The sequence below is a fragment of the Zingiber officinale genome, chromosome 6A, assembly GCF_018446385.1.
Source record: "Zingiber officinale cultivar Zhangliang chromosome 6A, Zo_v1.1, whole genome shotgun sequence".
Taxonomy (NCBI): domain Eukaryota; kingdom Viridiplantae; phylum Streptophyta; class Magnoliopsida; order Zingiberales; family Zingiberaceae; genus Zingiber; species Zingiber officinale.
In genome coordinates, this window is record NC_055997.1 from 121,290,454 (window position 1) to 121,362,542 (window position 72,089).

The 72,089-nt window shown below is 36.7% G+C and overlaps 4 protein-coding genes across 7 annotated transcripts; all 4 read right to left on the bottom strand.

Moving 5' to 3' along the window:
* Window positions 1–15,771: 15,771 nt before the first annotated feature.
* Window positions 15,772–25,457, bottom strand: LOC121997805 (aminopeptidase M1-like). The gene is made up of 19 exons (XM_042552430.1): window positions 25,119–25,457; window positions 24,899–25,044; window positions 24,678–24,780; window positions 24,044–24,230; window positions 23,873–23,966; window positions 23,582–23,735; window positions 22,992–23,096; window positions 22,774–22,890; window positions 21,234–21,347; window positions 19,621–19,803; window positions 19,176–19,461; window positions 18,983–19,104; window positions 18,798–18,895; window positions 17,708–17,885; window positions 17,518–17,632; window positions 17,371–17,438; window positions 17,155–17,232; window positions 16,278–16,355; window positions 15,772–16,192 (listed from the first exon to the last, which is right to left on the bottom strand). The coding sequence occupies exons 1-19, from the start codon at window positions 25,350–25,352 to the stop codon at window positions 16,010–16,012; spliced, it is 2,643 nt and encodes an 880-aa protein (XP_042408364.1). The 5' UTR covers window positions 25,353–25,457; the 3' UTR covers window positions 15,772–16,009.
* A 6,556-nt stretch (window positions 25,458–32,013) lies between these two features.
* On the bottom strand, window positions 32,014–34,335 carry LOC121997806 (protein NRT1/ PTR FAMILY 4.6-like). Its single transcript, XM_042552431.1, has 4 exons — window positions 34,149–34,335; window positions 33,948–34,056; window positions 33,583–33,800; window positions 32,014–33,427 (listed from the first exon to the last, which is right to left on the bottom strand). The coding sequence occupies exons 1-4, from the start codon at window positions 34,149–34,151 to the stop codon at window positions 32,063–32,065; spliced, it is 1,695 nt and encodes a 564-aa protein (XP_042408365.1). The 5' UTR covers window positions 34,152–34,335; the 3' UTR covers window positions 32,014–32,062.
* Window positions 34,336–64,768: 30,433 nt separating this feature from the next.
* On the bottom strand, window positions 64,769–66,463 carry LOC121995245 (pectate lyase-like). Its single transcript, XM_042549031.1, has 5 exons — window positions 66,273–66,463; window positions 65,494–66,175; window positions 65,300–65,403; window positions 65,093–65,231; window positions 64,769–64,993 (listed from the first exon to the last, which is right to left on the bottom strand). Exons 1-5 carry the CDS (start codon window positions 66,461–66,463, stop codon window positions 64,769–64,771), a joined length of 1,341 nt encoding a protein of 446 aa, XP_042404965.1.
* Window positions 66,464–67,558: 1,095 nt separating this feature from the next.
* LOC121997808 (homeobox-leucine zipper protein HOX16-like) lies at window positions 67,559–70,404 on the bottom strand. Of its 4 annotated transcripts, none has more exons than XM_042552433.1 (3): window positions 70,264–70,404; window positions 68,856–69,989; window positions 67,559–68,219 (listed from the first exon to the last, which is right to left on the bottom strand). In XM_042552433.1, the coding sequence occupies exons 2-3, from the start codon at window positions 68,962–68,964 to the stop codon at window positions 67,627–67,629; spliced, it is 702 nt and encodes a 233-aa protein (XP_042408367.1). In that variant the 5' UTR covers window positions 68,965–69,989; window positions 70,264–70,404; the 3' UTR covers window positions 67,559–67,626. The 4 variants fall into 4 exon arrangements, with proteins under 4 accessions (XP_042408367.1, XP_042408366.1, XP_042408368.1 ...); XM_042552432.1 differs by having other exon boundaries at window positions 68,856–68,966; window positions 70,264–70,395; XM_042552434.1 differs by having other exon boundaries at window positions 68,856–69,992; window positions 70,264–70,377.
* Between the last annotated feature and the right edge of the window lie 1,685 nt (window positions 70,405–72,089).

Consider the following 72,089-nt stretch of genomic DNA (forward strand, 5'->3'; position numbering starts at 1 on the left):
TGTGTCTAAGTGTGCAGGAGCTTAGGAGCGCAAGAAGTCGAGCGGAAGACGCAGCTAGTGAGAAGGACGGCACGGGAAGGGAACCGACGGGCTCGGTGCGTCCAAAGGACGAGAGAGCTACGGAAGAGTACACCGGTGGGCGAAAAGAATGTGCGCAATGTTCGAGGGACGTAAAGCCGGGATGGAAGACTGCTCGAGGAGAAGGCCGGGAATTGGGTTCGGGTGAGCCCTATTCCGGTTGACCGTAATCACCTAAGCGAGTGGAACCAGAGCAAGTCAACCTGGAAGTTGACTTGACAAGTGTTCGGTCGACCGGACGCCATGATCCGTCGATCGAACCCCTATCATCAGAAGTCAGCCGTTGGTGACACGTCAGCAGCCATGGCAACAACCAACCGTTGGTTGATCGATCCACCGAACTAGAGATAAACCAAAGACTTAGTCAAGCATGCAAATCGGGCCAGCTCAGGGAGAGATCGTTGGCTGATCGGTCGACAAAAACAATGGGATCGATCGACCGAACGCAAGCTCGATCCACACAGACTGCATCTGGACGGAAGGTTGGTCAAGTACACAAGTTCGGTCGACCGAACCTGGGGATCGGTCGATCGATCCCTCTCGAGTCAAATCCTGATCTCGAAGATCAGGTGAACTAGATAAGTCTTAGAACCCCTATATAAAGGGGTCTCGAACAGCTATTCAAGATCAACGAAAATCAACTCTGTATTTCATTTCCAAGCAACGTGTAAGAGCTTTCAAAGTGTAAAAGGCTTCTCCGCCTTCAGAGAAGGAGACTCTGTTAGTACACCTGTTCAACCGCCTTGGATTAACAACCGTCTCGGTTGTAACCAAGTCAATTCGCTGAGCCCCTTTTTCTTCTCTGTTATTTTTACTTAACTTTTCTATTGCTTTTATTTTGAGTTGAAAGTTTTGAGGAGGGTATTTTTGTTTGCAGACAATTCACCCCCCCCCCCTCCTCTTGCCGGTCCCGTTGAACCAACAATAATATTTATCTAACAATATAATTTTCCATAGTTCAAATTTCATATAAAGTACTTTAATATTTACTTAAGCGGTGCTCGATGATATTTTAAGTATAAAACTCATTTATTACTGATTTCAAGTCTATTTTCTTAGACAATTATCATTATATATTGAGAATCATGCAATCGAAAAGTAAATCATCATCCATCTTGTTGTGACATGTCGTTTTAAGAAATTTCATGGATGAAAAAGCTCTCTCTATCGTTGTAGTTGATACAGGAAGAGTCAATACAAAACGAATCAATATCAGAATCATAACATAACTCTTAGTCTTTTTGGTCACAATCATTTCTCTATATAATACAGAAAGAGTAGAAATTTGTTAAAACTCACAATCACAAACTATGTCAAGTTGATAGTGTTCTAATTCAGCTCTCAAAGCATGAATTTATTGTTGAGTAAAATCAACCAGATAAAATTTTGATGCAAGCTTACAAATGTTGGCCACATTAAATTTTTTTAATGAATCAGCAGGATCCAAAGCTGAACAAAGAGCAAAAAGTTCTATTGTTACCTCTCTGAATCTACAATTTAGTTCCATCACTTGAAAACCTATTGTAGCATTAAAAATATAATAGTGATAATGATGCTCAACTGTGACATGATCCCGTTGTTGACAATAACGATTAACTTTATAACCACAACTCATATCCGACATCTTAATATTATGTTGCTCACAAAAAGTCTTTAATTTCTAAAAAAAATATCCTAACCATTTTTTCTAAATTTTAGAAGGATGACTTTTGTGGTCGAGATAAATTTTAAAGCATTCACAATATCTTTGTGATTTATTTTGTAAGAATGTCAGTGTTTTCTAAGATATTTTCCATCAAAAACAACACAAATACAAATTCAAAACTCATAATTATGTTGCATAAACCACAAGTTTCCCCACGTATTGTACCATTTGTCCCATTTTTACTGAGATTTCCAAGGATTTTACAAGTTCTTGCATACATGCCTATCAAGTTCCTAACAGTTGAATCATAATGAGAGCTCCAACGAGTAGCACTGGGTCTATGCAATATACCAATTTGATTAGCTCCTGTGCTAGACTCATACTCACCAATAGCCAATATATATGCAATCTCTTCTTATTAAGTAGATTGTAAATCACTAAGACGTTTAGGAGATGAGATGACAAAGTTTATAATGGAAGTCAAATAACAAAAGAATTGCCTAATAGAATGCACATCCTTAGCAGCTGCAACCAATATTAATGGTAAACGATGAGTAAAATAATGTAGATAATAGGCATATGGATAATCTCTAAGAAATAATGCTTCAAGCCCATTTCATTCACTACACATATTACTTGCACCATCATACCCTTATCCCCTCATGTTGTAGATTTGAATATTGTGTTGAACAAAGATGTCAGAAATTGATTTCTTAAGGTTTGCTGATGTTGTGTCATCTGTTGGGACATGACCAATGCGGTGTGTTCTAAAACACGTTCATAAACATGCGCAGAGAAAAATAAAATAATAATAATTCCTAAATTATTACATCACATGCATCACACGCATACAAGGATACAACATGTCAAACATGATCGCATAATTAAATTTTTACGGAAAGTAAATTTACGCTAGGTGTACCTTACGGATGACCTGTAACGAGAAGGGTATCAACCGTAGTGATGTTGTCGAACCTCACCTCTATTCATATCCACGTCGAGCTCCTCTAGACAACTTATTGAGTACAAGACTCTTCTTCGGAAGTTACTAGCCACGAGCGAAGAAGAGGAATCAAGAGGAAGAGGAAGAGAAGCACACAAGAAAGGGATTTCTTCCTTGTGGTGGTCACGACAACAAGGGGAAGTTGGTGGCGGCAAAGAGAGAGGGGAGAGGGAGAAGAGAAGAGAAATTGGGTTAAGATTTTTCAAAAACCTTACAAGCCAATTAAAGATCTCATGTGTATAATTTTTTCTTCAACCATATCAATATATAACCCTCATTAATGAATTGGATTAAAAAATACAAATCCAACCCATTATCCTTTAACCAAAAATTAGCCCATTATCCCCTTGGTTTGGTTCACAACTAAACCAAGTTGGTTCATGACTAATTCATGATTAAACCAAATATGGTTCAACTCTTCCATAAGAGATATGGCCCATCAGCGCTTCCATTGCGATAAATATTTTCATATTTGTCTTATGTATGGTCCAACCAAATATTTATATCTTGATCTAAGAATCATATTCATTAACTTGTTTTACGTCTTTTAGAGGCTCGTTAGTGTGTATGACCCTATCGGTTCCCGATTTATCTTGGTCGTCCATAATTAACTACTTAATTATAGAACGATCATGAGTGGCATTTAGTACTACATCATGATCCCCAACTAGCCAAAAAATCATAGTTGATCTTAGAATTAAGTCTGAACCCTTCAGCAGCTACAGTGAGTCGTGTCTCGTTCCTTTCACTCGTCTTATACCCACTTGGTTCAAGACATGGTCTATGTGTCTTGTCCCCACTAGGCTGACTACGTCACACCTAGCCCAAGTAATACTTATTCATTCTGTGAATTCAAATTACTCGTACATATGTATAAGAGTCTCGCACTCTTAACATGTGATGCTTTTGCCAAAGACTTTGAGTAATAATCCTAACGAGTGGTCATAGGGTATACGCCTCCTCGCAAGGAGCGGTGAATCCTCTGTGGGCTATCCAAACACCTTCGGACACTTCAACTTATACCCAATCATCTCGGGTTCACACCTCAATGAGATGCTTACTTAAGATGTCAAAGTATAAGTCTTCATGACTAAGATGACTTGTATACCTCAAGTCAAAGAAACTTGTACTCGTGTTGTAGTAAGAACTTCACAGACATATCTATATATATATGTAGAAAACCATATGAAGTATTACAGCAAGTCACTCCAATGAACTAGTTGTCATAACCAGTATCCACGTTTAACTCTCGACATCCCAATGTCTCCAGCCAGTGAGAAAATAGCTACTTGGTCGAATCAAGGAGTATAACCCGTGCTAGTCTTACAGAATTAATGGTGTCCGAATACTTCAATTTGATGACTAGGAAATTTTAATATATTCATAATTATACATGTAGAGATAACCACTAGTTGCGATCCAATCACAAATTCTCTCATGCTATGAATTATATTACGGGCATTTAATAAATGAGTTTAAGACAATCAAACATATAATATGTACTCAAATAGTGAATCTATACTTATCAAATAAATAGAAAAAATTGTAAGGAAATTGCCTTAAGACATCCCTCAAATGCTAACATCCTTAACACTCAAAATCTCAAAAAAAAACCGCTAAGCCAAAAAACCAGAATTATTAACAAATCTGAAAATAAGAGTCATTTGCTCTTTTTTAGATTCATCTTGAGGTTCATCAACAAGAATACAAAATTTGGCATCTACCAATTCATCTCAAATCATTGTTCTCACTTTATTAGTAAGGATATGCAATATTTCCTTTTGAAATTGCGGAGAAGTGTATTTAGCATTTTGCGGGGAATTATGTAACACAACTTTTATAATTTCATCATTTAAATATGCTTAAAATTTTAACAATTTAATAAAATCTCCATGATTTAAGGAACTCTTTAATTCATCATGACCTCTAAAAGAACATCCTTGAGTCGCAAGCCATAATAAACCTTCAATTGTTGCCTTTAGACGCAACCTATCCTTTATAATTATTTCTTTTGTAGATCTACAGCATTCATCACTTTGTCAATATTTTTCTTTGGTTTCATCAAATTCTGAACACATTTCACACTATTATGTTATGAAGACAATGAACTAACATGAATAAGAAATGCACATTGTTCTCCATCATTAACTCTCTTCCAACTATTAAACCCTTCAAAAATAAGTGCAGAACGAGCCATTGGATTACTTGTATTCTCAAAAAGAAAGTATGGAAAACAATATGCTTTGTCCTTTGAAGGTGAATATTCTAGCCAAGGAAATTGATTGAACCAAACATATTGAAATCAATGGTTTTGCTTTCCAATTTTTGTTCTTGGATACTCAACAAGTTTAGGTTGATAAGGCCCTGCTTTGATATATACTCTTCTAATATCATCTCGCTCATTAAAAGAGTATTCACAAATCAATTTTCGTAATCCTAGATCTCGTTCAATAGAAGAAATATCTGTTGGTGCGGTTAGCACTAACGATTTAACCTAGGTTTTGATGAATGACAAATAGGTTAAGTTAGATTTGTCGTTATCTAATGCTTTGATCGAGTATGTAGGCTAAGTCCAGACAGGTCGACGGGCTGACCGGATGTCTGGCACGAAGTCCAAGCGGGTCGACGAGCTGACCGGACGCTTGGCGAGAAGTCCAGCTAGGTCGACGAGCTGACCAGATAGCTGGCACGAAGTCCAAGCGGGTCGACGGGCTAACCGGACGCTTGGCACGAAGTCCAGCTAGGTCGACGGCTGACCGGATAGCTGACACAAAGTCCAGACGGGTCAAAGGGCTGACCGAACGTCTGGCAGGTAAGTAAAAGTAAGTCACTAGAGGAGAGTGACTGTGAGGACGCATCCCAGTTAAGGGACAGTAGGTGTCGGTGCAGTTTAGGTCCATTTTCGATCGCTAAATTGAGACCCTGACTAGGTTCTGGTCTCGGGAAGACAGGACCTAACTCATAAAAATTCTTTTGAAAACTTTAAAAAATCATTTTAAAAATTCTTTTAAAAATTATTTTAAAAACTTTAAAAAAATCATTTTAAAAATTATTTTAAAAACTTTTAAAAAATTATTTTAAAAATTATTTTAAAACTTTTTTTAAAAAAAATCATTTTAAAAATTCTTTTAAAAATTATTTTGAAATCTTTTTTTTAAAAAAATCATTATAAATTATTTTAAAAACATTTTTAAAATCATTTTAAAAACATTTTTAAAAACATTTTTAAAATCATTTTAAAAAATCTTTTAAAAATTATTTTAAAAATGTTAAAAAATCATTTTAGAAATTATTTTATAAACTTAAAAAAATCATTTTAAAAATTCTTTTAAATATTATTTTAAAAAACTTTTAAAAAAAAATCATATGAAAAATTCTTTTAAAAATTTTTTACAAACTTTTAAAAATTCTTTCAAAAACTTTTAAAATTCATTTTAAAAAATTCTTTTAAATAATATTTTTACTTTAATAAAATTTTGTTAACTTTAAAAAAATAATAATAATATTAAAAAAATTATTTTTATAGATTATTTTCACTTTAAAAATTATTATTTAGACTTTAAACTTATTTTTAATCTTAAAATTATTTTTAAACTTAATTTAACTTAACTGAAAATGAAAACTTAAATTAAAACTTAATATTGAAATTACAATTAAAATTTTAACGTAAACTTAAAATTAATCTTAAACTTAAATTAACTACTAATATTAATTTAAATCTAAAATCAAAACTGAATCAAACGTATGTTAATTGTCATGAAACATATTATAAAAATCATTTTAAATCCCTTTTAAACACCGTTTTAGAAATCCCATTAGAAATCCCTTTAAAAAAATTAATAATAGTAATAATAATAATAATAAATAAATAAATAAAAATAATAATAATAACAATAATAATAATAATAATAATAATAATCTTCTAAATTCATTTAAAACTTAGACACCTATCTTAAAAACTTAAATTTCATTAACTTAAACTTTAAACCTAATTATGTATAACTTAATTGTTTAAGTCTAACCTTAGTTGAGAACTAAAATTGACTTGAATTAAACCTTACTTAACTGTGTTTAATAACTTTAACTTCATGCTAACCTCAAACTAAATTAATCCTACTTAAAAGGAAGTAAATTAAAAATAATAATAATTATAACTAACACTTTCAGTGACCAACTCAATCAGTTAATACGAAATTTAAATTATTTCACTAAGTATTAAATTATTTAATCAAGTAACAAACTAATCAATAAATTATTGATAATGGTTATTGAATTAATAAAATCTTATCTTATTTAACCTTAAACTAAAGCTTAAACGCTTGAATCTAAAATTAATTATTAATCAAACTCAAATAAACAATTATACCAAGGATACAAAGATAATCATGTGTTAATAAATTCCCTAGAACACTTAGGTAGAAAAATGTGTTAGGGCTTTAAAATTTAACACACCCAAATCTTAGCATTATGTTAAGGGGATAATAAAATAAGGAAGATTAATAAATTAAGGGAGAGTAATAAATTAAAGGAGTATCAAATTCATGGGGAGGTTTATTTTTTTAATCTCCTTAAGTATTATTTTTTTTTAAAGTCTCTTTAGAAAATTCTACCTCAATTTAATTTTAAAAAAAATTACTTTGAAAATCTTATATTAAAAATTCTTAGCAAATATTTTCAAAAGCTTTATTTTAAATATCATGTTTTTGGGGAGAATTAAATCATTTTTTTTACACTTAACACCAAAATTATTCTCTCAGTTTTAAAAATAATGTCTTCTCTTAAAATTCCTTTTAAAAAATCTGATCTTTGGAAATCTAATTTGATAAAAAAAAATTTTAAAACTAGCTTTTATAAAACTAAGCTTGTAAATTGGATTTTATAAACTAAGGTTTTGAAAATAGAATCTTTTGCAAACTTAGATTTGAAAAGTATTTCAAAATTGAAACTCATTCTAAAAATTTAAACCTTGATTTTAAAATTTTGGTTTTAAAAACTTAGGTTTGAAAAGCGTTCCAAGTTGAAACTTATTTTGAGAATTTAATATCTTAAACACTTATGTTTGAAAATTAGACTATCTAAACTTAACTTCCCGAAACTTATACTTGAAAATTAACTTTTAAAAACTCTCTCTTTGAGTTTGCAAATTCATTTAATTTTGCAAAAATTATCTTTAAAAAATTACTCTAAATATACTAAGTTATGTTGCTAATTTTCAAAACTTAGTTCGGTTACAAAAGTTAAATTACTATGTGTTAAAATTTAAAACTCCCCCAAGTTAGCTTATGTCCTTATTTGATGAATGTCAAAGGGGGAGTGATAGGTGGTTAAGTTAGAGAAACAAAATGTCAAATTTAAAAACTAACTTAAACCTTAAAAATCATGCTAGTTTTGTTTCTTGCATATGTTTTCACTAACTTAACCAGGTTATCATACCATCAAAAAGGGGGAGATTGTTGGTGCGGTTAGCACTAACGATTTAACCCAGATTTTGATGAATGACAAATAGGTTAAATTAGGTTTGTCGTTATCTAATGCTTTGATCGAGTATGCAGGCTAAGTCCAGACAGGTCGACGGGCTGACCGGATGTCTGGCACGAAGTCCAAGCGGGTCGACGGGCTGACCGGACGCTTGGCGAGAAGTCCAGCTAGGTCGACGGGCTGACCAGATAGCTGGCACGAATTCCAAGCGGGTCGACGGGCTGACCGGACGCTTGGCACGAAGTCCAGCTAGGTCGACGGGCTGACCAGATAGCTGGCACAAAGTCCAGACGGGTCAAAGGGCTGACCGAACGTGTGGCAGGTAAGTAAAGGTAAGTCACTATAGGAGAGTGACTGTGAGGACGCATCCCAGTTAAGGGACAGTAGGCGTCGGTCCAGTTTAGGTCCATTTTGGATCCCTAAATTGAGACCCTGACTAGGTTCTGGTCTCGGGAAGACAGGACCTAACTCATAAATCTATATAAAATGTCTATACATATATTTTTCTAACTCTATTTTGTAGATACAAATGTAGAGCTTCAAATTCTGCACACGTAGCAACTGACAAAGCTTGATTCCGAGTTCGGAGTCAAAAGTTATGACCTTCGGAAGATGACTGTGTCAAACAAGTAGTTGGAGATGACTCGGATCAGCCAGCTTCGAACTCTCCTCATCTGATCCAAATTTTTGGGATCTGATAAGCTCTGGAGACCCCTCCAAAGGGCTATAAAAGGAGGGGGTGAGCAAGCTTCAAGGACACAACTCTTAGAACGAAGAATCTGCTTCCTTGTGCTCCTGCTGCGTTGCGATCTCCGACAAGCTTTTCCTTTCTGTTCTAAATCTTTTTATTGTCGGTAATTTTTCCTTATTAGCAATATTGTACTTAACTTGCAATCTATATTTCGAATTGCTAGTGAATTACCCAACGAAAGTACTCACGGAGTACGGGCCTTCGAGTAGGAGTCGTCACAGGCTCCGAACGAAGTAAATCCACTGTGTTCAATTTTCTTATTCCACTGCGTTTATACTCGTTGTTTTTCGAATCGATATTCACCCCCCCCCCCCTCCTCTATCGATGTTTCATGATCCAACAATATCAAATTCTTCTTCTCTTTGTTCTATTGGCCTAGATACAGAAGGAGGTTGTAAATCGGAAGTAGAGAATCCAATTGTTGGTCTAAGAGTTATATCACATTGCAATTGATTATCAGATTCAGATTGATATCTCTTTTCCTAAAAAATGACAGTAATATTTTTGACTTTTTATTTGAAGATTGGTGGTGTTTCATTTATAACCTAAAGAAAAAATAGCTATAAATTAATTATTTATAACTTAAGAACAAAAAACGACTACTAACCAATTATAACAAATTCAATCGTATTATTCATTTTATGACAAACTCAAACACTAATAATAAATCAATTTATAATATCACAACACATCCCCAGTATTAGAATCATAATTTTTAGATAATTTAAAATTTTTAAATAATTTCAAATAAAATCACAACTAAAAAACTAAAATTACCTATGATTTGTCACTTCAAGATAAAGAGAAGTCCACTGCCTACCCATAAAATCCAGTGTTATGCTAAAACTTGAAATGTCTGAAATCAAAAACAAAAATAAAGGACTTAAAAAGGGAACAAATTTGGGAATTTAGAAGTAATCTTAGCACCTTAAACTCATCCATAGAAATAAAATGTGTTAAAAATATTTTCTTTTTTTATGATTGAATTTCAATTTCTAATTGTTGTTTAAATGGTTTGAGATTGTAGTCACAAAAGCCGGACTCGGCCGATTGGCTAAGAATTCAGTCATAGCAATCACAAACCATAAAAAAAAATGGAAATTGTTGCAGAACAAGAGAGTCAAGTGAGGTGCCCAATTCATTTTCTTGTCCCCGTATTTCGATTGATTTTAAGAGGGAAAAAAAGGAGAGATTCTTAGGCAAAATTGATGGAAAGGTTGGATTTTGATGAAGGACGAAGAATACGAAGAAGATATAGATGGAGATTACCACTTACTAGTGCTTGAAAAGGTATTGCAAGAGGCTGGGCGAGGAGAACCGGTGGTTGAAGAAGGAGATGATGCACTGAAGGTGGCGACGGTCACTGGCTCGATCTGTACTTCGTGCTGGAAGAGGGTGGCGAAAAAATTTAAATTTTAATCAAAATATTTAAAATTATATATATATAATTAATGGGATAATTTTATTAAGATTTAATTAAGTCTATTTAAATTATCCCAATCATAGTTAGGAGTTGATTAAAATTATTAACCTGAATTAATTTAATTAAATCCTAACTTAGAACTTACCCATGTATCTTGTTTCGGTCGGGGTGACAAGTTTGATAGATCACCAGGGCCACACGACGAATTCGAAAATGTCCCTAAGCCCAAGTGACGTGTCCAGGCTTATCGTCAGATCCGGGTGACACGTCTAGGCCTGTCGTCGAGTTCGAGTGATGCTCCCGGCATGTCCTCGGGTCCGAACGATGAGTCCAGCCCATCGCCAGGTTGAGACGACTCCTCTAGGCCCATCACCGAACTCGGGTGATATTTATGAGGTCGTGTGATACGTCAGGACTCGTCACTTGGCCCAAGCGATGCGTCCGGACACATCGCAGTGGTAAAATGGTCGTAGCAGCAGCTCCAAGTGCGGTGGTGGCGGAAGAAGGTGAATTATCACCTAAAGCACCTCCTCAACCTAAGGCGGTACAATTGATGCTCGCCTCTTGCCTTTTAGAACACTACATACATGTATACAACAACTCGTCTGTCAACTTCACCATCGTCATACATCGGCTTGCTAATTGCCTCAGTCTCGTCTTCCTCCATATAATCATCGATCGATCTCGCACCCTGCCTTAATGCATGAAGTTGTTGAAACCAATTTTGAGTATAACCAAAGGAAAGAAAGTGACTTTTCATCTTCTTTTTTATTTTCTTTAAATAAGTGATCTTGGTTTTGCCATGTCCGTCTCATGAACTTCGCAACTACTCCCACCATGTTGATGTTCAACCTTTAAGCGTGATAGCAATCAATTTCACATTCACACGATGAGACACAATTCTTTATATTCAAAAATCCTCTCCACTTCGTTAATTCAATTAACAAATCCCTCTACTTGTAATGTACTATAAAATCCGGGTAAATCAACTCGAAAACTGAGATCTCCATATCATTCCTCTCGACTATGACGTTCCCAGTATGTAGCACGATAGTTATATGGGTTCTCGAAAGTAGACTCAAATTCACAATCAGAGATTTCACGATCTTCAAAATCTCGTGTCGCTAGACATTAGGTTAATTTTATGACTTGCATCTATAAATCCTCACGCTGTGATTACAATGCGAGGCTTTCTCATTCGGAATATGCCCATTATGACCGCGACAACCCGCCGTTGAAACTGTCGAAGTTTCACTGAAGCAGATGTTGATGTTGGGCGTGTGTAGTTACTTCACATGTTACCGAGGAGTGGACAAGTAACACCCACTCCTCTTCCTATATAGTCCTCCAAGGAATCTAAAAAAGGTGCTCGTTCATTTAGGATTTGGTCAGTCCAAGTTCAAGTAGGAACAAAGGGGTAAGCGGTGAAGGCTCTGTGTGACCTCTCTGAGGAAGAACATTCATGTAGAAGAGGAATTTGATTTGCGAACCTTTGAAGGACTCTTCGATCTTGTCGTGATTGCTCTTCCAACAACAAGCACAAAGGTCACGAGTTGTTGTCGTCGATTGCACAACAAGGACAAGATCTTTGGAAGATCACTGTCAATGTTCACAGTTTACATATTTTATTTCTATATTCTCATGCTTTAAAATCAAAAATGGTATCAGAGCATAGATTCTAAATACATGAGAAAATCTTTAAAAATATATATATATCTGCTACATTAACAGCCCTCCTAGTGTCAGCCCCACGAATATGGAGGGAGGTACATGCAGGTACACAGGCGTCAGGCGCATGGTGGAGTAAACCCCAAGTCGTCAGTTCCTGAGAATCGACCCCTGGCTATTACGCCAGAGATGTCATGCGCCCATCATCTGTGCTACGCCTTGGAGGTATGAGAAAATCTCTAAAACTTACCTCTACAATGACAAATCACTCGCTGTAATGTTATGCCTCTTGACTCCTATTCGCTATCGAGAAAAAACACCGATGGAAGTTGCTTCGTTTGCGTTTTTTTCATCGCCGGGCGAAATCGTAATTGTGTCGTGATATGCAGTCATCACCGAGCCAAACATTGCATGTGTCAAGATCTGCCACCGTTGTCGAGCCCCAAATAGTGACCACTTCCACGGAGTTTGTCTCCGTTCTAGCACACGGGCAAAAAGAGGGATGCACAACATTGTCGACGGTGTAGGGGTTGGCAATGAAGGAGAAGTAGAAACTGTTGTTAGCGTAAACTAGGGTTCACAAGCAAAAACTGAAATATTTTTTTTTGTTTCTCATTTGATTCATCATTTGAAAAATTAACTTGGACGAGTAAGAGATGTTGTACGTGTATAGTTACTGCACAAATTACCAAGGAGTGGACAAGTAACACCCACTCCTCTACCTATATAGTCATCCAAGGAATTTGAAAAAGGTGTTCGTTCATTTGGGATTTGGTTCGTCCAAGTGCAAAAAGGAACAAAGGGATAAGAGGTGAAGGTTTTGTACGATCTGTCTAAGGAAGAACATCCACGTTGATGAGGGATTTGGTTTGTGAGCATATGAAGGGCCTTCGATCTCGTTAGGATTGCTCTTCCGACAACAAACATGAAGGTCATGAGTTGTCATCGCCAATTGCACATGAAGACGATATCTTTGACAAATTACTAGAGTGTTTATTATTTTTAGATTTCATTTATATATTTTTATGCTTTAGAATCAACAGTTGAGGATCTAATATTAACTAACGCCGTATATAATAGTGATTATTCTAGAGGCAGAACCTTAGAAAGGAATTGTAAAGAAAACAAAAAAATCGCCAAATGTAAAGAAGTCGTCTCTAAGTTTAATCATAATAAATTAAGTCCAAACAAAAGATAATGTTTAATATCAACTAAATAATTGTTAAAACAAAATCAAAATCGTAAGGCCTAAAAAAAATTTAAAAAAAATTAACAGAAAAAAAAAAGGTAACAGAAAAAAAAAATAACATTAAAAAAATTAGCATAAAGAAAAATCTTCAGTCTTCGAAAATTTTAAAATAATAATTTTTTCATCAAGACTATTACACAAGAAACCTGAATAAAAAATTATGATCTTTAAAAGCTCAGGTCTTTATTTCGATGATTTTATGCATAATCAAAATCTCTAATTCTTTAATTTTTTTTAAAAAATGATGAGGTAGATGGATGGTGATGTAATGAATTAGGATACTAATATTTTATAAGTCAAATAACTATCTATTTACTTTTGATGATTTCACAATTAATTTCATTGCCAATTTAATGGTTCTTTGACGAAGCTGTCCAAATTATTAATTTACTTAAATAAAAAAAAAATATTAATCCAGGACTAACATGGAGGTGAAAGGCGTCATGCACATGAGAAATTTGATAAACCATAGGGCCATGGGTCTATATTTTATATTTCGTCCCGCGTGAGTTTCGAACCCATCTCGCTGGGTTACCCTTTGTCATTAGATTAATTACTTAAATGAGAGTAAAATCTCTACTAGTATAATGGACTGTCCGATTGGAGACACGTGTACAAAGTAGAAGTGTGAAGAGACATGTGAATATAGATTGCTCGATGAATCCTAGTAAGACTAAGCTAAGGAGCATGTAAAGATGAAAGACTAATCCTTTATATTTGATGGATCATTAAAAGGTTTTCTTGAGGTAGGAAATTCGGCACAAAATTCAGGTGGAAGACACTTTCTGTTTTTTCGAACTCCTTATCTCTGAGCATGTGTGTAAAATCTCGACAAAATTAACCCTAAATAAATTGACAAACTCATCCATTGACCGTGACCAAAATGCCAAAAAAAACAACTTTGAAGTCAAATGGCAAATTTTCAAAATAATATAATTTCCACACGTTGCAAAACAAATCATTGTTGATTGTTTCTGTCCGAGAGCAAGGGATGAGTTAACTCTTTTGACTGTTGACTTTATTGATGAGTTGGCAATAATTTTGCTCTTAAGTCTAGAAGTCGGATGTTAATTTTTGACTCCCGTTACATGACAGAACGCATAGTATAATAAATTAAAATTTATTCAGAAAGTTATAACTGATAATTGGATGGAATCCTGCTCTATTTTAAGATTAAAAAATATCATTTAAAATATTTCGAATTGTTACAAGAACAGCTATGAAATTATAACGGGTACAACACGTTTGATTTAGGGATGAGATATAGCCCGAATAATAATTAAAATTGTACTAAATGACAGTTATGTCATTTTATAGGGAGCACGGTGTTTTTTTTTTTATATAAAAAATACGATCGTTGAATGATTGAAAAAGAAAAAAAGAGAGAGAGAAATCGTTTTAATTTTTATTCCTTTTTTTCTTCCGAAGTAAACAAACGCTTAGTGAGACCCTCGTCTATTCTTATTAGGGGTGAGCAGTCAATCTGTCAAACTGATCAACCCGCTTATACCGACCCGAACCGAACCGAAAAAAAATGATCCGCCGGATATAGGGCCGAATGTAGGGTCCTAATATTGCATTATCTGATCTAGTAGGGTCGGATAATGTTTTATCCTAATAACCGAACCAACCCGACCCGATCACCCCTACTTGTAGCAACTAATGTTGATAAGCTATTACACGTTGTAGTAACTACTGCCGATAAGCTGCTACACGTTGTAATAGTTATTTCCGATTAGCTGCTATAACGTGTAATGAGTAATGTCTATTATCATTTTTAAAAAAATTATTTTTTTTGTTATATTTATATTTATATTTTATATTTCATTGGATATAGGATCGGATATCCAAATAACTGATAACCCGTCGGATATCTGAAACATAAGAACCGCCGGATATAGGGTTGAATGTAGGTCCCGATTTTACATTATCTGATCTAGTAGGACCGGATAATTTTTTATCCCAATAACCGAATCAACCCGATCCATGATCACCCCTAATTCTTATGATGATTGAAGTTGGCAATCATTCACCTCAAATTAATCGCTCTCTCGTCTATCGAAACCTAGCCATATAATAAACCTTGTAATCCTTCCCTTGCCTCAGTTATCTAACAATCAAAGCGTTTGACTTTATTATATTTCGCTTTGTTCCTCGGGGGAAATCAAAATTCACTTAGCAATTGAAGCAGCATAAAAACGGGTGCAAATGTTATAATTTTAACATTAATTTGTTCTATTGAGAGCACATGCTTAAAATTTTCGATTGCTAGAAAAAAGGAAAAAATAAAAAACTTTAGGGCAAATCACAATGGCATCCTTTTTCTTTTTTTTTTATGCATCAAAAAAAGTTTTTTTTTTCTATTTTGATCATTATCAAGGACACGCCCATGCCATGTCAGCACTTCCTACATGCTGCTTGAGATTAAATTAGGCACTAATTCAAGGCATAAATATTAAATAAGCACACAATGGTCTGGTTTTCAGTAATTTGTCTAATCTTTATCAATGACTTGGATTAAATTATGCAACCACAACTTGTCAGTATATAAGAGAATATATTGCCCTAAGACAGTTCAAGCTTATTTTTTGTTAATAAACTAAGACAATTTGCTTACGAACACTATAAGAACATTAAAGCAAATAAATTAAATCCCACATAAAACGTGACTGTTAGCGTTCAACATGGACGATGGCAAATGCAACAAAAACTCTTTAGGACTTGTTTGCTAGCTCCTTTATCGTCTGAGCAAGTGACTCCTCGCTTCTAATGCTCTTGATCCATTTTGCATTGTTTCTAACACGCTCAATGCTTTGCTTCACTGTTCTAGCAATCGAAGGTTTGGTTCGGCTTGCAAAAAATTCTTCGATTTCATTGGCCTTCTCATCCGAGGCAAACTTAAGAACAACCACATCACCATGTTAGTGTAGAAAACATGCATTTCACCTGACAAAGAAACTTAAAAAAGAGCTGTAGGTATACCTGCGAAACTGTGTAACTGATAAAAAGGGTAATTAGAAACCCAGAGCCCCATGTCTTCGAAATGTAATCCCAGTTATCCTGTATTTAAAAAGCAATATCATAACCATTTGCCAAAATCAAAATCTAGAATTATGTAGGGAAATTTAGTGTCAAAAAGATGGTACAAACATCATATTTCTACTTGGTCCTCTTCCAATTACGGTCATTTAGGTGCATTATTCTAAACACCTATTTTCATTTTACCTATTTTGACCAGTTGATTGCAACTTTACCATAGATGTGAGTTGTTCAAAGTAACCATTGGTAGAAACACAATAACAAACAATCCAGCATAGTAATGTAATCATAAATAAGGCAAGGATACTTTTCAGCAGCTATAGACCAAGTGTTTTTAAGTCAACTTGAAATAAGAGACCTGATTATCACCAATGATAGTTTCTTCTTGCTGTTCAAAGCAGCTGTTGAATTGTAGTAGATTGAATTCAATGAATACATAACATTGTAGTAGATTGAATTCAATGAATACATAACAGACCTTTTGCTAAATCCACCGATCTGAGTTTTACAACTTTTCCAGAATGCAATGATAATCTATGTGGTACACTGCCCAAACAAGTTCTTCATTTATAAAAAAACTACACTTTACTGCACTTACTTTCCAGTAGATTCTTGAGATCTAGTGCTAAATTGCCTTTAATGCATGCAGAGTAACTTGGTTTAAGCTCTATAAAAAGTTTCAAATGAACCAGGCCACAATATGCAATATTAGTATTGTATGTTTCAAAAGCATTCTCAAGGCCTGTGTTTATGTGGTCACGATCAATTTACATCATGTTCTTGTGAGGTGAATCTTACTAACAGCTGGTGCAATATGTACCTTTAACCACGTCCATGCAATTTCACGTCCTTCTATATTTACTCCATAAAGCCCATGAATAGCATCTTGATTCCGGACCTAAATACAATATTCAAATAGATTTTAAACAACATAGAAAAGTAGTCGTGGCATAACATTGTCAAGATTCAAACATAGTAAAGCAAGTAGTTATGAAGAATGAAAATCTAAATTATAAAGAATGAAAATCTAAGTCACCTCCGATGACAATACAAAGTTTAGAGCATCAAGAATAATGACAGGATCAGAACTGCATGCTAGAGCACCTATAAAAACACAAGTAAAAGATGAAAAAAAAAAGTTGGCAATAAAAATAATTATTTTCACAAAATGAGATCAACCTACTTAATATACGAGTTTTTTCCTGGCTTAGATCAGTTTCTCTGTAAACTCTAAGAAGAGATTCGTATCCTTTTTTGTTTGAACTGTCAACAGTTTGCATCACAGCAACATAAGCAGCCTACAAAACAATTCATAAAATATCAATAGTGAGTACATGAAAATGACATGTGATCATTAATAACCAAACTTGTACCTTTCTTATATCAGGAGGAAGAAGTGCTGTATCTCTGTCATCTAAGAAGGCATAAAAACGTCTGACTGCTTCTTTGATAGTAAGATCATGACCCAACTGGGCAAGAGCAGTCAAGAGCTCCCCTCTTAACATAGCATCCAAGTGGCCTTCATTAATTTTGGAATCCCAACCTAGTTTCCTGTAAGATGTTATTGAACACTATAATTAACCCAGATGCCAGTGCACTGGCTTAAGACATTTCTTTCAAGACAAATTGATTATATTCCCTACACGAGTCACCAATGGAAATACAAAATTTTCAAAACAAATTATAAAAATAGGAAATTCTACACACTGACAACACTAATCTTAATTTCAAAAGTTAAAAAAAAAAAAGACCTCCTTTTAATAAAAGGGCCAGAAAGCTAAATAAAAGAAGAGTAGATCTTGCAAATAATAGTTGTCAGGCTGCAGCAGAAATAAACTGGAAGTTTTTAAATGAATTTGTGATATTTCTGCTAATAGTTTTTCTGCCTTTTCTCTAAAACTATTTTGTTTCAAGATAATGAATAAGCTAATTAAGAAGATATCAGAGACAAAATATCAATTTGCAGATATAGCAAACGTTCTGACTTTATTCCTTCAAATTAAGAGTATGTTGGGAATCAACAGGAAGTTAGTGGCATAAATTTTCTGTGATACAATTTCATTGCATCAACAACAAAGAATAAACAATAGAATATAACAGATTACAATATCTTTCCAATTAAAAAAAATCTTCAAGTTGTATTCTGCAGTTAGATGCAACTGTAAGCATGCATTATGAATTTTAACTACCAGAAAAGGCTGAGATGGTAATGAGTCAAAGGTACAGTACATTGTATGCATCATGAATTTTAACTACCAGAATTAAGCTGAGATGGCAATGAGTCAAAGGTGAACAGTACGTTGTATGGTTAGAAGATTGAATTGGTTATACTGGAAGGTGTAAGGGGTAAATGGAGACTAAAAAAAAAGGGAGATCCATATAACTAACACCAAATAAAAGATAAGTTATATCATCACAATAGCTGCAAAATAAAGTAACAAAAAAAAGAGCAAAAATGTATACTCTGCAGGACGCCAGAGAAGCGTGATCAGGAACTGTTTGAGTTCTGCCAGTAGCTCTGGGGCAGCATCAGCAGCAATATTAGCAATTTTATAACTAATCTGTTTGGTAGAAAGTAGTACATATATTATATAATCAAAAAGGTTGAAGAGAAAATCATCAAAAAAAGAAAGAAGAGAGGAACACACAGTGATTATCTGAGATAGAAGTGTATATTCATCTTCTTCTGAGAAGGAAGCCAACAAAGACAACAAAGATGACAATGTTTGCTTACAGGCCATAGAAAGGGCAAATGCATCATCCAAAATGCCTGAAATTGACACAAATATTAAGCATTAAATTATCAAACAAAAAGAATGACAAGATCTAACACTCATGTACCAAATCTATCAGTTGGAGAAAGTTGGTTGGCCTCTATTGCAGATCGCAATCCAGCTGCAAGGAGATCATCATATTTCACTCTATAGAAGCCTGTTTGATCGACATTGAGTTTGATCCAAAAGCTTCCATCGCTTGTGCTTATTAAATTGGTCAGTTCTGGAACATCCAATTTTTCAGATTTTGTTTTTAGCAGGAACTTCTTTTGAGATGCATAAGAACCACAAGATACTGTAATAGGAACAATCCATTGTCCACTCCCTTCGGAACCACTTGACAGAAACTGTGTCTGCAATAAGAATAAAACTCAAAGTAAATCAAGACATAAGACAATAAAATTGTGTAGTTAGATATGTAAAATGTGTACAATCTTTTTCTAATGTCTTATGTATTTGAAATGTCAAGAGATTTAAGATGGCATGTTTTAGTAGGGAGGAAATTTAGAAACCTGCTCAAGTTCCAACTTCCCATCATTGATTTTTACATTGATAACAGGATAACCTTTCTGCTTAGTCCAAGATTCCATCAATATCTTTACTGGTTCACCTGATTCCTCTTCAAGGGCAGCCCATAAGTCTTCTGTCTTCGCATTCGACCAGGCAAATTTTTTTATGTAGGAAGCCAATGATCTCTAAAAGAATTAACACATTAGTACTTTACAAAGTTGAGAATAGAATATTAGAGTTTGATCACCAAATTGCACAATAAGAAAGGGAAAAGAGACTAAGGAAAATCCTTGTCAGGTAGTAACTGACAAGATAAGGCTACATAGGTAGTTAAATCTCAACTCTGTCAAAGAAAGCACCACATAAGGATACAAAGGAACATTTTCATTAGAAGCCACACTTCTGAAGACCTTTTATGTAATAACCCTACTGATCTATCCAAAAAACTTCCCAAGCCTAATATTTGCATGCTTTGTTACATGGGTGCAGCATCATGTCAATATATCAAGGTTACTCAACGACAGGATATATCGAACTTCAATAGTATAGCTCTACGTTCTAATTAGAGAAAGTTATAACATTAGGAATCTCCACACATGACGGAGGAGAGATGACATATAAATTGGTTACTTCCCTACTAACTCAAGCTTTTGGAATAAGTAGCTAGTCGATCAATTAACAATAGTAATTAAAGTTGATTTTGTTGTTTTTATTTAGAACATGATATATGTAATCTTGTGACTCAATGAAGGTAAAATTTTGTCCACTGAATTTCAATCTTCAGTCAGAACCATATTGGTGTATTAATGTTGTGCCTGTAGGCCAACAAGTGATACCAATAGGATCAATGAGAAGAAGGAGAGTGGAATAGAGGAAGAGGAGAATGAGAAGTAGAAGAGGAAGGAGGCGCCTCAAGGTTTACCTTGATGCACACCATCACTACAAGAACAAAGAAGAGCTCACCTCAACTTAAACAAGAGGGATAGAGAATAGTTTAATCGATAACAGGTTTATGGTTAATGGTTTAATATGTAACAGGATTAAGTGTTATTATTTTAGAGTTTCACTTGAGGCTTCAATCTCAACCTCATCTTATTTGCTATGACCAGTGGTAGGGAAGAAAACCTACTATGGCAAGCAATGATCAGCAAGCGACAATGAGGAATGAAGTGCTTGAGGTATATATTGTCTCACAAGATTTCATGTCTCAGAGTTGGAACACTAAATTTTGTCCATGCTGGCTGACACAGAACAAAATTTCAATCCTTGATTTCCACAATGATTATAGATGGATGGATAAGCATTGTTCTGAATTTTCGCAATCAAATAGTCAGTGCAGTAACATGACAAGTAAATTGACATGTGGATAGAAACCTATTCAGTCAACAAGAAGGGGATCCACATGGGACAACAAATGACATCACAATTTGAATTGCTTACATTCAAAGAAGAGACTTCTACCATATAACATTTTCAATCTTAAACACAAAAAGTGGGAGATTTTAACTATAAAAACTAGTGGTCAAGTAATATGTAAAAGAAAAAATAATGAGCCAGCATACTTAGTACAAGGAAAAAAAACTGCTAAAAAAATCAGGAAATGTAAAAGCCAAACCTGGAAACTTTCAGCACCAAGGTAACTTTGCAGCATCCTAATCACTGAGGCCCCTTTTTTGTAGCTTATAGCATCGAATATCTCATCAATTTCACTAGCATGATTAATATCTACCTGGGAAATTATAACTTGAGCTAAATTTTATATACAATCTTGTCACAGTAGCATAATAAAAAAAAAAAATACATGGCAATCACACTAGACGTAATTGTAATTTGCAAAGCTAGACCATCACACCATGGAAGGATGTCAAAGTCTCAAAGTTACTATTATCTTTACATGTTGGTCTTTAGAGAATCAGCAAGTCTAAATATACATCTGCACCAGTTCTTACCAAGTCCTTGAGAAGTCCTAGAGCATATGCATTGCTTCACTAACTGCATATACCTAAATGCATATGCAATCTCATATTTGTTTTTTATCTTTAATCAGCTCACATAAACCAAGGTAGTTTCTTAGTTTCATCTAACTTAATAGCTTTACCAATATACTGAATGCAAAGTGAATTTGTTTTATCCAGAATTCAAACAGAAAGAAGTGAGAAAAAAAAGATCATAGTTTGTTTAGAAAGGGAAAGGTGTTTCAATCATGCTTTCTGTGACGCTGCAAAAATATTTGCAAAGAAATGAGCTGTCTTGGCTAAGAAACTGCAGCAGATTTATTTATACCCCCCTGTCCAACATTTATGGGCCATATTAGAAAAAAAATTAATCACCATTGATATAAGAGAGCACAGAGTGTGAAGATTTTACATCTTGTGGAGGTTGCCAGATTTGGACATCAGCTTTCAAAGTTGTCTGAATCATGTTACCAAATTCGTACATCAATATTTTAATGTTTTTCATACAAACATTCGAGTTATGCTTAAAACTTGGTTTTATTTGCATTTGTTATTTGCTAGGTATATACTATTTGTTTATGGACAATTTTTATTAAAGGTGTGATATGTATAATACATTTTATGTATATAAGTATAAAACTAATGCTAAATTATTTTTTGAATAATATTTTAGAGTAATGGATAAGACGTATACTTGCATACGGTATATGCATGATATGCACTGTACTGTAACTGCATTGATGTCAAATACAAGCATTTTTGAAACCTCACAAACACAAAACTTAAACTATATGATATGCTATGTTACTTGAATTAGGATATGAGTAATCAATGTCGGTGTGGATTCAAGTATCTGACAGGACTGTTGCTAAAAAATTTTAAATTCATTCAATAGGGGTGCCTGGTGACAGCTCGAAGTGTTGATGTTGGGATGTTGGTATTTGATGGATGGACTCACAAGGAGGTTGAGTTGTATGGCAAAGAAAGTCTAGGTAAAATGGAATCTTTTTTCAGTCAATTAATTTTTTACATTTGTATCTATCATAAAAATAAATAATGGAAACTTACCTAAAACGCACCAAGATTAGCAAATTCTATAAGCGAATGATTAAAAGTTCGAGCAAACTTCATCCATACAAAAATTGGACCCTAGCAATAAGTAAAGCTTGTTGTAAAACTAAGGTTGCAATTAAAAATTACTTCAATAGCATGTGATTCAGCAAGCGCATCCAGCCTAAGTCCAGCGGTCGTCTCACCAAGAAACTGCGTCCAGACTTTCCATTCAGGAAAAAAAGAATCGGCTGCAAGATAGCTGACCTGAATTCAAAAAGGAGGCGTCAAAAAGCAAGATTGTAGTTGTTTCATCACTGACATAACTAGTCTTCAATTGTATGAAATAAAAGGAAACACTTGAATACCCATGTTGCAAATCCCTCATTCAACCATAAGTGAGTCCACCATTCCATCGTTACAAGATTCCCAAACCATTGGTGAGCAAGCTCATGAGCTACAACAACGACCACCTACAAATTTTCATTTTCTAAGACTTAATACGCAAGTATAAAAAAATATGCAACTTTTTATTGGCAAAATATAAAGTAATTACTTTCCTAAAGGATCAAAATATATATTATGTTTCACAATCCTAAAATATTATAAGAAAAAAATGAATCAATAGCGGGGTTGTGTAATAATGATGCAAAATTGCATTCTGCTTCATACAACAGAGTTGTGATATGCTCAAGGAAAAAATTCAAGGAAAAACTCAAGGATAGACACATACATTCATGGCAAATCAAACAACATGAGCAACATGTCTATCCTTGAGTTTTTCCTTGAGCAAATCATTTCTCGATTAAAAATATACAAGTCACTCCATGAGCAAATAGGAAATAATTACTTGCATAAAAAAAAAGAGGGAACCAATTTATAATTACCTTTTTCTTCGTAATACTACAAATTTATTAGGAAAGAAGAAAAAAAATGTGTGAAAATGCAAAGAAATTACCCTTTGCTTATTTGAAGCTGCAGAGTGGTGATCATCAAACAACAATGCTGTTTCACGATATGTGACCAAACCATAGTTTTCCATAGCTCCAGCAGCAAAGTCAGGAATGGCAACCATATCCAACTTGGGAAGTGGGTATGGAATAGCAAAATACCTGTCAATATTTACTTTATATTATCAAGTAGGGTACTACCCAGAGGAAACAATTTTCAATACAGACGGTACTTAGTGATAAATGAAGCACAAATGAACTAAAATCAAGCACACAGGTCACAAACTCATCACCATTACTTTTTATACAAGTCCAATGTCTTCACTGCAACATCTAGTGAAAATTTTCCTTGGCTAGTCTTACCAACTTGACAGTATACACGAACCTTTATCCCTATAAACGCATAGTGAATAACATGATTATCAATATGCTTAATCACAAAATTAAACAGAGTGAAAGCAAGGTCTTACCATCAGATGTTGAGGCTTCCACAAAATCAAACAGACCAATCACTATGGCTACCAAATAACTAGACATTACCGGTGACTCCTGGAAGGAGATAATCTTAACAGGCCCATTAATTGTTTCCTCCAAAACTGGCATGTTTGATAAAGCTACTAAATCAGATGGAACCTCCAATTTTATTTTGAATGTGGCCTGAAACACATATGAAGGTGCAACAGAAGTTATGCTCATCATGGAGATAGCACAAGCAAGTATGGGTACAGAAAAAAATGAAATCAACTAGGATTATCTCACTTCAAAAAGATCATAGAGGGTTATTCAAGAGCACTGGAAAAATTGTATCTGTATCTACTATAAATTTTATGACAATCAAATGCTTACAAAGCAAATATTAGATGTCAGAACATTAGTACAAAAAAAGATTAGAAAATGAAGTAAAAAAGTAAGAGAAAAATTAATTTAATCTATTGAGAAATAGTCAAAATGATTAGAAGTTGAAGGAAAAAAGTAAGAATCTAAGCGTTGCAATTTTGACTCTAGCAATAAGAATCTAAGCGTTGCAATTTTTACTTTAGCAATAACTTTGTTAAGAATTAAATAAAAACCTAAAGCAAAAAAAGTTGCAACAAAAAGCAGCACCTTAAAAGACGGCTCATCCCAACATGGAAAGCATCTTCGAGCATCAGCGGGCTCAAATTGAGTGACAGCCATATTCTTCTTTTCACCATTATACTCGTACACACTAAGAAAAATTGAATCTTTACATCCAGAAAATTGACACGCGCGAAAGAAAATTCTAGGAAGAGAATGTCATGCGAAAGAAATGTAATTTCTTGCCTTTAGAAAAACAAATTACTTACCTTCGATAAAAACCTTTCATTCTATCGCTCAACGTTCCTTGAAAGCCGATCCCCAAAAATCCCTCCCCACTGGGAAGAACATCATCAAATCGAAGCACCAAGATTTCATCTTCCTCCACCAATACAACCTCCGACGGACGGAGATCCTGAGACGATCGAGAATGATCATAAAACACAACTAAAAATCATTTTAAAATCAAATCGGACTCTGCAAAATTACCTTAGAAACACTCGGACTCTTAAAAAGGACGGAACCGCTGTCTATGGAGAGGTCAGCGGCATTAAGGACTAAAAACCTAGTGTCACCGACCACGTCCACGGCGATCTCGGCGAGGCCAGCGAATGTGCAGGATGAGAGATCGGGCCTAAGGAAGAGATCGTATCGCCTGGGGATGGCGAATTTAGGAAGCCTCGCCTGGGACTTGAAAAGATCGATGCTCTGGCTTGACGCCATCGTTAATCACTGGACCTGGAGCTCTTCGCCACTAGCTTTCGAGGTCGCACGCAGGCGCCGCCCTGTGTTTAACAGGAGAGGAAGCTTTTCTAAGGCGTTAAACAATAGAAAAAGGTCATTATGTTTCTTTATTCGTTGCGTAGACGATCCGGGGCCCAAATCCAGAAAGATCATCGCAACGGCCCAACATTTCGAACACCACAAGCGTCCGAGAATACGCTGCGTGAGAATCGAACCATTTCCGTGGGGGATTGCGTGAGAATCGAATCATTGCCGTTGGATTTATCCCGCCTTACTTACATCTCACCGTGTCCTGGAGCTATGTTTCTTCTTTATCCATCATTCTTTTTATTTTTCAAAGATATCCATTTAAGAATTTAATATTTAAAATAAAATAATTTTTTTTATAGAATTAAGGACGCCAGACTAGACTTAGCATAATTGACAATATATTATTGATGGAAAGATATATAAAAAGATATTTACTATATATTCTAGTTCAATATAAAGAAATAGAATAAGAGAAGATAAGGATTAACAATAAGATAAATATTGAACTAAGAATAGAAATTTGAAGAGTATAAACTTTCCCAAGTAAAAAAGAAATAGATTTAAAAAAATCATAGCACTAACTTTTGAGTGATTTTTATTATTGATGGAGAGTGATGTATTGTGGACCAAAAGATCTGAACTGCTAACTTCTTGTTAATTAAGGAGTGTTATCCCTAAAATTAGCTAAAATTTGATGAAATAAAAAAGAATTTATAAATGAGGCTTATGAAAATTTTCACACTTTCACTTTATAAATGATGATTGTGAATTGCCCTAACATTGAATCCATCAACAGAAATTATTTAAATTTTAATTTAATATGGAAAAATTGATCTGTGCATTTAATTATAATTTCCTACCTGAAAAGTAGTGATCACCGTACTGTACGAAGTTCTGGTCTTATCAAGCGCAGCAACAAATGCAACATCATCACGACGATTACGAAGACAAATAATTTATAAAGTGGCTTCGGCCGAAGGAGTATGGCGCTAAATTTTATAAAGTGGCATATTAGTCTCCCGGGAAAGAGCTTGGAGCCCTTTCCAGTACTTCCAACCAAGTAAACAGTGTCAAATCCCTTGACTCTCATAGTCTCGTGTGCTTCGGTTGAAACTATTTTTTTCCTCTGAGGTAAACAAATGCTTAGTCGAAGCCCTGATCTATACAATTATTCTTATGCACATCCAAGTCGGCAATCATTCGCCTCCAATTGATCGATCTCTCATCTATCATTTATCAAAGCCTAACCAAATATAATAACCGCTGCCATCCTTCCCTTTCCTCAGTTATCTAACAATCAAAGTGTTTGATTTTACTCAGCCATTTCGCTTTATTTCTCACTCTAGCTTCTCTCGGGGTAAATCAAAAACCACTTAGCAATTGAAGCAGCATAAAAAAAGGTGCAAAAATTATATTTTTTACATTAAGTTTGTTCTATTGAGAGCACCATCGTTAAAACTTTTTATTGCTATAAATAAATAAAAAAACTTTAGGGCAAATCACAATGGCATCCTTTAGTTTGTTTTTTAATTCATCAAAAAAAGATTTTTTTTTTCTTTCTATTTTGATCATCATCAAGGACACACCCATGCAATGTCAGCACTTCCTACATGCTGTTAATTCAAGGCATAAATAAGCACACGACGGTCTGATTTTCATTCCTTTTTCTGCTGTCTTTGCCAATAACTTGGATTAAATTATGCAAGCACAACTGGTCAGCATATAGATGAATATGTTTCCCGAGGACACAGAGTTCAAGCTTATTTTTGTGTTAATAAACTCAGACATTAGCTAAATCTTCTTTCAAGACAAATTAGACTATATTCCCTACAGGAGACACCCATGGAAATACAAAATGTTTAAAAAGAATTAGCAAAATAGGAATTTCTACACGCTGACAACACTAATCTTAATTTTCAAAAGTTAAAAAAGACCCCTTTCTAATAATAGGGCTAGAAAGCTAAATAAAAGTGTAGGTCTTACAAATAAGACTACGTTTGGTAGGATGTAATTTGTCTTATAATGTAATCAGGATTATATTACAAGGCTGGTTATTTTGTTTGTTTTAACTTTAAACCTGTAATGTAATGTAATCTTGATTATAAAAAGTAGTGAAGTTTTATAATTCTTGATTACACAAAGCAAATACTATGTAATCCGATTACATTACGAGGTCACTGTTTAACCAAAATTTGAATGCCGAATATACCCCTAGTTAGTCGACCGCCCGTTGGCCGCCGACCGCCCGCCGCCCGTCCGTCGGCCACCGCCGCCGGTCGTCGCCGGTCGCTGGTCGGCCGTCATCGGTCATCGGACGCAAGTTCTGACAGAGATGCAGTGACCGTCAATAGAAGTCGCAGGATATTTTTGTCATTTTATAATAATATGAATTACATTCCTTATAAAAATTAATGGATACCAAACAAAAGAATGTAATCATCCTTGTAATCAAAGATTACATACATTATATTATATTACCAAACATAGTAATGTAATCAAGATTACATTACATTACATTATAAATGTGATTACATTACAAGCTAGATTACATTACACCCAATCAAACGTAACCCAGATGGTGCTACAGCAGAAATAAACATGAGGTTTTAAAATAAATTTGTGATATTTCTGCCAATAGTTTTTCTGCCTCTTCTGTAGAACTATTCAGTTTCAAGATAATGATTAAGCTAATTAAGAAGATATCAGAGACAAAACATCAATTTGCAGATATAGCAAATGTTCTCACTTTATTCCTGCAAACAAGAGCATGTTGGGAACCTACAGGAAGTTTGTGGCATAAATTTTCTGTGATACAATTTCATTGCATCAACAACAAATAATAAACAATAGAATATAACAGATTGCAATATCTTTCCAATTAAAAAAAATCTTCAAGTTGTATTCTGCAGTTAGATGCAAATGTAAGCATGCATCATGAATTTTAACTACCAGAATAAGCTGAGATGGCAATGAGCCAAAGGTGAACAATATATTGTATAGTTAGAAGATTGAATTGGTGATAATGGAAGGTGTAAGGGGTAAATGGAGACTGAAAAAAAAGGGGATCCATTTAGCCAACACCAAATAAAAGATAAGTTATATCTTCACAATAGCTACAAAATAAAGTAACAAAAAAAAAAAAGCAAAAATGTATACTCTGCAGGACGCCAGAGAAGCGTGATAACGAACTGTTTGAGTTCTGCCACTAACTCTGGGGCCGCATCAGCAGCAATATTAGTAATTTTATAACTAATCTGTTTGGCAGAAAGTAGTACATATTTTATATAATCAAAAGGATTGAAGAGAAAATCATCAAAGAAGAAGAAGAAGAGAGGAACACAGTAATTATCTGAGATAGAAGTGTATATTCCTCGTCTTCTCAGAAGGAAGACAACAAAAATGACAATGTTTGCTTACAGGCCATAGAAAGTGCAAATGCATCATCCAAAATGCCTGCAATTGACACAAGTATTGAGCATTCAATTATCAAACAAAAAGAATGACAAGATCTAACACTCATGTACCAAATCTATCAGTTGGAGAAAGTTGGTTGGCCTCTATTGCAGATCGCAATCCAGCTGCAAGGACATCATCATATTTCACTCTATAGAAGCCTGTTTGATCGACATTGAGTTTGATCCAAAAGCTTCGATCGCTTGTGCTTATTAAATTGGTCAGTTCTGGAACATCCAATTTTTCAGATTTTGTTTTTAGCAGGAACTTCTTTTGAGATGCATAAGAACCACAAGATACTGTAATAGGAACAATCCATTGTCCACTCCCTTCGGAACCACTTGACAGAAACTGTGTCTACAATAAGAATAAAACTCAAAGTAAATCAAGACATAAGACAATAAAATTGACTTTCAATCTTCGGTCAGAAGTAATTAAAGCTGATTTTGTTGTTTTTATTCAGAACATGATATATGTAATCTTGCGACTCAATGAAGGTAAAATTTTGTACACTCACTTTCAATCTTCGGTCAGAACAAACCATATTGGTGTATTATTGTCGTGCCTGTAGGCCAACAAGTGATACCAATAGGATCAATGAGCAGAAGGAGAGTGGAATAGAGGAAGAGAAGAATGAGAAGTAGAAGAGGAAGGAGGAGCCTCAAGGTTTACCTTGATGCACGCCATCACTACAAGAACAAAGAAGAGCTCACCTCAATTTAAACGAGAGGGATATAGAATTAGGTTAATGGATAACAGGTTTATGGTTAATGGGTTAACATGTAACGAGTTCAAGTGTTATTATTTTAGAGTTTCACTTGGGGCTTCAATCTCAACCTCATATTATTTGCTATGACCAGTGGTAATGAAGAAAACCTACTATGGCGAGCAATGAGAAGTAATGATCAGCAAGCGACACTGTGACAATGAGGAATGAAGTGCTTGAGGTATATAGTGTCTCACCAGATTTCATGTCTCAGAGTTGGAACAGTAAATATTTGTCAACGTGCCTGATACATTTCAAAATTTCAATCCTTGATTTCCACTATGATTAAAGATGGAGAAGCATTGTCCTGAATTTTTGCAATTTTGGATTAGTTTCTTTTTTATAAACTAGATCTTCAAGCTAGCTTGATTTGAACTTGGTTCATTTTAGATTTGACTTGGTTTGCTTGCTCAATCTCTTGGTTTGCTTGTTCAATCTTATCAAATAAGATTAAACAATCAAATGCTAACAAAGCAAATATTAGAGATCAGAACATTAGTAAAAAACAATAGAAAATGAAGTAAAAAATGTAAGAGAAAAGTTAATTTAATCTACTGAAAATTAGTAAAAAAGATTAGAAGGTGAAGGAAAAAACGTAAGAATCTATCGGTTGCTTTTGACTTTAGCAATAACAATTAAATAAAAACCTAAAACAAAAAAGTTGCAGCAAAAAGCAGCACCTTAAAAGCCGGCTCATCCCAACATGGAAAGCATCTTCGAGCATCAACGGGCGCAAATTGGGTGACAGCCGTATTCTTCTTTTCACCATGACACTCGTACACACTAAGAAAAACCGAATCAATCACTTTACACCCAGAAAATTGACGCGTGAAAGAAAATTCTAACAAGAGAATGTTCATCTCAGATACTCTGATTCCCAAAACACGGATAAGAAGATGGAACATTCTCCATTATTAGTAGAGAATGATGATCCTACGTGTGAAATAAATAGAGATCATCATTTTCCACTGCCCATTCTTTGATCCATATTTTGCGGACCAGAGGATCGGCGCGCTCCAGAATGTTACGCGAAAGAAAGGTAATTTCTTGTCTATAGAAAAACAAATTACAACTGAGCGTCCTTGGGTGTTAAGCAAATGGAAAAGGTGCATATGATATACGGCAATTTATTAACAGTCCAAACTGTCTATTCAACTTTAAACGCACTTGTCTCTCACACAGTGTCACCCCCATCATTCATCGAGCTATGAGACACCCAGTCTGTATTAGATTTGTGATGAATAATGTTCATAATTCATGAGTCGCATAGTTGTTTCTATCTCTATTAATCATTCATTAACAGTTAACTACTATTAAACAATGAAGGTATCAATCAATTTCTAAATTTATTATACTAGAGTTGCAATTAACGATTCTCCTAATGCGTGGCAGTCTGGCAGAATTATATAGCTCTCAAATATATAAAAATCCAAACTCTATCTAATATATAAGAGGATGGTCAACCAACTTGATTTGAAATATTTTTAAGATGTTGAAGGTAGTTTTGAAATTCCGAGAGCTTCTTAATTATAATCCTACTCTCTGATTTAGATTCCACCATTTAAACTGAGAGATGTCAATTTTTTAAATAACCTCAAGATAATTTAAAACAAGCTATTAAAGGATCTAAGCTTATCTTATAATAATAATGAGTGCAATGAATTTGTTATACTTATATTCTAGTCCCCCGTTGTCCTAGTCAGATGCAGAGTGGCACAAATCAAAGAATGGTTCGAATATCCACCACAAAAATAAACTTATGTCTATAGTAGCTTTCGAACGGTGAACGTTCGACATTATGGATTCGATACACGTGTTTTTTAATTTATCATAGTGATAGTGATTGGTAGAAATTTTAAGTAAAATCAGATCCATCATTTTCGAAATTTAAATTAGATATTTAAATTATCTAAAAAAATAAAATAAAATAAAATAAATAAAAATACAAAAAATAGAATAAGAAAAAGATAAGATTAACAATAAGATAAATATTGAACTAAAAAGAGAAATTTGAAGAGTATAAGCATGGCTAAGGAGAAAGAAGTAGATAAAAATCATAGCACTGACTTCTTGTTAAATAAGAAGTGTTGCACCTAAAATTAGCTAAAAATAAACGAAATAAAAACTGATTTATAAAAAAACTCCTTTTATAAGTCTTTTTGTAATACAATTGAATGATGCCAAGCTCTATTTCAAAGAGTGACCAAGGTGGGTATAAATATTCAAGTAAATTTGCAATAAAATGAAAATGTTCTTTTCTTTTATAAAGCTGCTGTAACCTTCCAAGTAAATTATCATTAAAACGAGGCTTATGGGTTGCTTAACATCGAATCCATCAACAGAAAATTTGTTTAAATTTTAATTTTATATGGAAAAGTTGATCTGTGAATCTAATTATAATTTAAATTCAAGATTAGCATTCAAGAGTCATCATGTCTAACTATTTCTTGCTGGATCGATAGCGATAGATCATCGCCCAGAAGACAAAGTTGACCAAGTTTAACGCACTGAGCACGCACATCAACAAATAGAATCTCTCCAGGTGGTAGTGGTTCAGGTTTTCGCCCGACAGCCAGCCCCTTCGCCCTCCGCCGCCGCCCGACGACGTAGCAAGGTTCACCACCGTCACCAACACCGAGCTCAGGTAGTACCCCATCGCCAGCGACGCCCACGACAGCGACGTCGCCAGCGTCCGCATCCTCGCTGGCGCCTCGCTGAAGAAGAACTCCAACATTCCTGCCAGCGTAAACAGATCCGCCGACCCTAAGAACAGGTACTGGAACGCCACCCAGAAGAAGGTGATCGGCAATGGCCCCTGAAACCCCTCCCCGACCCGCCGCGCCACTCGCTTCCGCTTCACCTCCACCGCCGCCGCCACCGCCATCGCCACCACCGACAGGACCAGCCCTGTCCCGATTCGCTGCAGGTGCGTGATCCCCATCTCGGTCCTCGTGACGCGGCGCGCGAAGGGCACGATCACGTGGTCGTACAACGGCGCGATGGTCATGATGAAGATGACCGGGAAGACCGGAAGAGATGCCGGCGGCACCGTCAGCCGGCCCACCCGCGTGTCCATCGTCCCCGCCTGCTGCACCGAGAAGGTGGAAAGCTGCGCGAGGCAGCAGTTGAGCATGATGGTCGAGAGAAAGATCGGGAGGAGCTTCAGCACGACCTTGACGTCCTCCACTTCATTCGCGTCGCACGCGAGGCTGCGATGGAGCGGCCGCCCTTCCACCGCGCGGTTGAGACACACCAGCTCCTTCCCCGGCACCGTCTCCGTCGCCTCGCTTTCTTTAATATCCTCAACGGGACTACTCTGTTCCATGTCGACGACTGCGTTTCGCGCGCTCTGATAATTGCTTCTTCGATTCAGGATGGCGGCGAGCAGAACCTTGGCGATGGTGGTGAGGGGACTTCCGGTGGGTATCTTGTTTCTGTAAAGAGGAGAGCCGGCGAGGAAAACGGGGATGGAGAGTAATATGGTGATGGTGGAGATCCCAAAGCCCCATTTCCAGCCCTTGTTGTCCTCCACCCACACGACGAAGGTAACGGCGAAGAGGCCGCCGCAGGCGAGACAGAAGATGAAGTAGTTGAAGAAGGTGGAGCGGGCCTTGCGGCCGCGAGCGGTGCTCTCGTCGAACTGCTCGCCGCCGTGGGGTGCGAGCGAGCCCTTGATGCCGCCGACCCCGAGCGCAGTCAGATAGAGACCGGCGAAGAGCATGGCGGCTTTCCCACCGGTGGCCTCCTCGCCGGGAGGCGGCTTGAGAGAGGAAAAGACGGCTTGCACCGTGAGGATGATCAACCCCTGTTTCGCAACAGAACAGAGCGCAACACTAAATTACAGAAATCTACGCCTCAATATCACGCTCATTTTCACAGCTGCTGCAAGAATTGCGATCTAACATACGGAAATCGAATCGAAAACAGACGGAAAAATAAAAAGAAGAAGAAAAAACTCACCAGGAACTCGAGGAGAGCACTTATCAAGTAGATGTGATAGGTGGTGAAGAAGGCATCCGATAAGAAGCCCCCGAGAAGGGCGAGGAGGAAGGCTGTGCCCATAAAGTTGGTCACCGCGGTGGCCGAGCGAGAGAGCGAGAAGTGCATAAACCCCGTCAAGTAGGTCACCAAGTTGCTGGAGTTGGCCAGAAATGCCAAGTTCTCCATTATCTCCACCACTGCACCATTTCAAGTTGCACTTTTTCACTCATCTCGCCATCAAATTAGATGGAACAAAAAAAGGTCAACTCTTGTTCTTCTTCCCAGGAATTTCTCTCTTGCGGTGCTTAATCGTAGGGATTGTATATAAGCGTTAGCTACTTTACCGAGAACGAAGGAAGCTGCAAGCATGCCTCCATGTTTGGCTCTGAGGGCAGGTCTGCCCCTCCAGTTCACGTAACCAGCCCATGTTTCAGCTTCATTTGCTCCTCCTTCCTGCCATGGAAATCGAAAGGCCTGATTGATTGATTGATTCATTGTATTCTGAGAGAAAAGTTGGAATTGATCAGAAAGAAAAGGGAACTCACCATTTCTTCTTCTTCTTCTTCAATTTGCAATTTACTTGGAGGCCTGACTTGGGGAGGGAGGAGGAGATAAAAGAATCGTGCTGAAGAGAGTATTTAAAGGGAGAGAGTGTTCAGGTATCTCAATCCTACCATTGAAGGCGATGGTCATCACAGCCACATGAAAAGTCTACGTCAACAGTGCGCGGATCTTATTGATTTTAAAATATCCTTTTCATTTTATTTTCAAATCCTAAAATATATGTTGCGTTTGCTAATAGAATAACCTACAATTGACTTACTTTGTGAAAAGAACCTGAAGATAAGACAAAACTCATCAGTGTTCCGATTCTATCTTATATATAAAGTTTTTATAATGTCCAGCCATCCAATTTTTTTTTTTTAAACAGTCCTAAAAATGACCTAGACTCAAATATTTTTATCGAGAGTAAATTGAAAAGTCCGTGTGATTGTTCATCCGAAGCAATCAATATTCTTATATTTATTAATCATTACACTATTACTCCGAGAGCTATGTCTCATCTTTTATTTAGAGTAAATGCATGCCTCTAGAAGACATTTATTCGATATAATATTGCCATTCTTTATATTTATAGTTTATTTTTTTAAAAAAAATCAAAATTTAATCGAATTACAGCTAAAATAGGATTTATTTTTAAGTCCTTATAAAAAAAGCTCAAACCAGAACAAACAAGACGACTAATTTAGAGGGAAAATTACTATATCTTACTGATCTTGATTTTAAGTAGGGAACTAAAAGAAACATATATTACTTATTTTTTATTGTATTTATCAATTTTTTTAACCTTCTTTGGATGGAATTTTAATGGATGAACTAGACTAAAATAATTTCTTTCCTTCACTCTACTTCCATGCATCAAACTTAAAAAAAATATTTGTATATATTTATCATATGCTTAAACTTTAATTTCCTTCTAACTAAACAAACGTATTTTGTTTCTCTTTTTTTTTCAGTTACTTGCAGCCAAGTAAACACAATATTAATTAAACCATTTCATGGTGGATTTCCTATTAAAATATTGTGCTTTTAAAATTAAAATTGGGAAGCAACTCTCTGGACTCTGAATGTGTAAGGAAAGAATGTTATGCTGATTTTTTTTTTAAAAAAAAAAACAGTGAATGAAGTTCCTCACAACAATTAGTAAATGGCCTTCCTCTTTATTTTATTTATTCTTTATTGTACTTCATTTTTTCTTTTTTTTTTTAGTTTAAAAGTGTGGCCTTCCAAAATTTAAGTCTGATTTTTTTTTAAAAAAAAAAAAAAAATAGGTGACCTAGCAAGTGGGATCATCTTCCGTGGCTTGGCTTTAAAGTTTCATATAGTACAAAATGAGTGGGAATAAAATCCCTTTGAAACTTATTTTTATTTTGCCATTTCATTTGCATTTTTTTATTATTTGGATATTGACATTTTAGGTTAAAACGTACGTGCATGTTTATATCTCCTAGATTACGATATCAGTGACTTGCTGAGATAAATAAAATGTGAATTTTAGATTCATTGAACTATAGTCATTGAAGGTTATTGTCTAATGATGAAACTTCTTTATTACCTTTGTCTATATTAGTTGACTTATTTGTAAGATCTACCAAAATTTAATTAACGTACTGGAGTATTGGGATTAGCCTTTGACAATGTCAACTGAGGGTAGGATATATTGTTCAACTAGTGAACTTTGTCCACTGAGGGTCAACAATATGAACTTGGTCTGATTTATCGACCTAAATTCAACTCACGTGTTACAAAGATAAGATTATTGCTCGATTCACATATTAAATGAACGATCGAATTATTTAGCTGATTTTATCAAAGAAAGATAACTTTAAAAACTAGTGTCTAAAATTTGATATATAAAGACATGTTGACTGATCTTTAGAATCAATTCCAAAAGCCTTTTTTTCACTTTCTTCCTTCTACGGCCGGTGCATTTATTCAAACAAATTAATATTCTTTGAAGGCGTTTTGTGGACTTTTTGGAGGATTTTAGATCTAACTAGACTGACCGATCGATCGACCGACAGTATCGAATTCCCTAACCAACTGTTCGATCTAAAAGCATTACATGTTCTCATCTAATGAAGTGACTTTTAGGGATGCAGCTAGAATTAGGAAAAATAGTAGAAAATCTAAGTATAAGAATATTCTTTGAAAAATAAGAAGTTTGCATAGGAAGAAAAGTTGAATCAGTACCCTACAATATTCCTCAAATATTGCTTGACCTCTTAGTGCAATTTCCAAGTTCATATTTATAAATATATTCTAGAAAAGAATTATTCAAACCCACATGTTTTATTACATACATAGTCAACCATTCCTACTTTGAAGTTGATTTCAAGGGAGACAAAACGCTTAAATGGAATACTTTGAAAGATGATCATCCTATCAGCACTTATAAGATCTTATTCTTTACCTCTTATGTTGGTTTTGGATAACAATTGACTACTTATCTTGCATATGTGTCACTAATTGACCACTGAGTAATTTACTATTCGACAATAAGCAATCAAGTTTTATAAAAGTATTGTAGTCCAAGTTATCGAAATAGTTTAGTTATAAATTCACCAAACCTTAGTGAATCATCCCCTAATTAAGTAAAATTTTTACCTTCATGGTTACTTCTGTCTTGTCACTGCAGTTTAAGTGATCAATACTTTCTCTAGTTTTAACAGAAATAATTATGGTGGTCCATCTCCCCTTGGAAGCTGCATCAAATTAAACACATGAAATTTTGACCTACTTCAATTTGATAAGAGCAAATTGGATTATTTCTCCAAGTTTCCAGAAAGTCACTTAGGGGCCCTGGGGTTTGGTGCCATATATGATAAGCGGACGGACGAGTTTCCCAAGTAACGAGGTCTCAATAAGTGGTGAGATATTTCAATGATTAACTAGACATCAAGTTTGATTCTCAGCTATGGCACATTGTAGGAATGAGTGGGATGACAAACATAAGAATGTTGGTCGTTGGATGTCGGACTGCGAGCGTTTTTCGATTATCTTGGTGGTCGGTGGAAAATTCTGTAAAACAAGACCGGTTATCTGTAGGATTAGTCGATTCAAAGAATTGGATACTTGGATTGCAAAAAAAAAAAAAAAAAAAAAAAGTCACTTAGGGGCCCCTAAGGCCTTGGTGTGATGGTAAGCAGACATACGTGTTTCCCGAACAATGAGGTTCAATTCTCATGCAATGAAAATAAGTATTTATGGTGTTGGGTCATCCCTCGAATTTACCTAGTAGCTGATGGGAAGTTTACGTGGGACCGAACCGACCATCTTCAAGTGAATGATAGGTAGAAATACCTAGCCATGCTCTCAAACATTGGGAAAAAAAAGATAATACCTAGTGCATGAAGCTTCCACTAATATAGGATCCCGGAGGAGAGTTTATTGTGCGTAACTATGTCATACTTTGTAAAAGGTTATTTATAAAACAAACTTATGATCTCTAGGTCACATAACAACAACTTTATCATTACGTCAAGCTCCCCTTCCGCCCAAACATTGATCAAACTTATATATCAATTCAAACAATGTGTTGTTTTGACTTGACTATGTCCGATAGCTGAGGAGAGCATCTTCTTTCATGCCCTAAATCCTAGCAGCAGCCACGTCCCAACTCCCAAACATTGAAAACTCTTTATTTTATCATGAATTTTACTAGTCCGGCAACCTTTTGGGACTTATACAATCAGGTGTTTTCATATCCACAACTTCTTTAAATAATAGTTGGAAGTGAAAGTTTCAGGCATAGATGCTCAAAATAGGACCTAATTCACCTAAACATGAGCTACTAATTAATTAGCAGTGGAGATCATCTTTCTTAACTTGTATATAGCCTAAGATAAAATTATATTTTTAGTTCCATAAGTTACACTTTTTTTAATTTGGGTCTTCTTATCTACAAATTCACATTCTTAGTATATTAACTTGCATTGTTTTCCAATTCAATTTTTTTTATATGGAATTCAAATTGACCACCAATAATTGTTTAGGTGGCGACAGTGATGTTAACATGGAAAATGAATTTAACTTTTTTTTTTTACGTTTGGTGGACTAATCACATACGTGGCAACTTTTTTAAGTCCACCCGAACATTAAAATAAATTAGAAACACAAAATCAAGTCAACCAACGATCCTCCATTCTTCTCCACCGTAAACCCTAACTCAATCTCATTCCTTGACTTATTCGATCCAATGCCTTCACTCAAAATCGATTCAAATCAGAAATCCCCTCACTCAAAATAAATTACAAAGTTTTTTTTGTCCTTCGCCATTTTTCGATTTTCTTCTTCAAACACAATTAACTTTCATTTTAATCATGGAATTATAGTCATATCTCTATAGCACTTTGGTGGATCTTCCCAAACAAAAAAGTTACAATCATCCTTCTGTCAAGAACAAGAGTGTGAGACATTAACATTCATAATAACATCAATAATGTTTAAGAATAAATTAAAGGAAAAAAAATATCACCTTCCAGTCAATGTAACCATGAAACCTCATACAAGGGGTATCATTTGTCCAAAAAGTTCTCAACACTGACCGTTTTGCACAGAACATGAATACACTTCTGGAGAATGAAGACATCTTGCTCTTTCAAATAAATTACATATCCAAATGTGAATGATGCTTCGTTATCTTCCTATTTTTATGAGAAACTATATTCAGAGGCTTGGGTCAAGTGACAAGGTTTCCAAATCTAGGGTTTATAGTGGAGAAGAAGGGGGGGATTATTGGTTTTAGCGGGGGGATATATGATAGGTGTTGATATGACGTGTTGTGAGTGACTCCAAAGGTAATGTAAGGTCGATAGTCAAAATGATGTGGTAGTCAAAGTCCGGGTGTACGTATCCGAACAAACCACCTCTCAAAAGAACTCTCGACATAAATCTAGGCGGGCACAGGGTCAGTCGAATATACGAGGATCAGCTCGTCACTACTCATGAACTGGCTTCCATTATACAACATATACCCGGGCAACAAAAGAGCCGGTTGGATATACAGGGCTCATCTCCTCACTACTCATAAATTAGACTTCTAGTATAGACCTGAGCGGCAAAAGAGCCGGCTAGACCTACGGGGCTCAGCTCCTCACTACTTATAAATTGGGTTTTCAGCATATACCCAGGCGGTCAAAGAGTCGGTCGGACCTTCAGGACTTAGTTCCACACTTCTCCTGTGCAAGTCTCTTAGCATACAGTTGGTCAGACCTAGAACCAATTGGACCATCGGGACTTAGCTTCCCACTTCTCCTGTGTAAGTCTCTTAGCATACATTTGTTCGGCTCAAGAGCCGGTCGAACCTCCATACTCAATTCCTCATCTCTCCTGGGCACGACTCCGAGTTACATCCACCCAGTTACAGAGTCAGTCAGATCTCCTCTAAGAAATAGTATTATCAGGAAATCGTAACAATTTGTCAGAAAATAACAGTTACTCACCTGAGAATATTCTCTTATTCTGGCATAAATACGCCATAAAACCTTCCTCTGTCCAGAGGAAGACTATTGTACATACTCCATCACCCAAAATATTCTGACACCAAACATTCGCTTCATTATTACGGAGGTTAAAAGAGGGTGGTATAAAAAGGAGGGTCCTCTCCGTTGGCCAGATATATACTAGGAAGCTCACGCGCACACACATACACATCCACATTTACTATTCTATTGTTCTTCTTCTTCTCCATTTTCGCTCGGTTACTACTCTGACTTCAGCATCAGAGTGCCTGCGCCAAGGACCTCTCCCTGGTTCACTCTCTAACATTCCCATTGGTTATGTATGTGGTGTGCATAGGTCCGCAACCCCTAGCTCCAAGTCTGCAACCCCCAGCTTAAAGTCATTCCTCTGTTAACCTTCCTACCAGCTCACCGACCGCCCATCTACTCAACTTACGGATGGGATCATGTGTAATATTTTTTTAAAGAATTTTATTTTATTTTTAACGTGATATGACTTTAATTTTATGTTCCTTATTTATTTTAATATCTAAGTAGACTTAAAAAATTTACCACATAGGCGATTTGTCAACCAAAAGTAAAAATGCTCAAATTAATTTTTCATGTCAACATCGTTGCTGCTAGCTAGGCAATTACCAGTGATCAATTCTAATTCGGGCAAAAAAAGATTGAAATTGGAAAATATACAAATTAATGTACTAAGAATGTAAATTTGTAGATAACATGATTAAAATTGAAAAAATTGCAAGAACTAAAAATGTAATTCCCTAAATAGCCTAATTAATTAAGGTTTTTATCTTGTTAGACAAAAAGTTAATTAATTAATGATTATATATTCCAAGGACTCCCAAAACAACAAGTTAATCATGAAATATATGCATACAAAGTGAGTGAGTAAAAAATGTAATAAAACATATCAAAATTGTTAGGTTCTTCGGGCCGCGAAAACCGTTTTTCACGTCGCGGAAACCCCGAATCACCCAAGGCCAACGGATCCGTGCAAGGAAAACCGAACGATAAATACGAATACGAGTTTGAAAAACCTTTTAGATCTACTCCTAGATCTACATGTTAAGAACTTTACCCTTGTTGCGTGCCTTTCGCGTTCCCGCTCGTCCAAGGAGTTGCCGGATCTCTAGACCGTCAAGCGTCGGTCCTCTAGAAGTATCCACACGGACACGTCGGTGGAGAAAACCTTACACAAAGGTGTGCTAGCACCTTGGTAAGATTCGGCCAAGGCAAGGAGGAGAGGGAGAGGGAGAGCTTGAGAGGAAGAAGGAAGAAGGAAGAATAATCACCTTAATGAAAAATGAATGGAAAAATTCAATTCACTTTCAAAAGTGGCCGACCACTTCTCCTTTGTGCAACTCCCCATTAAATGCAATTAATGTGAAGTTATTAAGAAAATGGCTTTGTAACTTCCATGAGGTGACACCCATGATGATGTGGAGTAACATCATTGGTCCACTTCAATGCCAACTCACCAATGAGGTGGCATAAAGTCAAGTCAAACTTGACTTTTAATCTTCCTCTCAAGTCAAGTCAAACTTGACCAAATCTCTTCCATGGTTGATCGAATCCAACCATTTGATTCAAGCCAACTTAATATAATGAATCTAATTCATTTAATTAAATTGATTCAATGAGCCAAAATCTAAATTAGACTCATTGAACACATGAATCAACTTGAGTCGAACTCAAGTTAGCCCAATTAGGATTACTCTTAATCCAATTTGATTCATCAAATGAATCTAATCCTCTTGGTTCATCATATGAACCTAATCTCCATCTAATTGTCCTAAGTGTGTGACCCTATAGGTTCTTGTAACGTTGGCAATGCCCTAAACCCATTTAGGAGCATAAGTAATGAGCGGTATCTAGCAACACATCATTACTACCCAAGTTACAAGAATGTCGAGATCCGACATCACCTTGTGACTACTAATTGTGACTCCTCACAATATGTGACATTGTCCTTCTATCCTAGACATCTAGATTGATCAATATGAGGCATAGATCGTGTCATCCTCTAATCAATCTAAATCTTAAACTCCAAGTAGACTCACTCGATCAAATGAGCTCAACATCTAATGTTGACTCATTTGGGCATGGTCATGCACTTAGTGGTCTCACTCTATCAAGAATACCGATGTCGCTCCCGTCATATGGGAGGGATAGATCCCATCTACATCACTCACATCCCTCTACATAATTCATTATATACCCAGTAATCGCCTTTATAGTCCACCCAGTTACGGGTGACGGTTGACGAAACCAAAGTACATAACTTCTTATGTAGGGATCCATGGTGACTTCAGGTCCAAGGACTAATAGTCATACTAATAGCCACATGAGAAAGTATATGACACTCATATAACGATCCATGATACTTTCTCATGGCGGGTCATTCAGTATACATTCTTCAATGCATACCCATGTGTCAACTTGATATCTCTATATCCATGACTTGTGAGATCAAGTCATCGAGTTGATATTTGACACTAATACAAATAAGTATAATAATCAAACAAATGCCTTTATTAATATACAAGAATATGATACAATGAGTCCATACAATCATCAGATGATTGGCTCTAAGGCTCTAACTAACAATCTCCCACTAGCACTAGTGCCAATCAGTATAGGCTCTAAGGCCTAATGACCTAGTGTGACCATCATGCTTCCTCTGTGCCAAAGCCTTGGTCAAGGGATCTGCGATGTTAGCCTCTGTAGATACTCTGCAAATCTTCACATCTCCTCTATCGATAATCTCTCGAATGAGATGGAAGCGTCGTAGTATATGCTTGGTCCGCTGGTGTGAGCGAGGTTCCTTCGCTTGTGCTATAGCTCTATTGTTGTCACAATAGAGCTCAATGGGGTCAGCAATGCTGGGAACCACCCCAAGTTCAGTGATGAACTTGCGGATCCAAACTGCCTCCTTTGCTGCCTCTGATGTAGCAATGTACTCGGCTTCTGTTGTAGAATCAGCTACTGTATCCTGCTTCGAACTCTTCCAGCTGATAGCACCACCATTAATGCAAAATACGAACCCCGACTTCGATCTATAGTCAGCTAGCATCACTGTAACCCTTTACAGCTAGCTCATCATTACCTCCATATATCAAGAAATATTCTTTAGTCCTTCTTAAGTACTTAAGAATATTCTTGACCGCTATCCAGTGACTTTCACCTGGATCTGACTGGTATCTGCTCGTCATGCTCAAAGCATACGAGACATCAGGTTGAGTACATAGCATGGCGTACATGATAGATCCTATGGCTGAGGCATAAGGGATCTGATCCATGCGGTCTCTCTCCTCTCTAGAAGAGGGACTTTGAGTCTTCGAAAGACTCACGCCATGTGACATCGGCAGAAATCCCTTCTTGGAGTTCTGCATGGCAAACCGAAGGAGTACCTTGTCAATGTATGTACTCTGACTTAGGCCAAGCAATCTTTTAGATCTATCTCTATAGATCTGAATCCCTAGAATGCGGGATGCCTCACCTAAGTCCTTCATTGAGAAACAACTCCCTAGCCAGGTCTTGACAGACTGAAACATAGGGATGCCCTTCCCAATGAGTAGTATGTCATCCACATACAATATGAGGAAGACAACTATATCCCCTACAACCTTCTTGTAGACACAAGGCTCATCTTCGTTCTTGATGAAACCAAACTGTTTGATTGCATCATCGAAACGAAGATTCCAGCTCCGAGAAGCTTGTTTTAGTCCATAAATGGACCTATGCAGCTTGCATACTCTGCTAGTATGCTGTGGATCTACAAAACCCTCAGGTTGTGTCATGTACACATCCTTGAGTAGGTTTCCATTCAGAAACGCGGTTTTGACATCCATCTGCCATATCTAATAGTCATGGTAGGCTGCAATAGCAAGCATGATCCGAATGGACTTAAACATCGCTACTGGAGAAAAGGTTTCGTCATAGTCAATACCATGAATCTGCTTGAAACCTTTAGCTACCAAGCGACCATTATAAATAAGTCCATCCATGTCAGTCTTTCTCTTAAAGACCCACTTATACCCAATGGGTTTTACCCCTTCAGGTGGATCAACCAAAGTCCATACTTGGTTGGTGTACATGGATTCCATTTCGGATCTCATGGCTTCTAGCCATTTCTCGGAATCTGGTCTCATCACAACTTCCTGATAGGTGGTAGGCTCATCCTCTATGAGCACAATGTCATCATGGTCAGACAAGAGAAATGAGTATCTCTCAGGCTGACGACGTACCCTATCAGACCTGCGAAGAGGTATGTCTACTTGAACTAGTTGTTGTTCCTCAACTCTTTGTAGAACATCATCCACAACACTTTGTGGTTCCAGTTCAATTTCCATCGAGGCATCTGTGCTATTGTTCGCATTTTGAACTTCTTCAAGATCGAACACGCTCTCACTAGTCTTTCTAGAAACAAAGTCCCTTTCTAGAAAGACCCCAGTCTTTGCCACAACTACCTTGTGCTGACTGAGAATGTAGAAGTAATATCCCTTAGTTTCCTTGGGATATCCAATGAAATAGCACTTGTCGAATTTGGGTCCTAATTTGTCTGAGACTTGACGTCTAACGTAAGCCTCACAACCCCAAATCCTCATGAAAGACACCTGGACATCTCTCCCAGTCCATATCCTATATGGTGTCTTTATCACGGCCTTGGATGGAACTCGGTTGAGTATAAAAGCTGTCGTCTAGAGCATAACCCCAAAGGTATGTCGGAAGATCTGTGTGACTCATCATAGATCGTACCATATCTAATAGAGTACGATTCCTCCTTTCGGATACACCATTCCACTGTGGTGTTCCAGGAGGCGTGAGTTGGGATAGAATCTCACACTCAGCTAAGTAGTCACGAAACTCATGGCTTAAGTATTCACCACCTCGATCTGATCGAAGTATCTTAATACTCCTGCCAAGCTGGTTCTGTACTTCATTCTTGAATTCTTTGAACTTTTCAAAGGATTCAGACTTATGTGTCATCAAGTACACATAACCATATCTACTGAAGTCATCAGTAAACGTGATGAAGTACCTATAACCGCCTCTAGCAGCGACATTGAAAGGGCCACATACATCACTATGTATGAGTCCTAACAAATCAGTCGCTCTCTCGCTGTGCCCACTAAAGGGAGTCTTGGTCATCTTGCCTCGTAGGCATGACTCGCATATCTCATATGATTCAAAATCAAATGAGTCCAGCAAACCATCCTTATGGAGCTGGGATAAGCGCTTGTCATTTATATGACCTAAGCGACAGTGCCAGAGGTAGGTTTGGTTCATGTCATTTGACTTGAACCTCTTGGTACTAATGTTATAGATAGGGCTCTCAAGGTCTAGAATATAGAGTCCGTTTATTAGTGGTGCACTACAATAGAACATATCTTTTAAATAAACAGAACAACATTTGTCTTTTATTATAAAAGAGTATCCTTTCTTGTCTAAACAAGAAATTGAAACTATGTTCTTAGTAAGAGCAGGCACATAACAACAATCATCTAAATCTAGTACAAGCCCAGAGGGCAGAGATAGGTTCCTACAGCAATAGCAGCAACCCGTGCTCCATTGCCTACTCGTAGGTCCACCTCGCCCTTTGCCAATGCTCTGCTATTTCTCAGCGCCTGCACATCAGTACAAATGTGAGAAGCACATCCAGTATCTAATACCCATGATGTAGAAATAGATAGATTGACTTCTATAACATATATACCTGAAGTGGAAGTCTCACTTCGCTTCTTCTTAAGATCCTCCAAGTATACCTTGCAGTTCCTCTTCCAGTGCCCGGTCTGACCGCAGTGGAAGCAGGTAGCATCCTTGGTGACCCCTCCTTTAGGCTTCAGTGCCTTGCCTTTGCCCTTGGTTTGGGACTTTCCGTTACCTTTGGGCTTGCCCTTGCCCTTGTGCTTCTGGACCATCAGAATGGGCTTAACCTTCTTAAGGTTAATCTCAGCAGTTCGTAACATACTAAGTAGCTCGGGCAGTGGCTTGTCAATCTCGTTCATGTTATAGTTGAGAATGAATTGACTATAGCTATCCGGCAAGGACTGCAAGATCAAGTCAGTGGCCAGCTCTTGGCCAAGTGGGAACCCCAGTCTTTGTAGGTTCTCTATGTACCCAATCATCTTGAGTACATAAGGACCTACGGGAGCCCCGTCTGACATCTTGCACTGAAACAGTGCCTTAGAGATCTCAAATCTCTCATGCCTCGCTTGTCCCTGATATAGTTGGCGAAGATGCTCAACCATATCGTAAGCGCCCATCAACTCGTGTTGCTTCTGAAGCTCAGAGTTCATGGTCGTGAGCATTAGACAGGACACATCTAATGCGTCATCTTGATGCTTCTTGTAAGCATCTTTGTCTGCTCGCGGGGTATTGGCAGGAGGAGCCTCCGGAATGGGCTGCTCCAGAACGTACAGTTTACATTCCTGGGTGAGAACTATTCTCAAGTTCCTGTACCAGTCCAGGAAATTCGCTCCGTTGAGCTTGTCCTTCTCAAGGACAGATCGCAATGAGAAGGAATTCGTGTTCGACGTCATGGTTATCTACAATAGAAAATTTGCAGAAATAAATATCATATTCTTTTAAAATCATTTAATTAGGCCTTTAACTAAATGATGCTCCCACTGAATACTATAATTCTTGTGGGACAAGATCCACATCATACTAACCCTTGAGTTAGCTTTGGCTAATACGCCCGAGGCTTAGTATGATCGGTAGGTAACGATTACCAATTACATCTCTATGCAACTCTTGTTTATAGAATAAAATCCGCATTTATATTAAAACTCGAGTTAGCTTTGGCTAATACGCCCGAGAATTAATATAAATGTGATTTTGTCCTACCTTTTCAACCATTGGAAGAATGCCTATAGTTGACTCGATCCAACCGAGTAACTAGGAATACTCAATCTAATTGAGTTTGTATTCACCCATGCGTTGATAGGCGGGACCAAAATTGTCCCTCCGTACCCTACCAAGATAATATGTATTGCTCTGCTTTGGCAGATTCAACAATACATGTGATCGAGGTAGTGATAGGTATCACGGCACGGTTAGGCATTTAGAGTTGGTTCGATCGAGATCTAATCTAATCGAAAAGGATGCATCTTGTGCACGACTTAGATCTAATCTAATCGTAAGGGTGCATCATGTGCACGACTTAGATCTAATCTAATCGTAAGGCACTAATTAATTAATTACTTATTAAACATGCATCATATACATAAACAATTAACTAATTAATCTATTTATGATTTAGTCATGGCCCTACTACGATCTTCTCAAGACAATGAGAAGATCGAATGGTCAATCTAGGGTCAACAGCTTCTCCAAGCTCCTCCCTTTGACCACCTTGTGTTGCTCGTGCCCGCCTTGGAACTCCGTTTCGTGTGGACCCTCCACCGCTCCAATTTGTACATTACAATTTGAAACTTGAGTTACATTCAAGTCTAAATCTAATTTACAACAAGAATATAAGAGAAGGCACGACGCGCAGGTCGCGAATAAATAAAAACATACAACACGCGTCACGCAGGCCGTATTATGAATTACAACACAACCAATCATATTGGGTTTTTGGGCCATGACTATCACAAAATTAATATATAATTCAAAATTATATATTTTTCATAATTTTCTGTAATTTTAAAATTAATTTTTACAATTTTACGAGTAAAATTTTCTGGCGGACCCGTTTAGCGGTTTCGGGCGCAATCGCGGAACGGATCCCCTTGCGGGGCAAGGGGCAGCGCCCCTACCCGTGATCTATGTATTTTACATAAAGTCCTATAATTGTCCCAAAATGATTTATCACGTTTAGGAAAAAATCTTCCCGGCGGTTCGTTTAGCGATTTTCGGGTGCAATCGCGAGCCAAATCCTTGCGGGGTTAGGGGCAGTACCCCTACCCGCGATCTAACCATCGCGAGTTGCTCCTAAGCGATCTAATGGCACCCAAGCCCGCTGTCCCAAAAATTTTGGGGCGAAACGAAGCCGTTTTGGAAAAATCTTTCCGGTAGCCGAAGCCTACAAGTGCCGAGACACTTGTGTTTCGCTTCTACGGAAAACTTACCCATAAAAACTATAAAAACTTAAATTTTACAGAAAATCACAGAATCTTTTATTTTTTTAAAAAATAAAACTAAACTCGTACAAGCCTTGCACGTGGCTCTGATACCACTGTTAGGTTCTTCGGTAGGGCTGTAAACGAGCCGAGCCGAGCCGAGCTTTGGGGTGTTCAAGCTTGTTTGATAAGATAATCGAGCCGAGCCGAGCCGAGCTTAAAATGAACCAAGCTTTTGAAATGAGTGTTCAAGCTTGGCTTGGTTTATTTTTTATGAGCTTGAGCTTGTTTGAAGCTTGGCTTGAGCTTGGTTCGTTTAGATGTTATCAAGCTCTCAATTCAAGCTTGGCTTGAGCTTGGCTTGGGTTTGGTTCGAGCTTGGCTTGAGCTTGGTTCGTTTAGATGTTATCAAGCTCTCGATTCAAGCTTGTTTGATTGTTTGAAACTTTTAATTGTTTGATTAGTTATTAAGATTGATAATTTAAATTTATTTATTTTATTTTATTATTTATTTTATTTTATTATTTATTTAGCATATTGAAAGAGTTTTATTAATAAATATGGTTCGTGAACATTGTTTACGAACGTTGTTCATGAACATTGTTCACGAACGTTGTTCACGAACGTTAACGAGCTGAACACATATGTGTTCAAGCTTGTTTGTTTAGCTTAACGAGCTGTTCAAGCTTGTTTGTTTAATTAATCTTATGTATATTGAACGAACATAAACAAGCTCTTACCAAGCCGAACACCAAGCTTGTTCACGAACGCTTGGTTCATTTACAGCCCTATTCTTCGGGCCGCGAAAACCGCTTTTCGCGTCGTGGAAACCCCGAATCACCCAAGGCCAACGGATCCGTGCAAGGAAAACCGAACGATAAATACGAGTACGAGTTTGAAAAACCTTTTAGATCTACTCCTAGATCTACATGTTAAGAACTTTACCCTTGTTGCGTGCCTTTCGCGTTCCCGCTCGTCCAAGGAGTTGCCGGATCTCTAGACCGTCAAGCGTCGGCCCTCTAGAAGTATCCATATGGACACGTAGGTGGAGAAAACCTTACACAAAGGTGTGCTAGCACCTTGGTAAGATTCGGCCAAGGCAAGGAGGAGAGGGAGAGGGAGAGCTTGAGAGGAAGAAGGAAGAATAATCACCTTAATGAAAAATGAATGGAAAAATTCAATTCACTTTCAAAAGTGGCCGGCCACTTCTCCTTTGTGCAACTCCCCATTAAATGCAATTAATGTGAAGTTATTAAGAAAATGACTTTGTAACTTCCATGAGGTGGCACCCATGATGATGTGGAGTAACATCATTGGTCCACTTCAATGCCAACTCACCAATGAGGTGGCATAAAGTCAAGTCAAACTTGACTTTTAATCTTCCTCTCAAGTCAAGTCAAACTTGACCAAATCTCTTCCATGGTTGATCGAATCCAACCATTTGATTCAAGCCAACTTAATATAATGAATCTAATTCATTTAATTAAATTGATTCAATGAGCCAAAATCTAAATTAGACTCATTGAACACATGAATCAACTTGAGTCGAACTCATGTTAGCCCAATTAGGATTACTCTTAATCCAATTTGATTCATCAAATGAATCTAATCCTCTTGGTTCATCATATGAACCTAATCTCCATCTAATTGTCCTAAGTGTGTGACCCTATAGGTTCTTGTAACGTTGGCAATGCCCTAAACCCATTTAGGAGCATAAGTAATGAGCGGTATCTAGCAACACATCATTACTACCCAAGTTACAAGAATGTCGAGATCCGACATCACCTTGTGACTACTAATTGTGACTCCTCACAATATGTGACATTGGCCTTCTATCCTAGACATCTAGATTGATCAATATGAGGCATAGACCGTGTCATCCTCTAATCAATCTAAATCTTGAACTCCGAGTAGACTCACTCGATCAAATGAGCTCAACATCTAATGTTGACTCATTTGGGCATGACCATGCACTTAGTGGTGTCACTCTATCAAGAATACCGATGTCGCTCCCGTCATATGGGAGGGATAGATCCCATCTACATCACTCACATCCCTCTACATAATTCGTTATATACCCAGTAATCGCCTTTATAGTCCACCCAGTTACGGGTGACGGTTGACGAAACCAAAGTACATAACTCCTTATGTAGGGATCCATGGTGACTTCAGGTCCAAGGACTAATAGTCATACTAATAGCCACATGAGAAAGTATATGACACTCATATAACGATCCATGATACTTTCTCATGGCGGGTCATTCAGTATACATTCTCCAATGCATACCCATGTGTCAACTTGATATCTCTATATCCATGACTTGTGAGATCAAGTCATCAAGTTGACCTACATGCTAGTATTATTACATTAACATTGTCCCTGAATGTTAATACTCGACTAGGAATGATTTAGAGTAGTGTTCCCTATATCATCTCACTATTGATTCAACTAATCGATTGATATAGGTATGAACCTTCTACTCAAGGACGCTATTATACTTAGTCTATTTGGCACTAATACAAATAAGTATAATAACCAAACAAATGCCTTTATTAATATACAAGAATATGATACAATGAGTCATCAGATGATTGGATCTAGGGCTCTAACTAACAAAAATCCCTATATAAATTGGACACATCAAAATCCTCCAGACCAAACTTTTGCTTGTTCTCAAGTAAATACTAATCTAAAATGCATGTGAATAACACTCTCCCCAACTTTAATGAACTCATTGAATCCTATCATATAGTATCATTCTCGAGCACATGCACTCAATCAGTTTCACTTAGCCTACATGCTAGTTACGTGCATAATACATGGTTTATTCTTAAGGTTCAAAATGCATTCCTAGTCAAATCATCATTCAATTGTCTCTCAAGTTTCACAAACCAAATCCTAAATGTCTTCTTTGTTAGAGTGTATACTAAAAGCCTAGCTTTTGGTATAAACATTTATATAGAAATAAGAATCACATTGGTCAAATGTCTACATTTATGATAAATGTAGTTGCTCAATTAATTTATATTGTAGATAACATGGTGTGTGGTGCCACACACAGAAGATCATGTTATCAGTTCCTTATAAATTATAAACAGTAGCTCACGACCAAGATGGAAAGGAACAAACCATTGGAAGGTCGTAGTGTAATTAGGTATTAGTTTATCTTAACTATATAATTACACTAGTACACTTAGAGTGTATTGGGTAGGACCATTTGAGGTCGTTCCTTTTATACTGACTTTATAAAGGAACAAAGACCTCAGTTATTATGGAAGTGTGTGCTCTTAATCCTAATATAATAACAAGCACATATATTTGATATTTATTTCTTTAATTTGTCAATGGGTGAGATTTAGTTCGATAAATCAATAAGCCTGATAAGTTGGGAAATGATATCACTTATAGTGTGTGTTGTTGATTATAGAAGGAAACTGTGTCCTAGTGATCTAGGTTGAGAATGTCCCCAAGAGGAGCTCATAAGGATTGTCATGTTAAACCCTGCAGGTGGACTTAGTCCGACATGACGATAAAGTTGAGTGGTACTACTTTTGGAGCTAGATATTAATTAAGTGAGTTGTCAGTAACTTACTTAATTAGTGGGCATTTGTTATCTTAAACACAGGGAGACTAACACACTCATAATAAGAAGGAGCCCAAAATGTAATTTGGGATTGATGCGGTAGTTCAATAATAGTTCTTTAGTGGAATGAATTATTATTGATGAAATTAAGTTGTGTGTTCGGGGCGAACACGGGATGCTTAATTTCATCGGGAGACCAAAACCAATTCCTCCTCTCGGTCCCTATCGTAGCCTCTAGTATATAGAGATTTATACCCACCGCATACCCACCTTCTTACCCATCCAATGGGGCCGGCCAAGCTAGCTTGGAACCCAATCTAGGGCCGGCCAAGATCAAGTGGATGAGTTATGTAGGTGGCGGTCAAAGCTTGGGTCCCAAGCTTAGGTGGCCGGCCACTAGAATATTAAAAAGGATTTTTATTAAAATTATTTCTTATGTGGATATCATGATTTTAAAAGAGAGTTTAAAAATTAAAAATTTCCTTTTATAACTTTCTACAAAAGATTAAGAGAAGAGATTAATCTCTTTCCTTATTTGTAGTTTAAAAGGATGGTTTTAATTTTTTGGTAAAAACTTTCCTTATTTGTAAATCATCTACATGTTTAAAAGAGAGTTTAAAATTTGAAATCTTTCCTTATTTGTTGATTAAATGAGGATTTTAAATTTTAAGAAAACTTTCCTTTTTAACCATGTTCATGATTTAAAAGAGAGTTTAAAATTAAATATTCTCTTTTATAAGTTTCTACAAAAGATTAAGAAAAGATTTGATATCTTTCCTTATTTGTAGATTAAAAGATATTTTAATTTTTAGAGATAACTTTCTTTTTATCCATATGTTTAAAAGAAAGATTTTAATTTATTAAATTTCCTTTTTATAAACCAATCATGAAGGGATAAAAATTATTGGAGAAATTTTTTTAAAAAAAAAATTTCTGGAGACAAATTAGGAAGTTTTAATTAATTAAAACTCTCCTTGTTTGTAGCTTTCATATGGCCGACCAAATAAAATTGAGAAAGAATTTTATTTTTAATTAAATAAATTTTCCTTTTCAATGGCAAAAGAATTAAGGAAGTTTTTATTAAAATTTCCTTATTTGCCAAGATCAAGGATTATAAAAGAGGGGGTAGAGGAGGCTTCAAGGCTAACGACTCTATTCTATTTTTCTCCCTCTTTTCCTTGGTGGTGTGGCCGGCCCTTCCTTCTTCTCTTCTTCTTCTCTTTGTGGCCGAACCTCTTCATGCTCATGGAGTTTTAATTGGTGGCCGGATCTAGCTTGAGGAAGAAGGAGAGAAAGCTTATATCCCTTGGAGTTTGGTTGGTGGAAAAGATCTTCATCTTTTGGAAGCTTTGTGCTTGGCCGAAATTTGAAGAAAGGAGAAGGTGCTTTGGTGGTTTCTCATCTCGGAAGATCGTTGCCCACACAACGTCCGAGGTTAGAAGAGGAATACGGTAGAGGATCAAGAGGTCTTTCTAAAAGGTATAACTAGTAATTTTTCTTTCCGCATCATACTAGTTATTTTTGGAAATAATACCAAATACAAGAGGCATGCGATTCTAGTATTTCGAATATGTTTTTCGATGTTGTGTTCTTTTGTTTTATTTTTTTTCCCTTGTGATTTGATTGTTCTTTTCGGTTAACCTAAAGTTATTTTAGGAAATTAAATATTAGCTTTCCATAAAAGGTTTTGTCTAGTCGGTGGTGGTTGCTCCCATATCCAAGAAGGTCATGTGCCTCGCCACGTCAGTACTGGGAACCAATTATGAAAATTAATATTTAATGGAATTAATAACTTAAGGTGATTTGGGTCAAACGTGTTAAGTTCCGCAGGAGACCCAAGTCAAAACCTAAAAGAACGAATAGATTAAGTTTTGGATCAAACGTGTTAAGTTCCGCAGGCGATCCAAAATTTAATTTAAAAGAACACATGGTAGCTAGGAAAAGGTTCAGACCTTTGTACAAAATTTTTGTACAATGGAACCTCTAGGTTTTCCGAGTAGCAACCAGCATTCTTGATATGTTCTCCTTCTCACCTTCTTCTCTAATTTCCTTAGACGAACATTTACAAAGAGAAGTGACAATTATGTGGAGTAATAGCACATAATTAGAGGAAGAGAAAGGGACGAATTTTCATCTTCTTAATGTGTGGAATTATTGCACACATCCAACAATGAGCAAGGGTCAATTTCTATGAAGTTGATGAAAATACCCTCCCATATGGTGGTCTGCTTGGTTTCCTGATTTACCTCTATACAAATGGCTATGAGATCGACTATGTGGGGCGTTTGGGGTTTGTTGAAGCAATCCCAATGGTCCGTGGGACCATGTATTTTGGTGATTGGGCAAAGAGTTTAAGTTAGGATTGCCCTCGTTATTTGATATGTGTATTTGAGTTGTGCAGGACTACAGATGACACATGTGACTCAGGTTGACGGCTTCGGGTCCGGTGAAGGATGGAGCATCCGAGGGACCGTGGACAAGGCAGCAAAGACAAAAGTCGAGGGAGGCGACTTCGAGGCATACGTGAAGGATGGCATTGGGGACGAGCCGCGAGCTTGAAAGCATCCGAGGGATGAGAGCCAAAGGAAATAGGCTTGAAGGCAAGAGGTCAAAGCTGCAAAGAAAAGTCAAGTGAGTCGTGAGGGTCCGAGTGTTGAGAGAAATGTACTCGGGATGGGAACCTTAGGTATAGGGTTGTACCAGTCGACTGGTACTGGGATCAGTCGATTGGTGGTGAGCACAGAAGCTCTCTGTACCCGAAATGGCTGGGATCAGTCGACTGGTAGATAGCAGTTGGAGTGTCGTTGGGCTGGCACCAGTCGACTAGTGCAAGGACCAGTCGACTGGTAACGGGCAAATCAGCAAGGCTGATTTCCCCAAGCTCTATAAGAAGGAGCTTGGGATGACCTGCCAAGTTGACGAAATTAGTGGTGGGTAACCTCTAATTAGTAGTCAACTAGTGCCCTAGCAATCCAAGTGCTCTTGATCGAGTTGTGGCGAGGTTTCTCCACCGACAAGGAGGATTGTGCTAGCCGGAGTTTCCGGGGATTAATCCACCGACGGATTGAGGGATCATCCACCTTACGGGTAGCCGTGGAGTAGGAGCAAGTTATCTCCGAACCACGTAAACGAGCTTGTTAGCGGTTTGCATTCTTTCTTATTCTTGTCTTTAGTTTAGCTTGTTTGTTTTGTATTTCCGCTGCGCAAGCTAACAAGTGTAGGAAGCAAGGATTTGGAGGTGCCGTTTATCCAACCCCCCTTCAAGCCGGCCGCAAGATCCTCCAACAAGTGGTATCAGAGCGAGGTCGATCGCTCTCCATTGGACTAACCGCCAAAGAAGCAAAAGATGACCGGCTTGATTGAACCACCAAAGTTTGAAGGCGGAGGCTTATGGGACATCACATATTGGATGATGAAGATGGAGGTCTTCTTCAACACGGATTGGGACACCATGATGGTGGTCAAAGAGCCATTTGAAGTCCCTAATGACAAGAAAGGAAAGAAGCTCCAATCACGACATTGGACGGAGTAGCAAACCACACGATCAAAGGCAAATTCAAAGGTAATATCAATTTTAATTGATATGTTGCCTAATGATGTTGTGAGCCATGTAGATAAATATGAGAATGCCCATGAATTATGGAGCAAAGTGAAGAAATTTCCATGGGAGGAATTTTTGCCTACACAAGAAGAAGAAGAAAAATCCGAAGAAAATGACGAAGTGGTTCAAAAGGAGAAGAAGGACCAATCGGATATGGAGCCCGATGAGATGGGCTTAGTAGCTCAAGAAGAGGAGGTGGAGCAAACGGAAGTTGAGTCACGCTCAACATCTGAGGAGGAGAAGGAAGATGAGGCATCATCTACATCCTCAAGAATTGAAGAAGATTCCAAGACAAGTGAAGAAGAAGAAGTCTTGGAAGTCAATATAGCAAGCACCTCCACCGAAGTGAAGTCAAAGGACCACATAATTTGTTTTGGGTGCAATGAGAAGGGGCACTACAAGAGTAGGTGTCCAATGGGTAAGAAGAAGGTAAATCCTAAACCCGTTCAAGTTAATTTAAATACTAACATGGGTTGTAGGAATGAAGAAGCCCAAAGGAGGAGAATGTGCATTACATGCTTCACGTGTGGGGAGAAGGGACACTACCACACCAAATGCCCCAAGAAGAGGGAAATCAAGAAGCTTGCACATTTAAAGAAATGAGAGAAGAAGAAGAGGAGCTTGAGTCAAGGGGGAGCTTCAAGGGTAAGGAAGGTATACCCTAATTTGAATCGTAATTCAAATTCAAATTCTTATGTTCCCATGCATGCTAGGAAAAATAATGATTATCATTATGTAGTAATTAAAAATTTTGATTTTAGATATCATGATAGAAGTAGAGTTAATGTAGATCAAAACCCTAGGAGACCAATTCATTATAACTCTAGAAATGGTAGACCTAAGGAGACCTAAGGCATTAATCCCAAGAAAGGGAGACATATGCCTAGAAAAATGGGTAGGTCTAGGAATGTCAAGCCGGCCGCATGATCCTCCAACAGGGTCAACATATGACCTTTTTTTTTTTTTAGAAAATTGGCATCTTAAGTGAATGGTCATCCATGATCATGAAAACATTTTCAAGATCATCTCCTTCAAATTCTAAGGAGTCAAGTAAGGTTGGTGATGTGTGCAAATTTGCAAGTGCACGGAAGTGTCATCAAGTAATAAAAAGATCACAGGGACTGGAGATCGAATACTAGCCTACTAATCAAACTTAATTGTGTAAACTAATCATAAATGGAGAGTGTTGTCACTGAAAAATTCAACAAGTAAAGATCGTGAGAAAAAGAGAGGATGAGAGAGAAAGAGAATGAGTACTAAATCAGAAAAGTAGTAGAGAGACATTGGTCAAGCAATAGCTAGTGGAAAATGTTGGTTGCTACTCGGAAAACCTATAGGTTCCACTGTACAAAAATTTTGTACAAAGATCTGAACCTTTTCCTAGCTACCATGTGTTCTTTTAAATTAAATTTTGGATCGCCTGCGGAACTTAACACGTTTGATCCAAAACTTAATCTATTTGTTCTTTTAGGTTTTGACTTGGATCTCCTGCGGAACTTTACACGTTCGACCCAAGTCTCCTTAAGTTATTAATTCCATTAAATATTAATTTCCATAATTGGTTCCCAGTACTGACGTGGCGAGGCACATGGCCTTCTTGGATATGGGAGCAACCACCACCGACTAGACAAAACCTTTTATAGAAAGCTAATATTTAATTTCCTAAAATAACTTTAGGTTAACCAAAGAGAACAATCAAATCACAAGGAAAAGAAAAAACAAAAGAACACAACATCGAAAAACATATTCGAAATTCTAGAACGTAAGCCTCTTGTATTTGGTATTATTTCCATAAATAACTAGCATGATGCGGAAATAAAAATTACTAGTTATACCTTGTAGAAAAACCTCTTGATCTTCTACCGTATTCCTCTTCTAACCTCGGACGTTATGTGGGCAACGATCTACCGAGATGAGAAACCACCAACCACCTTCTTCTCCTCCAAGCAAGGTTCGGCCACAAAGGAAAAGCTTTACCAAGGAGAAAAACCAAAATACTAACCAAGCTCCAAGAGATGCTAACTTTCTCTCCTTCTTCTTCTTCTTCTCCAAGTAGTATCCGGCCACCACAAGAGCTCCAAGGAAGGGAGAAAGGTTCGGCCACCACAAGAGGAAGAGAGGGAGAGGATGGCCGGCCACACCAAGGAACAAAAGAGGGAGAGAAAATAATAGAGGTTGTATCTCATGAAGACACCCCTACCCCTTCTTTTATATTCCTTGGCCTAGGCAAATTAGGAAATTTATTTACAATAAAATTTCCTTAATTTCCTTGACATGATTTATTTGAGAAAAATAAAATAAAATTTCCCAAATAAACTCTAATGGCCGGCCACATCAAGAGGAAGCAAATTGGACAAGTTTCAATCAACAATTAAAACTTTCCTTATTTGTTTCCGGAAATTTTAAAAATAAAATTTCTCTTTAAAAATCTCTTCATGGTTAATAAAAGGAAATTTCTATAATTTTAATTTTATTAACATGTAAATAATTTTAAAGAGAAAAATAAAACATCTCTCCAATTTACAAATAAGGAAAGAGATCTAATCTCTTTCTTTAATCTTTTGTAGATCTTTTACAAGAGAGATATTTTAATTTTAAATCTCTTTAAATTATATCTTCCACATAATAATAAAAATTAAAATTAAATTTCTTTTTTAATTTAATTTGGCCGTCCCTACTAGCTTGGGTTCAAGCTAGGGCCGGCCACCTAAATTTATACCTAGGCCGGCCCTAGCTTGTTCCCAAGCTAGCTTGGCCGGCCCCTATTGGGTGGGTATATAAGGTAGGTATAGGTGGGTATAGAACTCTATAAATAAGAGGCTACGATAGGGACCGAAAGGAGAAATTGGTTTTGGTCTCCCGATAAAATTAAGGATCCCGTGTTCGCCCCGAACACACAACTTAATTTTATCAATGATAATTCATTCCACTAGAGAACTATCATTGAACTACCGCACCAATCCCAAATTACATTTTTGGGTTCCTTCTTATTATGAGTGTGTTAGTCTCCCTGTGTTTAAGATATCGAATGTCCACTAATTAAGTGAGTTACTGACAACTCATTTAATTAATATCTTAGTCCAAGAGTAGTACCACTCAACCTTATCGTCATGTCGGACTAAGTCCACCTGCAGGGTTTAACATGACAATCCTTATGAGCTCCTCTTGGGGACATTCTCAACCTAGTATCTCTAGGACACAGTTTCCTTCTATAATCAACAACACACACTATAAGTGATACTATTTCCCAACTTATCGGGCTTATTGATTCATCGAACTAAATCTCACTCATTGATAAATTAAAGAAATAAATATCAAATATATGTGCTTGTTATTATATTAGGATTAAGAGCACACACTTCCATAATAACCGAGGTCTTTGTTTCTTTATAAAATCAGTATAAAAGAAACGACCTCAAATGGTCCTACTCAATACACTCTAAGTGTACTAGTGTAATTATACAGTCAAGATAAACTGATACCTAATTACACTACGACCTTCTAATGGTTTGTTCCTTTCCATTTTGGTCGTGAGCTACTGTTTATAATTTATAAGGTACTGATAACATTATCTTCTGCATATGACACCACATGCTATGTTATCTACAATATAAATTAATTGAACAACTACAAACAAATGTAGACAATTTGACCAAATGTGATTCTTTATTCATAATGAATGTTTACAAAGCTTAGGCTTTTAGTATACACTCCAACAGAAAAATCTATATAATGAAAGTAATTCTAAGATTTCAGTTTCACTTCATTATTAGTAAATACTTGATCCTTATTTAAATTCACATTCTCAATGATGATTTGCGTAGGTAGACTATCTTGTGTATCCAATGTAAATTTTTGGAATTACACAGGCTTATTAATCCTAATTATTGTCTACTTTCAGAACGATTGAAATTAGAGATTGCTATCTGTTGGGACCTTGACGTTCGCTAGACGGGGAGGGTGAATAGCGTGTCACCCAAATCCTCACTTCCTACACTTGTTAGTATACAGCGGAAAATAAAATACAAACTAACAAGAAGAAAGCTTAACCCTATAAACAATAAGGAAAGACAATAAACCAAAACAAACCGTAACACAAGGCGTTTACGTGGTTCGGAGATTAGGGCTCCTACTCCACGACTATCCGTAAGGTGGACGATCCCAATTCGTCGATGGATGACTCCCCGAAACCTCCGGCTAGCTCAAACCTCCTTGTTGGGATGTATACTTGTTGACCTCCGCAAGTGTATGAAAATGTCGCAAATAATAATAAAAGATATCGTATTCACATGGACTGGAATAAGCACTAAAGGTGTCTCAACGCGAATTAGCTAAACAACTAATCAATTAGTTTTCAAAAGCTAAATGTAACTATGCAAAGTAAAACATAGAAATGAAAAAATAACAAACAAGAATAAGGGCTTTGATAAAAGGAATGTTCTAGGAGTTTCAGTTTCTTTGTAAGGTTCTTCAATGTAAATGATCTACCAAGTCTTATTTCTTAATTGACCATAATTTGTAGAAGGTTGTCGGCTCTCTCTTGTAATAGACAACCGGTTTAGAACTGAAATCTATACCTAATGTAATCAATTAAGAATGAATCCTATGTTGTCCTTACACGGGCTTGCCTGTCACATGCATCCCTCGGATAATCAACATACGAATTTATCATTCATCAACCTATCTAGATACAAAGATTAATGCACACTATCTATCATACCCCCTTGAATGATCCTATTTCACCCTCAAGATCATCCCTCAAACGTCCTTACACAGGCATGTTCCTGTCACGAACGTCCCTCAGAAAATCGAATGAGAAACAATCTCTACAAGATCCACAAGATATCCAAACATTCAATCAAGCATGGTAATTAGGCACAAACACAACAATCCACACAAGATCAAATAGATACAAAACAGGACAAAATCATAGAAATAGGAAATTGACAAATCCACAAGAGTTTTACATCAAATCATCCTTACAATTACTCCCTCCATCCTAGAACAAGATATCTAATCCATGGAACGAGGAGGGAAATCCGAAGAAAGAAAGATTACAAGCATTCTTGATCCCCCAAATCCAAGAAAAGAGAGAAAGAAAACTTATCTACACTGAAGAATAGTCTTCGGATCCAATCCTCAATTCCGGAGTCAATACGTTGAAGATCCGCCCTTGGCTCCAAGCATTCTTGAGTGAAGTGTACTCGGGTACCAGTTGACTGGTGGTTTCATCAGTCGATTGGTGTAGTCAACTGGGCAGTCGACTGGTAGCGAACAAAATGCTTCTGTTCGCTCGACCAGTGTGGAGCAGTCGATTGATACTTTTACCAGTCGACTGGTATCGAGCCATTGGGATGTAACGATCTAATTTTCACAAGAGGACAGTCGACTGATGATTTTGACAGTCGACTGGTAACCGGGGTTTTCAACCCGTGACCTATATAACCAAAGCTTGGGAGCTTGGTTATAGTTGACGAAATAGAGGTGGTTAACCCCTATTAGTAGTCTACCAGTGCCTTAGCTTCTCAAGAGTCCTTGGTGAGAGTTGTGGTGAAGTTTCTCTACCCACAAGGAGCTATGTGAACTAGTCGGAGGTCTTTCGGGGAGTAATCCACCGATGGATAGGGATCGTCCACCTTACGGGCAGCCGTGGAGTAGGAGCCTTATCTTTGAATCACCTAAATCGGCGTGTATTGGAAGCGAGTATCTGGGAGCGCCGTTTATCCAACCCTCCTTTTAGCTGGCCACCGATCACCCAACAAATAATACAGAATATTTATACATTACAAATATTATCTTGGGTAAGAAAGTTATATTAGAAAAATTACCCAAAGTATCATCTAGATTATACTATACAAATATATGTATCATTGAAGTATATACCATCGCAAACTAGAAGTTTGTTGAGCAAAATAATTTCATCACATGGAATGATCAATTGGGGTATCTTGGATCTATAATGATACAATGAATCATTAAGGATTCATGTGGGCATTCATTGAAAAACCAGAAGATTTTTCTTCCCAATGAAATTTCATGCATTGCTTGCTCACAAGGGAAGTTAATAATAAGACCATCAAAACTAAGGTTAAGGCAGAACACGTAATGTTTTTAAAACGAATTCAAGGTGATATATGCGGTTCTATACACTCGCCTTGTGGACCATGTAGATATTTTATGGTATTAATAGATGCATCAACAAGATGGTCACAAGTGTGTTTATTATCAACTCGTAATTAAGCATTTGCGAGGTTGCTTGCATAAATTATTCGATTACGAGCTCATTTCCGGATTATCAAATTAAAGTCATTCGTCTCGATAATACTAAAAAAATTAGTTTTCATGCTTTTAATTACTATTGCATGTCCATTGGAATAAATATTAAACACCCTGTAGTATATGTCCACACACAAAATGTCCTTGTAGAGTTATTGATTAAACGTCTTCAATTAATTGTGTGACCTTTGTTAATGAAGACAAAACTCCCAATTTCTACTTTGGGGCATCCTATTTTACAAGCAACGACACTAATTCACATCAGACCTATAAATTATCATGAGATCTTTCCTTTACAATTGGTTCATGGTCATGAACCAAATATGTTCCATTTAAAATTTTTGGACGTGCAATATACTTGCCTATTGTTCCACCACAATGCACTAAGACAGGTCCCAAAGGAGATTGAGAATTTATATTGGATATGAATCTCTAACTATTATTAAATATCTAGGACCATTGACAGAAGATTTATTTACAACACAGTTTACCAATTGTCAATTTGATGAAATGACATTTCCAACATTAAAAGGGGAAAATAAGTAATTAAAAAAAGAAATTATATGGCGTGAGTTATCATTATCTCATTTTGATTCTCGAACAAAGCAAAATGAACTGGAAGTTTAGAAGATTATTCACTTGTAAAAATAAGTCAATCAAGTGCCAGATGCATTTACTGACCCAAAGAAAATGATAAAATCATATATTCCAGTTGTTAATGCTCCAATCAAAATCAATGTCCTCGAAGGACAACCTAAGATAGCTAATGAGCCTAAACTATAAGTGAAACGTGGTAGAGCTATTGGTTCCAAATATAAAAATCCTCAAAAAAGAAAAGAAGTACTAGAGACTCAAAACGGGGAAGTAATAACTTCGAAAGAATCTCCAATCATTAATAATATAATTCCAGAAGAACCTTAGGTACCTAATAATCAAAAGATCTTAATAAATTATAGTATGACTGAAAAATGATGAAACCGAGACAAAATCAACATCGTTGATATTTTTGCATATCTAATTGCATGTAATTTTATAAAAGATGATGAGGTTCTTGAACCAAAGTTTGTTAATTAATGCAGACAAAGAAATGATTGGTCTAAATAGAAAGATGTGGCTGATGCAAAATTGAAATCACTAGTAAAAAATAAAGTTTTTAGACCTGTTGTCCCTATACCCGAGGGTGTAAAACCGATTAGATACAAATGAGTGTTTGTGCATAAACAAAATGAGAAAAATGAGATTGTCAGATATAAGACATGACTTGTTGCTCAAGGTTTCTCTCGGAGACCAAGAATTGATTATGAGTAGACATATTCTCCTGTGGTGGATGCAATAACATTTTGAAATTTGTTATGTTTGACAATCCATAAAAAATGGGAAATGTGATTAATGGATGTCATTACAACCTATTTGTATGTCTCACTTGATAATCACATATACATGAAACTCCCTAAAGGATTCAAACTACCAAAAACATATAATTCATGTCACTGAGAATTATACTAGATTAAGTTATGTAGATCTTTATATGGATTGAAACTATCTGGACGTATGTGATATAAATGTCTTAGTGAATATCTGTTGAAAAAGGGATATCTAAATGATCTGATATATTCATGTGTATTTATTAAGAGATCTGGATCCAAATTTGTTATAATGACAATACATGTCGATGACCTAAACATTATTGGTACTACTAATGAACTTTTTGAAAATGTAGATTACCTAAAGAAAGAGTTATAGATGAAAGATCTCGGAAAAATAAAACTCTGTCTTGGTTTGCAGATTGAGCACCTTGAAAATGAATTATTTGTCCATCAAACTGCGTATACATCAAAGATATTATAGACATTTTATATGGATAAAGCACATCCATTGAGTAGTCCAATGGTCGTAAGGTCTCTTGATGTAAATAAGGATCTATTTCGATCTCGAATGAATGACGAAGAACTTTTTGGTCTTGAAGTACCATATCTTAGTGTTATTGGAGCACTAATTTATCTTGTCAGTCATACAAGACCCGATATAACATTTGCTAAAAATTTATTAGTAAGATATATTTCTTCTTCAACAAGAAAACACTGGAATGACATTAAATTTATATTTCGATATCTTTAAGCTACGATAAATATGAGATTATATTATCCTTGTACGTCTGAAGCGGAATTGATTGGGTATGTTGATGTTGGTTATTTATCTGACCCTCATAATGGTAGATCTCAAACAGATTATGTATTCACATGTGGTGGTACAACCATATCTTGAAGATCTATGAAACAAACGATTATTGCTACGTCTTCTAATCATTCTGAGATCATAGCGCAATTCATGAGGCGAATCAGGAATATGTATGATTGAGATCTGTAATACATCACATTCAAGAGGTACCTAATTTACCTTTAAATAAAAACATCCTAACAATATGAGGATAATACTGCATGCATTGCTCAACTAAAGAGAGGATACATTAAATGTAATCGAACGAAACACATATCACAAAAAAAAATTATGCATGATCTTCAAGATATTAATGTTCAACAAACCCAATCATCGGACAATTTGGCCAATTTGTTTACAAAGGCTTTGCTTACTTGACATTTGAAAGAATAGTATATAACATTTAGTTTTTCATCTCCTCTTTTAATGTCAAGAGACCTATCACTTCACCTTTATACTCTTAGTCCTATAAATAGGACATGTACCCAGTCACCTATCCTGCCCAACATTAACCGTGATTTACTCCCTCTGGAATCTTATGGGGCCGGGGCCAGGGGGCTGCTAGGGTGGCGGTTCCACTTTTTTTTTTTGCCTATAAATAGGACATGTACAAAATTATTGGAATGTAATTGATTGGAAATCAAACAAATGTCTCCCCTTTCTTTTCTCATATTCATCTATCACTCTCTCTTTGTTATGCTCTTAGTTTTATAATACCTATATAAATTAGGCACATTAGTTGGTGTAATCTTTTATAAAGAAGCTTCATTTGTTAAGGAATCAATTATAACTCTCTTTTCAGAAATATTTTCTTTGTTTCACCAATGATATAAAAGAACCTAATTAAATATCGGTTCAAGAAAAGTTGAGGATCTAAAACTAGATCATTAGTTTTATAAAGAGTACCACATATATCATACAATATTATCTGTTCGAGCCATGAGATGTTGTTAAATATTATAACATCATAATCAGCTAAAACAGAAATGGGTGAAAGAGAGCGAAAGATCAAAGTCTGTAAGCGGTTAATTATCAATTTCTTCAAAATTTTACCCTTTCAAAATTGGAATACAAATCACAGGGACATAATAATAATAAGAATAATAATAAAAAACATATGATGAACCAAATGGGCATAAATTAACAGTAGTTCATTCTCGATCGGCTAAGTAGGTAGCACTCGATGAGCTAGCGGCAACCGTTGCTCAACAATTAAGGAGCCCAAAATCCAACCAAGTTAGCTAGAACAAAATTAAATGGTCACTAAACATGCACAGGCCCTTTCGACCTGATCAGGTTTAGTTAAAACAGTTGAGTCAAAAGGAAACACATAGTCGATCGTCGTCTTCAAACCCTATTCGATCGATCGATAATAATCTTCAATGAATAATGTTAACAAGGTCGGCCGCGGATGCAGTCGAGAGCGCCGGAGTAGCGAGTGAGTCTCGTGACGAAGGCGCCAGGCTTGGCCTTGATGAGGTCCTTTAGGAGGAAGCCGTCCTTGTCCGGAGTCACGCCCGATGGTATAAACACGGCTCCATTTTGAAATAGGTCACCGTCTGATGTCCAGTTCCAATTCTTCCACACGTTTTCTGGAGAATACTCCCTCTTCGTCACCTGTTACATCGTAACATATAGTGATCAAATTCTTCATATATATATATATACCTTCTTTTTTTTTTTTTTTTTTTTTTTTTTTTTTATCATAATTCATACCTCCTTGGCGAAAATGTTTGGTGGAGCAATGAATCGATTGCCTTGACTCAGAATGGTGGGGTGTTGGCTGCCTCCGATTGCATACATCAGCCAATGGGTGTAGTCATTGTTCACAACATGGACAAAACCCCATCGACACCTGCATGATCATCAGCAAATAGATTCAGTGATCGAAGGCTAGCTTCATATATATCTAAATATATAAACCTTGGCATTCTCTGAACGAGTCCTCGGCCGAAGTGGTTGAAGGCGAGGGTGATCTGCAGGATCGCATCGGGGGAGTAGGCATCGCTAGCACCGAACAACATCACCTGATTGGAGCGAGGTCAATTATAGAAATCTAGTGTCAGGAAATTAAATCCGCATGTATGATGATATAAATGCATGCATGGCGTGCGTACGTCGTTGTGCTGGGTGAAGTGGGAGTTGGAGATGGTGATGGCGGTGGACCCCATGATGGCGTCGATGAGACCGTCGCCGCAGTTGTCCATGGAGACGTGGTCGATCCAGATGTTGCTGGCCCCGAAGATGGAGATGCCGTCGCCGTCGCTGCGAGTGCGGAAGCCCCAGTGAACCTCGGAGTCGCGGATCATGCCGCCGTTCCCGGGCTTGATGTCTTGGATGTGTATGTTGCTGATGATGATGTTGTGGATGTACTGGAGGGTGATGCCTGCGCCGCCGATGATCCGGACGTTGAAGCCGCGGCCGTCGATGGTCTTGTTGCTGTTCACGATCAGCTCCTCGCTGAGCCGGATGATCATGTCGCTGGCGAAGACGATCCACAGCGGCCGGTCCTGAATCACGCCCCACCGCAGCGTCCCCTTCTTGGGGTTCACCATGTCGTCGTCGACGGGGGTGGTGACGATGTAGAACCGGCCGTCCAGCCCGCCGGTGGTGTGCCGCCCGAACCCCTTCGCGCACTGACCCATCAGCTTCCGGTTCTTGCTCCAGTCGCTGCGGCACCGCCAGCACCGGTCGATCGGGTTCGTCGCCACGCAGGGCTCCCCTATCAAATTCTTCTTCTTCCCGCGCAACCCTCTTCTCGTGCTGTTCGCCGTCTCTTCCTCCATGTCCAGCGTCTCTCTGACAATCCATTGATCGATCGATCAGATTTGCATTATCGACCAAATTTAAAAAAAAAAAAAAAAAAGAGAGAGAGAGAGAGAGAGACAAATATTACTTGTGGACATCGGCATTGAAGGTGCTGGTGACGGATTCAGGGTCGGGGTTGTAGGAGGCTTGATTTTTGGCAACTGCCAATTCAGCCTTCTTCTTCCAGTAATCATCAAAGTCGGCGATGTGCGCAGCGGAGAAGGTGGCGGAGGCCAAGAAAAGCAGCGAGAAGAAGAAGAACGTTGACCTCGGCACCATTGTGATTTGATTTTTCTTTCTTCGTCGACTTTTTTTCGGAAAAGTGATAAGATGTGCTCGCTTTGATATATATACCGAACTTGTAGGAGCTGCAAACCGCGAGCTCAAACAAGTGATCGGTGTTTGACCCTAAAAGCAATGGATCATTATTCTATCTCTCAATGTGATTAATATACCAGGAACCGAGAGAAACTATCGAGAGAGTTAAATAGGTGGGGGGAGAGGTGCGAGAAGGAAGGTCGACGAGTGCTTTGTGGATACAACTGTGTGGAGGAGATAAAAAACAGATGTGGAGACATTTGACCAAATTTATCGTTATCGATCGTGTGCAAAATTCATCTCGCCTCCTAAAGTCAACATGTCAAGTTTTAGCATTTTATCTCTCTCCGCTATTTGCACTATTACATGACAACGAAGACATGTGACTATGGATTTCGCTACAGTGCATGATATATTATCAAGATGTCCCCTCATATAGATCTATTAACTAACACATAAAGTATTGTCATAATAAAATTTGAGATTCGAATTTCAGTAAAAATTGAGATAAATGTCTCCCTTATATACTAGTCATTATTCCAAAAATTAATAATTATCCATAATTTATCTTCTTCGTATTAATTCTGAGACAAATTAACAGAGATATTGAGACGAACGTATTATTTTTTGTCACAATAAAATATTAACAGGTTGACATCTAGAGTAAACGTTGTCAATTTTTTTTTTACCATCACTATACTGGATTTTGCTGTGTGCTTGACACGTGTGTGAAAAATTGAATATTTAAATTATCAAAAATAAAGATTTGTTTGTACAACTCGACAGGTGTCTCAAAGAGTGGGACCATTCAAAGTCGCGAGATGATGTGGGAAATGACATTGTGGGGCCGTTCGAATTAATTAATGTTTTTTTAATATTGTAAGCATTCGAATTTCATCCGATTAATTTTGATTTCCCACATGTAGGGAGACAGGTCTTGTCTGATGTGACCTCCATAATTTGCCACGTGGGGCTAAAGAATTAGCTTTATTTTGTTCATTAAGAACTCGGATAAGGGGATTTAACTTTGTTGCTTAAAAAACCGAACAGAGAAAATACATGAAAGATGGAGATTTTATTTTAAGAACAAAGTTTGTCACGCGAGCAAATACTAGGAAGTGCAGTTAAGGCCAGGACCAGAAGGTTTGGTCCTCCGCCTGTAACTTATAACTGAATGGATGATGATCTGACCTGAGGAACCCATAACCCAAAGCCTTATCCTTGTCACCCAAATGGAAGCCATTCATGAGGCTCTCGCACTCTAATGTAGCGTTGGCAGAGCTGGAGCCCTCATGTTTGCCAACTATGGCCTCAGCCTCCGTGTTGATAATCTCCTGCAGCTTGAATGGTTCCTCTTTCTTGACAAGTTTGTCAGTGAGAAAAACCACCTCAGATTTGAGTTTCTCATTCTCCTTGGCAAGGTTATCATGATCAACCTTGACCGTGTCATAGCTAGACTTGAGGGATTCATACTCCTTTTCGAGATGCTTGGTCTTCAACCGAGCGCGTCGATTCTGGAACCATATGGCTACCTGTCTTGGCTCCAGACCAAGGTCATTGGCCAGCTGCAGTTTCTTCTCTGGCTCAAGCTTGTTCTTGTGCTCGAAGTATTTTTCGAGGAATCGCACTTGATCGACCCTCAGACGCTTCTTTTTGCCCAACTTTGGAGTTAACTCGTCTGAATCAGTTTCGTACAAGTCAAACTTGAGATACCTTCCTGAGAGTCATCAGAATTCATTATGAACTGTGAACCTGAAGTGTAGTATTGCTCTACACTTGATAAATACAGTAATCATTGCATTAAGAACAATAATCTTATTGCTAGCTGAATGATAAAAATAGAATTGGAAGAGACTGCTCAAAAACTTTTTTTTTATCAAGTTTATTACGTAAAGATAAGGGGAAAAGTCAGAGAATATTGCTGAAACATCAAACAAGCAACTTTTTCTCGAGATATAAGCAATACTAACATTAGATTGCCATCTCCAATGTAACATATCCTTGTTTTCTTAAGGAAATATGAATGAAAATGTCACTAGATAAGAAGTGAAAACTATTAAGAAAAGCATAAGTTCAGTGTTTTCAGTATGATGGAACTAATCAAACTCAATGGAATTTTTGAACAGAAACAAGAGTTTCATTGATCATCTGAAACTTTTATAATAAAGAAAGATTACTTTATTCTTATACGATTATGTATCTTTAAGTGCAACAAAATCCACAGTTAATATTCAAGGAAGACAAGAACTCATACCTTTGCTTTTCCTAAAAAAGCATTCCAATCAAAAGTAAAAATAAATAAATAAATAGAAGTTCTAAAAACAAGAAACGAAGTTGGAAAGTAAGTAATTACCATGACATCCACCAACGAGAAGTGCTTCGTGATCTCCATTTGCATAGATCCCTCCATTTTCAAAAAAACCTGCTGTGCTACCGCTGCCATCAATTCTTCTTCCAGCCATCTCTATGATCAGCAGATCAAGAGGACATGAGTCTCTCCACCATGCAGTTTTCTAATAGAGCTTATGACGGAAGAAGCTGATGATCATCATCATAACTGAGCCTTGAGAGGGACTTTGAGATATAGGATCACTCCCCCACATCTTCTTTTTTGTCCCTCAAATGGAAAACAAAGGAGAGCAAAAAAGATGAGAAGGCTGAGAAAAGAGGTGTTTGGATGAGCACAAGGAAGAAGAAGATAAAAAGGATTTGGTTTATTTTCCAATGGCTTTCCTGGTGTTATATAGGGAAACCCAATGATCATGCTCTTTTTTTATCTATATCATTATAGCAAAAGGTGATTATGCTCACCCCAGGTATCCCTTCCATCCCAGATTATGTGAAAGGAGGTAATTTACGAGACCGGTTATAGCCAACCGCTAAGTGGCTAGTAGTGAAAAGAGTTCTTTATTTGTATCAGAGATAATGGAAGTGTGTCAAATAAACATATCAATGATAACTAATTCTTGTAAAGATTAACTTGGGGAAAAGCTCTCAGGAAAGATAAATTTTAAGAATGAAAGAAAATCTGAAATAGAACATGTTTGGAGATGAAACTGCACAAGTTATTTCTCTTGATTGGCAAAAGATGTTAGCAATGTTAAGGTGGAAATAAATTGGAGAAGATGTATGAAATAGAAAGAAATTAAGATGACAACGTGAAGCATAAGCCTTAAATGAGTCATAAACTAAAGGACAACGCACTGATAGTGAAGTGCATGGCCCTTGGGTTTGCTTGTAAGCAAACCTCATTCAATAGAAGATTGTGAGTTCCTGCCTTCCTGGGGTCCTCCTTTTGCATCAGAATTCAAAGCCCCTGATACTGTGAACAAAATTACAACAAAGGAATTTTCACAGTGCTTTTAACTCAATCTCATTTCACAGCTATTGAATCTAAGGCCAGGGTGAACTAGTGCTTATCCATGAAAGTTCCTTTCACAGCCATTATTCCCCCACCGTGCCGTGCCGCTCAGCGTCCATCAGACCCCTGCTGTGCCATAGGATCAGCCAAGAATTAAACAATTAATCCTCTGCAGTCACATAAATTTCTTCTTTTTTGGGTAGGGTTACCATGTTGGAAAATTTTTACAGGAATTGGTGCAATAAGAAGAGGTCATGTGTCGTCGGAATGAGATTTTGCATATCTATTGGGATTGCTAGGGTTACCATGTCGGTGATAGTGAAATTCTGATCGGTCAGGCGGTTCCTATAAAGAAACAGATCGAAATGGAACAAAAACAAAAAATGATACAAATGAGCACCTTTCGCCTTTTTCCCGATGTCGGATTCCATCGCTACCTCGCCTAGAAAATGGCACCGAAGCGGAGGAGACGATTTCTGCACAGCGGCAGTGGAAATGCGGAATCGTTTGCAAAATATCCCTCTAAGTAAACCACTCCAAACTGTAGGAGTTTGTTTTCAAAATATATTGGACAAAAATTAAAAGGCGGCGTCCTAAATTATTAACACGATCAATAGAGTTTTTTTATTAAAATAAATAAAAGGACGCCTCCTCAACCAAATTTGCTCTCAAAATATCTTTACAACGTGTCTAGCGCATAAAATATTATTATCATAACGTTTGAGGTTTAAATTTCGACATAATTGAAATAAATATTTTTTTTATTATTTATTATTTTAAGATTAGTAGTTATCCGTAATTTATTTTTTCCGTATTAATCTTGAGACGAGTTGGCAAGGACACTAGGGGCGAACATATTCACCTTTTATCACCAAAATATCTTTACAATTGTCTCCTCTGGACACAATGATCAGCGCATGAGGTGTTGCCACCATAAGATCTGGGGTTCAAATCTCGGTACAACTGAGTTAAATATCTCCCTTATGTGCTAGTCACTATTCTAAGATGAGTAGCCGTCCATGATTTACCTTCTCCTTGTTGGCCGCGAATATATTCGCCTTTTGTCACCAAAAATATCTTTACAAATATTTTAAAATAATTTTAATTAATTTAAAAAGATGTGGATTAAGTTTAAACAAGTTTAACTAAATTGGTAAAGATTTTTTTAATATAATAATATTTTATGTATAATAATTTTAATTAAAGTGAATATTTAATTTTCACATGGTAACGTATATATAAAATAATTTATACCTATTGTAGCAATTATTTGCTATACAGTTGTAATTAAATTCTAAATTTTAAAATTTTAAATTATAATTCCTAAAAATATTATTATATTAAAATATTCTTTTTATTAATTTAGTTAAAATTATTTAAATTTTATTAAAATTATTTAAATTTTATTAAAATTATTTTAAATTAATTAAAATCATTTAAAAATAATTATAATAACTATAACATTGTAGGTATGAAGTAATATTATAGCATCTATTCGGTTTTTGATTTTTTTTATCCAAATATCTTTCTAGGTAAGCATGCAGAAAGCAGGATTGCGTTTACAAACTACTACTCCAAGTAAACAGCTGAAGCAGATATGTAAGGGAATGTTTACAAACTACCATTCCAAGTAAACTATAGACTATGTTTACAAAATACCCCTCCCAAAAAACAGCTCCAAGGAATATGTAAAGGTACGCTTACAAAGTATTCATTTAATTTTTACTTTAATGCACATTTAACTCATTCAACCAACACAATTAATAATTATTTATAAAATTTCTATTGGCCAATTGATTCGACTAATTAGATTCTAACTAAGAATCAATCCATTTTCATCCAGCTTGATACCTAATTTATCATCCTTATTTTTTTTTCTTCTACCTTTATTTTAAGGTAAGGATAGTAAAAAACCAATAATTTCTCTAGTCACTTTCATATAATACTAATATTGAAGAGGTATCTAAAGCCTCTGTGTGCAACGATGCCTTCTTAATTTTTAACTATCTAATAATAGAACCCTAACTTAAATAAATTAATAAATAAATTTATTATAATGAGTAATTAATATATAAATGTTAGACTGACGTGTCACTTATTACTAATGTGTTTTAATTTATTTTAGTAGTGATCATATCCGAGAGTCGAACGATGGATGCTGGATACGTGGTGTTTTTATTGATCATTGGTGGACTCCTCGTCAATGAAGTCTGCAACCACAGCAAT

Excerpts from the sequence above, each read along its gene's own strand:
- LOC121997808 (XM_042552432.1), bottom strand. The coding sequence starts at position 70,294 with ATGGAATCCGACATCGGGAAAAAGGCGAAAG. Across the intron at positions 68,967-70,263 it reads CATCGGGAAAAAGGCGAAAG|AGATGGCTGGAAGAAGAATT; the intron begins GTGCTCATTTGT and ends TGCTGATCATAG. Across the intron at positions 68,220-68,855 it reads TCTCGTTGGTGGATGTCATG|GAAGGTATCTCAAGTTTGAC; the intron begins GTAATTACTTAC and ends GATGACTCTCAG.
- LOC121997806 (XM_042552431.1), bottom strand. Across the intron at positions 33,801-33,947 it reads TGCAGCTTCCTTCGTTCTCG|TGGTGGAGATAATGGAGAAC; the intron begins GTAAAGTAGCTA and ends GAAATGGTGCAG. Across the intron at positions 33,428-33,582 it reads GTGCTCTCCTCGAGTTCCTG|GGGTTGATCATCCTCACGGT; the intron begins GTGAGTTTTTTC and ends GTTGCGAAACAG.
- LOC121995245 (XM_042549031.1), bottom strand. The coding sequence starts at position 66,463 with ATGGTGCCGAGGTCAACGTTCTTCTTCTTCTCGCTGCTTTTCTTGGCC. Across the intron at positions 66,176-66,272 it reads TTCAATGCCGATGTCCACAA|AGAGACGCTGGACATGGAGG; the intron begins GTAATATTTGTC and ends ATGGATTGTCAG. Across the intron at positions 64,994-65,092 it reads CAAACATTTTCGCCAAGGAG|GTGACGAAGAGGGAGTATTC; the intron begins GTATGAATTATG and ends ACGATGTAACAG.
- LOC121997805 (XM_042552430.1), bottom strand. The coding sequence starts at position 25,352 with ATGGCGTCAAGCCAGAGCATCGATCTTTTCAAGTCCCAGGCGAGGCTT. Across the intron at positions 24,231-24,677 it reads GGGATGAGCCGTCTTTTAAG|GCCACATTCAAAATAAAATT; the intron begins GTGCTGCTTTTT and ends TATGTGTTTCAG. Across the intron at positions 17,886-18,797 it reads CTTCTCTGGCGTCCTGCAGA|GAAACTAGGTTGGGATTCCA; the intron begins GTATACATTTTT and ends AACATCTTACAG.